Genomic DNA, 72,089 nt, shown 5'->3' on the forward strand with positions numbered 1-72,089 from the left:
ATGAGGTCGCAAGGTCACGTGACCTAGGTAGCCCACCCACCTCTTAAGTTGCTCTCTGGCCCGTGATTTTTCGCTCACAAGGTCGATGCTGGCAACACCAACACCAAATTTTCTCGTGAACGGGGCCTTTAACACTGTCGCATTAAACGTGGCTGCCGCAGCTGTTGCAGAGGGCAACGGCAAACATATAGGATGCCGAACACGTGTATGGGATCTCCACTGGCATTGTGGAACATAGTGTAAATAGGTCAGGAAGCCAGGGTCACAAAAATATCTGTGCAGAAGTGACTTTGAGGGAAGGGAGCGATAGCCCGGAGACGGACAGCGATAAGACAAGGAAGGAGGTCAATGTCAGAGACAAGAGGTGGCAGGAGAAAAAATAAAGTTGCAGAGGTAAGCAAGCGGAAGGAGGAAGCTGGAGAGAAGGCAAGGTCGGCTGATGCTTATCGCTGATGACTCCAACATGAAATGGTGCGCGGGAAATATAATGTAGCCGGAAGAGGCAAGTAGGCGAGTAGGTGTATGAATTTTCCCGGGAAGGACAATAAAAGATGTGCTGAAAAATACAAAAAAGAAAATTGTCCCAGACTATGGCACGGCATAAACTGGTAAAGTTGGCGGCTAGGCTAAATAAAGTTCAATACGGCCACCTATAAGTAGCTGAAAGGTTAGCGCAGGGTGTTGAGGATATGCGAGCAGTAGCCGTGTAGCTGGAGATCGTGGTTTGCAGTGTCAGAGATGCGCGGAGAGAACAAGGAAGTAGATGGAAATGTGATAACTATAAATCGGGAGATCCGGATGCTAGGCTTTTAATCGAAAAAAAAATTAAGAGCAAAATGCGAGGGAAATTCGTTGCCAGAAGTGGTGTTCAAGCTGCAACCATTTCAGTTCAAGGATGGGAGCTTAGGATAGCTTTGAACGTGTCTCAGCATGAGGAACAATGGCAGGCAAATGAGCATGGTAGGTGTAGTCAATTTATTGACAGGGTACTGTTCCAGAGAAGAAAATAACGATCTAGCGAAGCTTCTCAATATGATATAAAGCAGATAGAAGACTGTACCAGGATAATTCTATTGAGCGATATGAATGACCACATTGAGCATCTGGATGAATACAAAGGTAGCAATGGAAAGTGTATGCTAGAATTCTGTGAGCCCAGCAAACTAGTTGCTGCAAATAAAGAATTAAAATGCGATGGACCAATCAAATGTGATTTATGGTAACGGTATTCGACCATTGACTAGTGTCTAATGCTGCAGGGAATCTACAGCAAGCTCCCTAATTAGGAAACAGACAGAGGAAGCGCAGTTCGGGAACGACTCAAGTCTGCTGATGGGACATACGTTCAAAAGAAATATGCAGGAAACAAACTTAAGCTCGAATGAAACGGCGAACAACAAGCGCTAATAGCAGCAGGTGTTCAGGAAGAAGTACAGAAGTGTCCCATGAAAAGTGGTACCATAAATAGTTAGAAGGATTCAGCTGCACAAAAATATGGCTAGCAAAAGTGGCAGACCACTGGAAACCGGAAGACACGAAGCTGGTGGAATGCTGAAATTTAGGAGGGCATCGACAACTGATGCGTAGCCTCGTAAGAATACAGAGATGCTAAGAAGGCGCAGCTTTCTCACAATGAAATAGACTAATAGTGGGAATAATATCGACAAAAGAAACTGGAAGTGCCGATCCTCTTCAGGGTAAGACAAAGCGTCCACTGATAAATCGATGGCTGAGTTTCGCGAAGGATCTAAAAGGGCCTAGAGAATTCTGGAGTCATATAAGGAGTGTAGGTAAAAAGAGTAAAAGCAAGCCGGAACTGTTTCATCTTGCTGAAGCAAACTAATTATATGGGGGATAACGCAGTGGTATACATTACATCATTTATAACTGATGTGTTTAGGAGTGCCTATATTGTAATCTGCCTCAGCGGAGACACGACACCGCATAGCACAATGGAAATGTGTTTAGAGTTGTGCAATCTGAACTAATACAATGCAGAGGTAAATATTTATAAAGGCACAACAGCAGCGATAGAAGACATTCAAATCAAGCTGCTAAACAATGAAGTTTGTCCAACCAGCACAGAAACGTTGTTAAAAGTACTGAAAACCGCAATTTAAAATGAGGAAATTCCTACTGCTGGCGATAGAGTAGAATGAATTTCAACTATAAAGGGAAACGGGAGAGGACCAACATGAAAACCTACTGGCCGATTGCGATAACATCGGTCAAATACAGATTCACAATGAAGGCTGTGAAATTAGAAATGCAGACATGGGTAGAAAATATTTAAGTGCTGAAAGAACTTCTGAGTGGATTAAGAAGCGGTATGCGCTTAGGTGACAGTCGCTTAGTTCTGATCCAATGTATGGCAATAGCTGTGTGGAAAACAGGTTTGGTTTCTAGTATACGGTGGTTTAACGCCCCAGAGCGACTCAGGCTATGTACGATGCCGTAGTTATGGTCTGCAGAAATTTAGACCACCCGAGGTTCTTTAACGTGCACTGACATCGCACAGTACATGGGCCTCTAGAATTTTGCCTCCATCAAAATTTGACAGCCGCGGCCGGCATCGAACCCGCGTCTTTCGCGTCTGCAGCCTAGCGCCATAACCACTGAGCCACCACGGCGCGTGTGGAAAACAGATATTCAGCTTGTTGGTCAAGAGAGGTGCTTATGACAATGTCAATAGGGAGGTCCTGTGGGACATACTCAAAGATCAAGATATCGGTCTAGAGTTAATATAATTTTTAAATGAAATATACCGAGATAATAAAGGTGAAACTGCATGGGAAGGGATAAGAGACCATAGAAGGGATGAGGTTCCAAAAGAATTGAGGCGTAGTTTTCCGTTATCACCGCCGCTGATCTTGCGTGTGGAATGTCCTAGGAACATTTTCAATTATTCTGAGAAAATGTTCTGCAATACGAGAAGCTTATTGATGTTTTCTTGCGATATTTTCCCCACACAAAATTACTGTAATTGAGGCGAGAAATAAAGAGTGAATGATATACGGCCACCAATGCTCTTGTTAGCAGTAGTTTTCGATATCTGCAAATTAAACCAATAATTTGGAACAGTTTGCTGGCAATAAAATAGACATGGTCATTCCAAGTGATTTTTTAATTGAATACAACGTCCAGTGTTTTAATTGGAGGGACTACATCTGAATGAGCATTATTGACGCAAATGTCTTTTACGAGTGTAACTTTCTTTTTTATTGCTCTAAAAATAACTGCTTTTGTGTTCGCGATACTTACCTGTAAATCATTTTTTTTGTGTCCATTCATATAAATTAGAGAGGGCTGAATTCACTGTATGTACTAAAGTATCTGCTTGAGTTCCTGAAAAAAGTATACTCGTATCGTCAGCATATATTATGTATTTCGCAGGGGCGATGTGCGCATTATCATTAATAAAAATATTAGAAAGAAAAGAACCCAGTATGCTTCCTTGAGGAACACCGCGGTGAAGTGATTCGTTTTCCGCTTTATACCCATTATTACTGACAGCTTGTCTGTGAATACTCAAGTAAGACTGTACAAGAGATCCTGCGTGACCTCGGAAACCGTGGCTGTCGAGTTTGCGGATTTGTAATGCTTGGTTGAACAAATCAAACGCTTTTGTAAAATCTATGAATATGCCGATGGCTATTTTATTTTGATGATGGTGTTGTAATACGTACTCTTTTTGAGCTAGTAATGTGTGCTCTGTAGAACCGTGCTTACGAAATCCATACTGTGAGTCAGTTATTACATTTTATTTGTCCTCCAACTTTGCGAAACGTTTGTGAATTATCTTTTCAAGTGGTTTAGAAAACACTGGTAGCAGAGAATGGGTCTATAATTGCCGAAGTCATTTTTGTCGCCTTTTTTGTATATGATAGAGACAAGCGGAATCTGCATTTTAGATGAAAATATAGCATTAGAAATGCACAAATTAAAGATATGCGTGAGGCATGAAAGCAGGACATCAAGGACAAACTTAATAGGCTTTAATTGCATCCCGTCAATGTCTAAACTTGTGGTATTGTTAAGCTCCTGGAAAACATGCAGTACTTCATGTTCTTCAACAGCGTCGAGAAATATTGTTTCACTGCTCAAAGGGATGTTGCAATGGTCGTTATGCACATATGGCGGGATTGAAAGATTAACAAAATGCAGGTTGAATTTGTTTACTAATCGTTGTCTCGATATCTGAAATTACGAATATGGAATGATAAATATAGAAATATGGTTGTAATAAAGCAATTTGGCCTATAATGTATCGCACAAATTAGGTGGAAGAGACATAGTGCACTGGGCTCATGGTTTAATGTGTATAAGTTGAAGATATTGTAAAATTTGGTGTCAGGCACGATGATTTACATACTCTGGTTAACAATTTCGGAGACGAAGAAGACGCTCTAGGCTTCAGGTTTAGTGAAATTACACCAAGGTTGCTGATATTCAAAGCTACCTCTTATTAGGTGTTTAGAAAAAAAAGTCGATGCGACACTCATGTTGGGAGAATACAAATGTCTCAAGGTATGGATGGACAAAGGACAGAAACGCATTCGAAAGCACCCTGAGACTAATAGGGGGAAATTTCGAAGAGAGGCCACGATAGTGAAGTATAGGGCATTTTGGGGGTCAAAAGTGCTGCCAGAAATTTGCAACATGTGCTTTGAGCTCTGCTGTCTGCCGCCACGTGGCTGCTGGCTTTACACATTCAAACATGGCGCGTTGACATCGTCCGTGACTTAAGAAAAGAAATGACATCAAAGGAAATGACAAAGTGGCTTCATAACAGAACATGATAGGCCGCAAGGCTTAGCGGCAGTTTCTAGAAGCTATCCCGAATTCCTTATAAAGGTTAGAGCATTGAGAGGTAGTTTAAAAAGAATAATGGTGCTAGGGATTTACTTTCTGGGGTACAGTTTTTGGCATGAGGCAGAGGTTCAGTCGCGTCTAGAAATAAATCCGAGAGCAGCTGGCAGGTTGGCATTAGGTGTTCACGGCAAAAAACAAACAAACGAGGCAGTACGGGCGGACATGAGCTGGGCACCGCATGAAGCCCAGAAAGCCGAAAAGCTTGTGCAATACGCGAGGAGATTAGGCGATAAGAGTTGGGCAGCTAAGTTATTTAAGTGCTTGTAGAGGAAGATAGTTGACAAATCATGGCGGAGAAGATAGCAAGTGAGTATGAAGGTAATCAGGACGGAGCGAAAAATAGCTTGAAATGCCGGGTCAGAAACAGAGAGTGCAAGAGCGGGGTTATTTCAATGCAAAACACTAGACTCCCGACTTGTGTAGAAAATATAACAAGGAAACGGGACAGGAATCTCATGATAATTCGAGAGGAAGCCCTCTATGTGTTTAAGCTATTCTAAGACACCCCGACTTAGCTTCAACACAAGTCGGGGTGTCTTCGAATGCGATGCTACTTAAATAGCTTAAGCACAACTCGGGGTGTCTTAGAATGCGATGCTACTTAAATAGATGGGACTCGTGACCGGCCTTAAACGAGGAATTTTAAGAGGAATTTTAGTGAAGAACCTTGCGGCACTCCAGATATTTTTTTACAAATAATTTGTTACTAAATTTTGTCCAATTTCGACTGCTTCCGTTAACAATTTAGGATACATTTTGCGAGAGCCATATTTATGAATCTTTAAATCACAAAACTCCCAGTTTCTGGAACAGATCTTGCCGCTTCCATCAGATTTTTTTCGAACGCACGAACACACAAAATCGAGTGTAAAAAATGGAAACGTTCTCAAGTTCTCTACTGCTTAAGGAGGGTTTGTCCAGTCGAAAAACAATACTTTTTTAACTAAAATATTAAGCTGGTACTGCAATGATTGGTTATTATTTTTGTTAAATACTTGTGAAAACGTGCACTGTTATTGTCAATTAGTATTGGCTGAAAATTTTGCATGTCAAATCTTGATTTTACATAAAGAGATGATACCACCTTTCCTGTTAGCTGGTCTTGCATAACTGCGGTCAAAAGCGCGTCGTTGTTAGCCGGTAGAATAAGTTTTCTACTTGCTAGGTATATGTGTATGGATGTGCGCGACATGTATGCTTTTAGTATAAATATCACCATCAATCCGCATGTAGTAGAATTATGTAGAGTGTCCATCTCAGGGTACAACAGAGGTCATCTGTCTCCTCTTAGGAAATATGCGACTTCAGAGATGTAGCCGCACCACCCATTTTAACGGACAATTATCTTTCATTGCTTAAAGTGTCAGAGGTTGGCTTCTAAGGGCTTCATGAATTTCTGCGGTGATAATAATTGCAAATGAAACGCAGACGGAGTATTTGAGCATGTTCAATTTTCTTTTCTTTGATGCTAGGTAGGCATTCAACAAAATGTTTACAGATTCATTCACTGATCTTAACAGGGTCCTAGAAGCCAGGATTATTGAATTAAGGGTTGTAATACGGCTTTGATCTCAAGTCGGAGGTAAATGTCGAAGCTAGGTGACATGTGCTGCTGAGTTCTCTAAATTTGCTTACCTGCAATTAAGTAATCATAATCAGAGATACTTAGGAGTTCACCACCATTTGGCATTTCACGCAAAAATTTCTGGTTTCTTAAAGGCTTGGGAATAATTCCTACTCGTCACTTGGGGACGTCATCGATTTGTGCACAACACACTAAAAAGAGAGGAATACAACTGTAAATTTTATAGATTTTGGCAGAAATAATTGAAAATGTATGCTTAAAGTAGCCAAAGGCACTTTCTTGTAGTAGACCAGAAGTCAGTGGTTAAAGGCTCGGTAAAATACCAAAGAACTGCCTGCCCATGGTCGGGTACAAAAACAAACGTTTTTATAATTTTCGACATCTGAAAATAGCATTTATTTTAGAAATAACTTGCGTCTTCTGTGCTCGAAAGAACGTGAATTGAGCGTGAAAATTCACCAACCGAATTTTACAAGGAATAAAATGGGACGAAGCTCTCCTCAGTGTCCTTTTCATCCTTAGCTTGCTAACGATTAATGTGGACGTCAGTTCAACACGCTTTTACAAGGTCCTTGAGCATGATGCGCCATATGCCCTCAAGCTAGAAAATTACAGTTTAATTCTATATCTTCAAATTGTCATTTTCCCGCACACCAGTGGCTTCGGGACCGCATGTGAAAACGCCGGAGGTTAGAAGCTGAGAATGGTCGCCTACGCCAGTGCCGCGCGCGTAATTAAACATGAAAAATCTCCAAATTCAGCGCAGTCCACGGTTAATTTGGGCGACGATCTAAGAAGAAGTGACTCTCAGGACTCTGCCTCACTATCCGGCTTTAGTTCAGATCGCTTGGCACCTGAGGAACAAGCAGAGAACATCGGTGGCAGCGCCACGGTTACATTCTTTCGTGGGCCCGCCTTGATCGACTTAGCGGTCGATTTGAGAAAAGATACACGCGTTGCCGACATTATTAGTTTCTTTGTTCGGTTTCCGCATCATTTGGGATGATCTGATACAACCTGCTCTTGGAAGGGTCCGCCCGACTATATCGCCCAAAAGTGTGACAAACAACGTGACCCATGTGATAGTTTATAGCGAGAAAGTTGTATGAACTAGCATTTCAATTTTTTCAGAAGTATTCTTATTGGTTAGACGGACATTTTGTATGCGCTTAAGTTTTCTGAAAATATTTTCTTTTTGGGTAGAAGCATGTCTTTGCAACTTTCCTTCAAAATAATCTAAACAATTAAATTTCGGAAATAACATTTTGATAATAAGACATAAACACACTTTAACAAAGCTCATATTAGTAAAGAATGCGCCCAATGGGCTTTATTTTCTTGTAGTACATTACATTTTAAAGCTAATAGTTCTTCCACAGTAAACAAACCCGCATTGCAAGGCCATTGCTCCCAAGGCGGCGAAAGAGTTAACATGTCGAATTTGCCATGCGAACGGCGACCACCGCTTACTGTCCAATACAACACAACGAAACTTGCATTGCACCCGATGCCAGTGCTCGATCCCGAGATCTCTTTTTCTTGCAGTCAGTGCTAGCAGCAGGAGCTTCTTCCTAGGAGCGGAGGATAAAATATTCATCACTTTTGCCGTTCGCCCTGGAACGGACAATTATGACTGTCTTGAGAATAAATACTTCGTTGCTTTACGATTTCACAGATCCCCCGACCTACCGAGACGAAGTCGTGAGAATTGCTTCTGCGTGATTGGTTTATGTCCCTAAGAGCTGATCACCCCTTATAAATCAAAGAACGAACTGACGGAAACGGTTACTTGCCTTGCTAGCAATCTGTGACAGTTCACAAACAGCGCTACTCACAATGGGCTAAAGGGGAAGAAGGCGCACACACCATAATCGCTGAGCTAACAGTGAATTATGCACACTATAACCTGTGCAATAAATGTACCCAATCGCGCATGCGCAAGAATTATATCGCGGCCACACTATCCGAGCGGTCCCTTCTGGTCAGCCATCCTAATGGCCCCCGAGCGTAAGACGTTCCTACGAAAACAGGCTGGTAGTAGCAACCGAGCATTTCAACGTAATTTGATTTGGTTAAAATGGTCACTCTCTGCAGTTATGTTTTGACGGTAAACAATTCTTTGCACAAGTTTGGAGCACGACTTGGCACCGCTTGCAGTCAGGACAATGATGGCACAGTGGAGAAGGAGCATTCTTTTTTTTCTTTTGCATGCTACGACCACACGAGAATGATGATTGTATTGCGGACTAATATCGCTCTTCAGAGCCAAATCAACACTATTGTGTTCGTTTGTACCTGTCCTTCGTCAGCTGCGTGTTGTCTTCCGCAGTGACCGATACATTCCATTCTTTTGAAGACTTATCAGTGACCAGTGTTTTCCTACGTTTATTGTGGTTTCCTGTGCTCTACTGGCCTCATTTCTAGTCCCCTTTGGATTGGGACCGACTCCTTGCTGCCACTTGCAGGGGCAAGTTTACGTCCGCTTTCTTTATCACTTTTCATGCAATGTCACAGTGGCTGGTGTATGATTCATGCGTTGGCAAGCTGAGGAAGATACCGTAAGGGGCAATCAGTTCTCGACGAGATAGACGTGATAGAAAAAAAGCTCGCATGCTTGAAAAATGCGGTTCGTTTACAGGAAAAGATTTGTGAAAAAAAGCGTATTACGGCGTTTATGCTCCACAGATGTCAGACGTGCCATAGGAAGGAATCACAGTAAACAAGAATCTCAAAAGCCTTAATGGCGCCCCATTGCTTTTCATTCTGATAAGCGGCTGTCTACAATGTAGCCACGACACGCTACCAGCCAGACAGCGAGGATAAACCAATTGACAAAAAAAAGCTCCATTCAGCACAGATCCTTATCCCGGTCTCTAGGGAACTCAAGTATTCTGACTATATATGCAGGATTCACTTTATTATTGAAAGGTACGTGCTTAAGTATATTACGTCACTTTAAACCCTTCAGTGAAAATATTTCGTCGCAGAGTGCTTAGACGAGGAATAGCAGCATTGAAAATATGCCATACTTAACCGCTAACGTTCTCGTTGTTGGCAGGTGAAAATTGCGATTAAAAATATGTGTAGAGAGCAAAAAGCTTTCCTTGCATGTTTTCATGCAAGCTTTCAGAGCTTGTTAATATACGAAGACCGGTCTGAGGCACGCGTGCCCAGTGGCCCATTGTTCTGAAATGTAATAGAAAGCGGAGAGCAGCAAGAGTAGCGATGATAGGTGGTGGTGAAGATGGAAGCGATGCGAAGGCACGCGTGCAACAATGAAAGCAGCGACAAACGTAATAACTATGTACGTAAGGGTCCACAGCTGGCACGAAACAACGCACTTGAATGTGTTTGGGATTTGTTTTCTAGGCGCCATTCCTGGTTGGGCGGATAGTGCCAAGGCTACGGACGGCACTTGACGGAAAATTCTTTGTAACTGGAGTCACGCCAAAACGCTCGCGACTCGACAGCGACCGGCAGTTGTGGGTCGAAGCTACGGGCGGATATCACAGTGTTTGCTTTCTTTTTTCCGCCCGATAATGGAACGCGGCTGGCATGAAACGACTGGAAACGGATGGCTGCCTGTACTGTGCTTGCACTGCGAATGGACGCAGGACGCCCATAGGAACAACGTGAGTAATGCAAATGCTGCACGTGTGTATGAGAGAATTGTTTTCGGCATCAGGGATTTATATCTAAATGGGATGCGCTGCAGGTTTTTCAAGTGCGCGTGGGGTTCTTTTGAGAAGCATTGGCAAATATTAATTCCCTAAGCCTTGCTGACGCAACTGCTGCATGAATAGTTTTGTATAGAGCACAGAAAACTTCTAGAAACTGGCCCTTTTTGTTCACTAAAAATTGCGTTGTTATTAGAACAGTAACCAAATAACTACCAATTTTACATTATAAAGAGTAAGGTGCTCTCCTATGGCCTTTCTAGGAGCAGCATTGTCTGCCCTGTGTTTAGAACATTTATTCTTCCGAATAGAACGGTTGCCTGATCGCAAAGGTAGCCTTCCTGGTGCGAACAAAGACAGCACGGCTGTTGGCAGCCGAAGATCGGAAGCCTAAAGGCTGAGTTCAAGTGGTTCCTCTCCTATTAACGGGCTTCAGCTTTACGAGTGCTGCTTCACTCGATATTTATGTGCACTGACTCCTGTCAGGTCTTTGATATCACTGATTTGAGTTCCAAAGAAAAAAAATTCTTTTTTTTTTGCACACGTACTTTTATCCAACTATGCTGCTCAAAAATTTAAACCTCGGGAATGAAAAGTACTAGACTTACTCTATATTGTTTACGCCTTGTTTCATTTACAATGTTTTACTGTATCTTTGTTCTCTAAAGGTTATCAATGGAGTGGACGGATACACATTGGAAAAAGTGAAGCGGAAATTAGAAGTTCCACTTATCTTGAAAACACCCCAAAATACAGGTGAGGTCGTTACGAATCAGTCCCTTCGATAAAAATGAACGTGGAGCTGGCTGCTCAAATTTACTTGATTGTGATGCACCTAATCAGGAGCGGAGGATACCTGCAAGGTGTGTGAGAAAAAAAGAATTTTACCTGCTCTGCATACACGAATAACATATTAATAGTGATGATGAACGCGTTACAATACCTATTAGGGCCTTGAAAATTATTCCGTTATGGCAATAAGTGTAGCCACTCATAGGACATTCTTCTTATGACCAGGTGAGTGTGTTAAATTCTAATTTCATTCAACAAACATAGAGCTGGCAAGATCCCCCAATAGTAAAATAGGCTGATAGATTCTGTGTAATGCCTTCATAGTTCTTTGTTGGGGTTGTTTAGGATCCGATATTTATGAACTATAATAATGTTGAGATTAGACTACCTTATGGCGTAGAACTATATTTAATTAGGCATTTACGTAAGTCAAATTGAAGTCTTATATCAGGCGCCATTTCTGTTGTAAGTATTAATGTGTACGAGCTGTCATAACATATCTAAAATATAAAAGATTTTTAGGACCCTGCATTCTGTAGCGAAGGGCCAGAATTTTTGTAACTTGTATTCATAGCCAAGTTGGGTGGGCTAGAGAAAGTAATGGCTGTAAATTGAAATAAGTTAAGTACGTACGCAATTGCTCACATCCGTCAGAATTGCTAGAAAGATTACATGGAGGGACCGCAGTGTAATAAGTTTTCGGTTTAGAAATAAAATGGTGGAACGTAGTCATCTACAAAGGTCTTCACCGAAATAATGAGCTCTAACAGTGAAAACAATTTTCCCGCTCAGGAATAATATTTTATGTAAGAGTAGGCACGTGAAGCGTAATATTTCTGGCCAAAAATAAAATTAATCGCTCGTTAGCTGTTACGCTCAGAGTGCAGCTAGATAGAAACTCGTGGTACGGAGGGCTTGCTAGTGTTTCTATTTATACCAATGAATAAAAAAAAGAGCAGTTGACGCGGTACCTTTTTGAAAGCACTAATAAAGCCAACACAATGGTTCCATTCCAAGCTGTTCCTTTGGAAAAAGCTAACTTTGATTAACATTGTGAGGTTATTTGCAAAAGCCACGCTGAATTCACTTTGACAAGTTAATTAAATTCCTTTTTATGTTCGTTGCAGCTGTTTTTGTCTGAAAATTTTACATTCCTTTCATACTTCAGAACACAAATGTGTAGAAATGGCAGTGATAATTTCCCTCAAAACATTTTCCCCCTCCCCCGTAAAAAGAATGTTCTTTGTTCCATATGGCGATGGTTTTTTTTCTGCGACTGCAAAGAATTTTGACATTTTGACGGGCAGCAAAGGGCGGCAGAAATACTTGCACTCCCGGTCAGTTGAGATGATAGCGGCATGAAATTCCGCCATTGTTTTTGCAATGACCAATGCGAGCACCTCTTGTAATTAGGAAGACTAAAGGCAGCTTAAGAAAATGATATGAAAACGAAGTATACAAGCGCTTAGTCTTGCATGTAGCGGCTTTTGTTTTTCGTGCATTGGAGTGTATGTGCCATAAACAACGTATTTATACGTTTGCCGTTCTAGTGAGCACCCAACTGTCTGACTATTAGTTTATGCACAATTGACATGCCTGTGTGGATATCAGAAGTGCAATCGGTGTTTTTAGACGCTGCGTCTTTGCGACAGTGACATTTTTAGTGCTTTCGATCTACTCAGGGCCTGAGTGATGCTTTCTTAATTGCTATCTTAATTTATGATAATTGGGATAGGATAATTTAGGAAAAAGAAGAGGAAATGCAGGAAGGTTAACCGGAAGAATAAGCGGTTTGCTACCCTACACGGGGGAAAAGGGGTGAGGGATAAAGAATGATAGCAATGATGAGGATGATTTATGATAGCAGTTAAGAAAACACCAGTCTGGTGTTTCCAGAGCGATGCAGAACTACACTCTGTTCAGAAGAACTACACACGAGCGACGCAGAACTAAACGCTGTTGTGTGTAGTTCTGCCTCGCTCCTGAATTACGCTGTTCCTACCTAAATGAAAAACGAATGAAGAATTCCCATGCTAGAGCTACGTACGTCAACATGCCACACGTTCATCTGCAGAGCACGTCAGGTGATATATATTTGCTGCTTTTCAAGACAGGTGAGGCAGAATAGCCCCCAAGTAAACAAGGACACGAGTTTAGCAGACTAATGTCTTGGACAAGCAAGCGCTCCGAAATCTCTCCAAAAATAAAAAAAACAGCAGTTAATGAATGGCGGATTCCATGCGCTTCAAACAAAACACCACATGTGAGCGTTCATATCCGGTGTTCCTTTCGCATCCAAGAAAAGCGTCAAATGCTATTTAGAGCTCTTTTTGATTCACATGAAAAGGGTTCAGCTCAATTGAAGGACAACGCAGCCAATTATGGAAATAAAAAAAGGATAGGTGTAAGGTTAAGCGATAGGAAGCCGGCGCAAAGGGTGAGGGAACAAACGCGGTTGAATGACATGATAGTCGAAATCAAGAGTGAGAATTGTGATTGGGCAGGGCATGTGATGCGAAGGCAGGGTAACCGCTGGTCCTTAAAAGTAACAGAGTGGATTTCAAGAGAAGCCAAGCGTAGCAGATGCAAGCGTAGCGGGGGGTGGCAGAAAGTTAGGTGGGCGGATGAGATTAAGAAGTTTGCAGGGATACGGTGGCCGCAGCTGACAAATGACAGGGTTAATTGAAGAGACATGGGGGAGGTCATTGCTCTGCAGTAGCATAGACAGGCTAGTGAAATTATGATGACGAGGAAATAATTTATCTGAATTTTTTACAAAGAATAGGCCGCTAGGGAGGAAACATTAATTCAAATCAAGACAAACCCCTGCCAATACTAAGGTGTGCTTTTACTAGCCGTTTACTGGCCGTTCGGGAAAAGAACTACGTGGTTGCTCCGATAAAATAATCTAAAAGTGAATTGGAGCGGCGATAGAAAATTGTTTCGCCGAGTAGTGCTAGCTACGGTATTTCGATGAGACAAATTAGCACTCCCCATCCTCCAGGTTAAATTTTAGGCGTATTTCAAAGCCATTTGCGCATTTCCGATTACTATAGTTTGAAAGGTACGTAATTGAATATAGTATTATTTATAGAAAGGCGGATGAGTAGCTAAAGAATAGTAGAGAGTGAGGACTCTGGAGGAGTGTTCACTTCGATAACAAATTAATGGCGATCTTGTACAAACCGCCCGTATAAATTAAATGCGCGTTTTTTAAATAGCAACAAGAGCAAATAAAGAATCGTGCAATGTGGCCTGAATTATATTCAATTTGATGAGCATCAATTGGAGCCTAGCTATTTCTTATTTCGGTCTTCAATGAGGATTTACTCATTCTACCTTTTGGGTAAGAATGCTGAGCACCGTTGCGATGCGTAGATGAGCACATGAGTACGGCGACATATGGCCTGATTGTAAACTAATTCGGTTCAATTCAAGGCTCTTAGATGGCAGACTTCATGGGAAGAACATTACGCTTACCTCTTATTGCGGTAAGGAAACAGAAATTTTGTCTAGAAGAGTCCCGTGCCTGAGACAGCATACATGTGCCACGCTCTTGATTATAAATGCCTTCATGGTGTACTATAGACATATATAGCCAACCAACTATCAACAGCAGATGTACGCTAATATCAAGGTTTAGAGGCCTGTGAGCCTTATTTTATCCCTAGAAAAGGAGAGCATCTTAGCAGAGCAGCTAGAGGTAAAAAACTTGCATGACGGTTACGAGTTTGTGACGCGGTAATGCGGTCTTGCTATCGCAAACAAATAGAATTACAATATTCACTAGGCCTCTACAGCGCGGGCCAAGGGGTTAGCATATTTGATTTCTATGCGGCAGGTGTTGCGAGGCACTGAACAGCATCCCCCAGCACCTCTGGGCCGGGAGGAGGCACTCTGCGCGCATGGAGCATGACCGGAGGGCAATGCGCCCGGCGCCGCCGACTCCAGAATTAAACGCGATAAAGTTAAGGCCTCCAATCTAGAGAAAATCCGGCGTTGTCAGTGGTTTCATCGTCATCGGCGGCGTTATGAAGGGAAAAGAAAGCTGACGCACCTGCCACAATGGCCATGTTATCTTGTGACGTCTTGACAACCTGCCCGTCGTGGCAGCTCGCAGTTAACTATGTGCTAAATGTTGCTCGGGAAGAGCGAGCTGGGTCTCGTAATCACTACCGGTGGCTGGGTTTGAAGCAGCCATCTGCCCAGGCAGTGGTTCGTCGTCTATCTGCTGCTAAGCTTGGAATGGCACGAGTACTCCGAAAAATCTATTAATGTAAAGTACATAATAACCAACTCCGCATATGTGGTCAGTGATTCATTAATGCTATCGCGTTATACCCATAAGGCGGAGCTTAAGTGTCTACTAGTTTTCTTTTTGAGGAACGAATACGGAACAGCTGAAGCTGTAAGAGAAAGCCAACCAGACCTTAGGGTGACTACTAGGTGAATAAGCGGAAGAGAGAGCGAGAGAGAGAGAAAGACAAACAGAAAGGCAGGGAGGTTAACTAGGCAGTGCCCATTATGCTACCCTACACGTGGGAAGGGGAACGGAGGTTGAGATAGAAAGGGGAGAGAACGAAGGGAGATGATCACTTTTCCACATGCCCGTTGGCCATTACTTGCAGGGTACACAGGGCACAGTGATAGTTCACAAGCTTGCACTCAGTGCTGAGTCCTTCAAGAACTTGAAAAGTGTCTTCAAAGCTGTCCTCTGCGACGAAGGCTTACATCAAGGACCCAGAATCTTGGCTTGAGTAAGGGGCATTTTGAGCAAGCTAAAAGGGCTAGTGTTTGATAAGAAAATTTTAGGTTCTTTTTATCAGTCATGATTGGACAGTGACCTGTCATAACTGTACCGATTTCGTGCTCATATCAACAAATCATGGCAGTTGTACTATACAAGCTTTTGCGAATACGAAACCCTTACCCTTCGCAATAAGCACTGGAGGAAGTATTGTCGATATGAGAATAATATAGGATAATAATTGATTTTCTACTTTTTGTTCTACATCTCCTTCAATGGTGTGTGGTCGATTGTAGCGTTGATAAACCTTTGGTACGTACTCCTGCTGAAAAAAACTGTGTTGCGAGTAAAGCGGGGAGAAACAATTCGAGGGAAGCTCAAGGTTCGTCATTAAAAGTATAACGCGATAGACTTACCGGGTCCCGTTTACACCACTGCACAACATTCACACCATGCTTAATTCCTAATTATCATAGTATCATTACTCGTATACGCCTCAGTACATGTCTCTGAGAGTGTTCACCAACTAGAAGACCAAAAAAATTCACTTGGTTCAACTTTATCCAAACTGAACCAACAAGCCTTCATATCTTAAGGGCGCCCGTCGCGAAATTCGAGGGCATTGTTTTTGATTCCCACTGAAAAGCACATTAAAACAATTTTTTCAAGCGAAAAGCTTCACTACGCTAGGTAAAGCAGTCATCGCGTAGGCAGCAGAATAACCTTGAACGCCGTTCAGCGCAACCCCGTTAGGCGTGTATGCCCATAAGTGGTACAGTTATGGTGTCGAACCCTTCACTCATGACGTTGTCTCACGACCTTTAGTTGATCATTGACCTCTGACCTTGAGTTGATCTTATGGCATTGGTTGACCTTCGGGTTCACCTCTGACCTTAAGAAAATCCCATGAAGTTATGTAACGCCAGGTTATGACATCCGATGGGGGTGCCGTAAGACCATGTGATACGAATTCATAGCCACGTGGTCATGTGGCCATATTTAGAACGCCTGTCGCGAGCGTGTAGCGGAGCTGCCATGAACGAGCCTCAGACGCTTAGCAAGCGTCCTTGGTTTTCTCTCAATTCCAGGGTTAGCCAAGCTGAGCAACTTCTAAGTTTGTTACTTTCAGCTACTTTATTTTGTAGCGAAGGCTACACTACGCCACCTCTTCGGCCCTTCAGCGTGGCATCACTTGAGCTCCGCGGTGGCGCCGTTGGTGACGTGGGTTGGCCACGGGATGCGACCGTTGCTCACGTGGTTGGTCACGTGGTGCGGAGCAGCTGCTGCTGCCGGAGGTGCGGCGCGCAACAGCTGCAACAAACAGCTGTGCGCAAGCGCCGTGTCAAGTGGGACGCAGTTGAAGGAATGCCCAGCAGAACGGAGCGGCGAAAGACTGATTTTGCAATTCGAGTGAGCTATATCCACTCAGCCAGATGGAGGTAGCTATCGCGTCACTCCATGTTTAACCAGAGCTGAACCACAGCAATTTTGTCCAAGGAGCCACATTGGGATATTTGGCGCCATTCGGAACATTCGTCATGCGTTCGGAAATTGTAACACTTCTTTGCTTCCATCGGGATTTTTCCCTCACTGCCAACGACGCTCACGGCCTGCTCCCATGCCACGCCGACAGTGGTTGCACATATGGTAGTTATGGCAAGCAGACGCTTCCTGCAATCGGGCATACGGGACCTTGCTTTAGAATGCATCGTTTACTCATTTTCTTGCTTTTACATTGTGGTGTGTGTCTATGAGTGCGTGCATGCATGTTTCTGTGCGTGAATGAGTTTGAGGGTGCTGACTTCTGGATGTCAGAGCGCACGCGCTGTAGCTTTGCACCCGTACGAGCACGTTGGTGGTGCGTCATCGGGCACGTATGTGCCTGAGCCTGTCTATCAGTGTGAGTGCGTGTGTGCGCGTATGTTTATACGCCATGGGTCTGTTAGGGCATGTCTGTTTACACACGGTCCGACGTAGGTAAGTGACATTAATGCATCTGAGCGCTTCCATCGGTGCACCGATGCGTCTGCGCATGCGTTTAAACACCAGAGGTGTGGGTACCTGAAGAAAAGAAAAAATGATGTAAAAAAATGTTTTTTTCGGTACGTTGATTGCCCGCAAGAAAGAAAAAACCACCAAAGTTTTCAAACGCAGTTGTCTGCACAGTCTCAGCTCCTTACGCTCTGGAAAAGTTGGTCGCAATGAGCCGATTCGGAGTGTACCAAGCATTCTGAGCAGCCCACACGGTGGTAAAATCTTTGGAGACACCAACCACTGACGTCAGTCGCATGCCGGCAACTCCGAATTCCTCTATCGTCTGTGTTGTGCGAAAGGAAGTGGTCGCATTTTGGTAAAGTGCATACGAAGCTTCCAAAGAGGCTGTACGCGCCGAAGAAGAGCGCGTACAAAATATCCAGTGCGTGTAGTTGAATCGCAACGTGCGAAAAGGCGCGCAAGTATGCATTTCTCTGCCAAGCAGTGAGGAGCAAAAGTGGAGCAGTGATTTGTTTCGATTGTAGTTTGTGCAATATGTCAGCATCTTTTCCCGAAAAAGCGCTCCAGTTTAATTGTTTTCGTCCCCAAATGTAATTCTTCACTTTCTTCTCAGCTATGAAGGAAACGTGCTTATGTAGCTGAGTTTCAATGTTTTTCTAAAATTTTTCATTACCTTACAAACCTGGAAAAAGGCGGTTTTTAAGTGCATTGGAAATTTATTTTAATTTAACATCTCCGTATACCCACGCTCTGCTGTATGTACGCGTTCCTGATGCGAGAGTGCGTGCACTTTGTGCGCCCCAGCGTCTGCTTGTACATAAGTACATGTGTACACACGATGTAGGGCACCAGTCAGGATGTTTACTCTCCTGCGCGCGTAAATTTGTGCGCCCATGAGTTAGTGCATGCGCGTGTAGACATGCTAAGGTGTATGTGCGGGCATGTTTACATGAATGTGCGCGCAAATTTGTGTGCCCATGAGTCAGTGCATGCGTGCGCACGCTAGTTCCTGAGTACGTGCGGGGCTTTTCGTACTCGTGTGCATGTATATCTATCAGCCCATTCCTCTGTGCATGCGTGTGTAGGCACGCTTCGGGGCAAATCTGGGGATGTTTCTTCGTTTGTGCGCGTTTAACTGCGGGCCCATGCATCTGTGCAGTCTTGTGCACACATATTCAAGGGTATGTTCAAAGAGATCTACATGTGTGTGTGTGTGTGTGTGTGTGTGTGTGTGTGTGTGTGTGTGTGTGTGTGTGTGTGTGTGTGTGTGTGTGTGTGTGTGTGTGTGTGTGTGTGTGTGTGTGTGTGTGTGTGTGTGTGTGTGTGTGTGTGTGTGTGTGTGTGTGTGTGTGTGCATATATTTATGTGCACATACGTCTGTGCATGCGTGCGCACACAGGTTCCACTGTGTGCGTCAGGATGTTTATGCTTGTGTGCGTGTGCATTGGTGCGTGAAATATCCGTGCATGCTCGCAAACGCACGTTCCTATACATGTTCGAGGATGCTTATGCTTTTGTGCGCGTATTCTTGTGCGCCAATGCATCTGCTGTGCATCGGTGTGAACACAAGATACTTCGTATATTTGGGCATGTTTATGCTTGTGCGCGTGTATACCTCGGCGTCTAAGCATCAGTGGATGTGTGTGTACACACGGTCAGGTGCACATGACAGAATTATTATGGGTGTGTCCGCGCTTTTTTGTGCGCCACGCGTGTGTATATGCATGTGCACACTGGTTCCTGTGTACGTGCGGTAATATTTATGCTTTTTGTGCGTGTACATCTCGGCGTCTGTGTGTCTATGAATGAGTGTGTACACAACCATCACTGTATAAGCGGGAAGGTTTATGCGCGTGCGCGCGTATATTTGGGCGTCATGCATGTGTGTATGCATGTGCACAGGAGTTCCTTTCTATGTGCCAGGTTATTTATCATTGTCTACATTTATACCTCGGCGCATATCCGTCTGTGCGTGCATGTGCGCACATGATGCGGTGCATCCGCGGTTTATTTTAAGGCGACAGTCTTTGATGGCTCATACTCGCGGCGACCATCCGTCCGTTACATGGCCACCTAGGTCACGTGACCTTGCGATGTCACGTGATCTTAAGGTCACCTAACCTTAAGACGACCGAAAGATCTATAATTTGGGTAAGCGGGGAAAATTCAAATCAGTCAATGAGTCGCAAACGGCTTTCGCCCTATCACAGTTAAGAGATATTTAAGTGGCTGTAACGAATTTTTACGCGCGTCTGCACGTATATTTGTGCGCCCATGTATCTGTGCAGCCGCGTGCACACAAGTTTCTGTGTAAGTTCGGGGATGTTCAAGCTTGTGCGCGTGTACATATCGTCTCTTATTCGTCTGTGCGTGCGTGTGTACTCATGCTCCGGAGTATTTTTGGGTACTTTTATGCGTGTCTGCGCGCATAATTGTGCGCCCATGCTCAGAGGTTATGCTGCTCGGCTTCTGATCCGAGGGACGCGGTTTCGATCTCGGCTGCGGCAGTTGAATTTCGATGGGGCGAAATTCTAGAGACCCTCGTGCTGTCCGATCTCAGTGCAAATTGAAGAACCCCAGGTTGTCGAACTTTCCGGAGCTCTTTACTACGGCGTCCCTCAAACCTTAGTCACTTGGCACGTTAGACCCCCAAAACCAAACCTTAAACCAAACTTGTTAGTGTGTATTTCAGGGTATATATGTGCTTTTATGTGTGTATATGTCGGCGGCGATACATCTGTGCACCCATGTTCCTGTGTATGTGCGGGGATATTAATGCTTGTGTGCGCCTATATCTGTGCGTAAATGCATCTGTGGATCCGTGCGCGCACATGCTGCTGTGTATGTGCGGGGTTATTTATGGTTTTGTGCGCGTATTGCGGCGCGCATGCTTATGCGTATGCATGTGCACACATGTCCTTTTGTACGTGCGAGGTTATATATGCTTGTATGCGCATGCGTCTGTGCATGCGTGTGCACATATGTTCTTTTGTATGTGCGGGGATATTTATGCTTGCGCGCGCGTATAGCTGCGCGGCGATGCATATGTTCACCCGCAAGAACACATGTTCCTGTGTATGTGCGGCGTTATTTATGCTTTCGTGCGTGTATTTTCGTTGGCCACGCCTGCATGCATCCGTGTGCACACATGTTCCTGTGTATGTGCTGGGATATTTATGATTTTGTGAGCGTATTTTGGGCGCACATGCATGTGTGTATGTGTGTGTGCACATGTTACTCTGCATGTCCGGCGATGTTTATGCTTTTCTGCACGCAATCCTGGGAGTCCATACACGTGTCTATGCATTTGCACACAAGTGTTTTTGTACATTCAGGGATATTTATCCTTATGTGGGCTTATAACTGTGCACCGATGAGGCTGTGCATCCGTGTGCACACGTTTTTTGTACATGTGGGCATACTTATGCTGGTGTGCGTGTATATCTCTGCTCCTATGTGTCTGTGCATTCATGTGAGCACATGTTCCTATGTTTGTGCGAGGATATCTACGACTGTGTGCTCCTATACTTGTCGGCCCATGCATGTGTGTATGCGTGTGCACACGTGTTCTTTTGTTTTTGCGGGGATATTTATGCTTGTGTGCGCGTATATCTCCCCGCCTATGCGTCCGTGGATTCGGGTGCGCATATGCTCCTATGTCTGTGTGGAGATATTTATGCTTTTGTACGTGTATATGCCTGCACCGATGCATTTATTCAATCCTGCGCTCACTTATCCTTGTGCATGTGTAGGGATATTTATGCTTGTGTCCATGTATTTGTCTGCGTCTGTGTGTCTGAGTGCGTATACAAGCGCTTCGGTGTATATGCGGGGATTTGTGTGCTTGTCAGCGCGCATCTTTGTACATCAAGCATGAGTGCGTGCATATGCGCTCAGGTTTTTGTGTACGTGCGGGGATGTTTATGCTCGCTTGCGCGGATGTGTTTGCGCCCATGCATCTCTGTATCCGTATGCAGACATGTTACTATGCATGTGCGGGGCTGTTTATGCTTGCGTGCACGTATATCTCAGCGCTATGCGTCTGGGCATGTGTGTGCACACACGCTCCAGTGTATGTGCGTAGTTTTTGCATGTGTGCTCATATGCCTTTGCGCCCATGCATTTGTGCATACATGTGCACGCACGTTCCTGTATATGTGCAGAGATTTTAATGCTTATGTGTACATAGCGCGAGTGCATTAGCGTCTACGGATGCGTGTGTACACAGGCTCCTGAGTTTATGTGGCAATTTTTATGCGTTTATCTGTCCTATTTGTGCGTCTTGCACCTATGCATGACTGAGGACACACTCTCAATGTATTTGCCAGAATTTTTATGAGCATGTGCGCGTATATCTCTGTACCCATGTGTCTGCGACTTCGTCTGTATACAGGATATAATGCTTCTGTTTTTATGTTCCTGCACGAATATTTTTGCGTGCGTGCTGTGTGTGATCGTTCCTTTTTGCGCGCGTGGTGTGGGCAAGTGTTTCTCCCTGCATCTGTGTCTGTTTGCGCGCGCACTTGACTGCATATACGTGATCGGATTGTTGCGCATGCATAGATCTTTGTCTGCGCGCAAAAGCTGTGAAAATATGTAAGAATACATAGCGCTGGTCTATACACTCATGGGTGCTTATGCGCGTCGTGATGAACTAGTAACAGGCCGACAAGAAGAAAGTACATTCGGAAATGCACTAGACTTTAGAGATTTCGGAGCTTCGTGTGTTTTAACTTGGAAAAATTTGTTTAGTTTTTAAAGGTAAGCAGAGCGGGAGCTAAACAAAGTTGTTGGAATGATATGAAAACTCGGCTCTCCTGTCGAGCCAATCACAGCCTATTAAAAAATATTTCTACTGCGATGAAAACGTTCAATCGACTATGCCCCAAATATTACAGAAGTTATCACTCATGAATGGGCGAACTTCACGAAGCCGAAAAAAAGTTGCTGATTCTAGGCAGCCAAATGCTTCTACAATACGCGTTACTCTTGTGCGAGCGGAATTGCGCACAAAGTTTTTAAACTTTCCTCTCCGCTTTCCAGCAAATAGGACTACAGAAGTTCCGGACGATGTTCGTCTGGTTGTTCTGTAGCGCATTCACTGACGAGAACTCACTTCATTTGTTAAAAAAGAATGAAGTGATTTCTTTCTGCCCATTGACGCTTTGCCGGGCGGAATGGGAACATTTATTGCTTTTGGCAAGGCGTCGGTACAGGTTCCTGAAGTATTTCTTTCTCATGCTAACAGGGGGGAAGGGGGTATTAAAGGTAGCCTAAGTGAAATAAGTTTACAATCATTCAAGAGCTCAGGCTGCCGCGTTTCCTTAGTGGTTATTGGCGGCGGCTGCTGACCCGAAAGACGCAGGTTGAATCCAGTGCGTGGTAATAGCATTTCGATGGAGGCGAATTACTAGAGACCAGTGTACTGTGCGTTGTTAGCGCATGTTACATAACCTCAGGTGGCCAAATTATCTGCAGGCCTTCACTCTGGCGTCGATCACAGCCTTATTCGCTTTGGGGCATTAAACGCTATGAGCCAGTTAATAAACACTTTGAAGGTTTAATGACAAAACTAAAGGAGTACAATTTACTTAGTCAGGGAGGAATCGTATAACAGAGCCGGACACGACACATTAAAAAAAAAAATCTTGCATACGGACATTCGTTACACTAAAAAAATATACTTCGGATATTCGTATAAGGTGCAGAACCAAAACTGATTTTCCATGGGAATTGTCTATTGTCGATACTCCAATGAAATCGCCAATAGTTGGAACGCTGGCGAATTGATTTTCGTGTTAGTAATTTGGCTGTAGCTTCTCAATTTTTGGTGTATCAGATATCGCGTACTAGATTAGCGCGGCAGCAATAATCCGGAGGTTCAGAGCCCAACAGAATAGCCTATTGCGATGTATGTGGGCGTAGAGAAACAGGCACAAAAAGAAATCAAACCAATATCCACAACTGGGAGTCTAACTCACGGCGGCGTGAACAGATCAGCTTAAATGACCTCTGCGAGAGCTCACTAGGCTATCGCCCCAGCGTTTTCCTTCCGTATTGCATGGAAATATTGCCGAAGAGGAGAATCTCAGTATGCTTATGCAGTTAAACAACAGGCTGCGTAACAGCTCACCATACCCGCGCACGTTCCCAACATTGCAGACATCAAAATTCTGGGAGGCAAGCACATGCATCTAACTAGGGAAGCCAGCTAGGCGACTCATGCAGAGCAGCATATATTCCTCGCAACAAAGCGACTGCTCGCGGAACAAAGATTTCGATAACCGTGCAGATTTGACGTATCGTTTCTCGGCCTCTTGGATAAGATCGAAGTGCAGGCTATAGTCGCAGCCGAGCGCGCCTCGTGATGTTGTTGTTGTCGTTGTTGCCTTCGTGTTAATGTTCACTACACTCGCGCTGTGCATTGCAGAGCGTCGTCTTCATAAATCTCCATCCCCGCCTTCCGGCGGTACTGCCCGCTCATCGTCGTCTTAGGAAAAATCCGTGCTTTTGTAGTGATTCGAATGCAGTAAAAATTCTCTTAAGTATTTTGAAAGAATTCAAAAGAATCCGCCTGCACATGTTCGCTTCGGCTCTAATTACGTTAGCGCAGCTGGTTTTGTTAAATCTTAAGCACTGGAGTGAGGCTAAGGTGATGGTGAAGTGACCACTGCCATAACCGCTGAACAGCATATCAATAAAGTTTAGACTCATTCTGATACTCTTCCTTTGTTACTGCAGTATTTACCGTCGTATCTGCCTTCGCTCTGTGGTAAAATGTATAAGCTCCGTGCGCTTCGGAAAGACGAACAGTTATTTCATCGGCCCTATATTTACACTCTTAACATGAATTAACTTAATCGGAGTAAAAAGAGACTAAACTCTCCTCTAGCGCACACTGTATTAGGGGCATGGCTTTCTGCCCAAGCCCTGGGGGGGATTTCCAAAAAATAATACGAAATACTAAGGTTAGGGGCGGAAACAAATTTTCTATTCAGAACATGCGACTCTCTATATTGCTCGCAGTTGCGAAGATCTTGACAAAGGTTTCAATCTCTGCTATCCGATAGGCTGAAGTCCTTTGGTGCCGCGTTTAAAATGCTCCTTCCATCGATTTACTATGCTTTGCGCTTGAAATGTGCCTCCGTTACTAAGAGTAAGCATTCCATATATTTAGCGATTGAAATCTAACCTAAGACTTGAGCCGCATACACTGCCCAAAAAGGGAATGCGCGAGTGGACAGCTTATTGCCTTGTTACCCATATATACGGCAGACTGGCAGAGTGTTAAATACCTTTCAAGCTTATCAATCTGCGTTAAAGGCTGGGCGGAAAACAGGAAAGAATTAAATAGTGAAAAGTGTTTTTTACGCAAAAGATATCTTGCTAATCACTGTTGTTTCGATTTTTTTTAATTAACGGTTGTAAGCAACAGTATTTCCTCAAAAAGGTGGTTCTAAGAACCCAGTGATGCGGCCATGCCTTAAGCTATGCTATTGAAAGAAGCATTTCTTCAAAAACACACCGGGACGTTGCTGTATTTAATTCGGTGATGGTGCCTTTTATCAAAAAATAACAGTGAAGAATAGCCTTGTCTACGTAAGAATCCTGGAGGTAAAGTTAGGAGACTCAAGCTTCACAGCGAGTTACATTGAACAACCACCTTGTCCCGTCTTTCTACCGCGTGTACGGCAAAGGTCAGTATTGAGGACGGCCTGTACATCATTGAATTCATCGTTCTTTTTCGTCTTCCTATTTGCATCTTATTATTTATGCGCAATGATCCGCCACACCATCCATAGAATTCAGTTCAGGGCGGACAAAAATTTGCTCTTATAAGCAGGCAGCAACATAAACAGCTGAGCCTTCGTGAACGGGAAAGCGGCTGAAAAGGCGCGAGTTTCTCCACTCAGAATTTTCAAAACTGCGCACCTTAATGAACCGAGGTTCCTAGATTAAAAGCAAGGGTATTAGTAAATAAATTTTATTGGCCTCCTTTTATACAATACATAAGATTTTTTGCCGCTCTGTAAATTAAGGCTGAATTATTTTTTAAGCAGGCTACACCTAGGCACATAGATATGTTCTCTTGCTCGTGCGGGACTGAAGCAAATGCAGTGAATTTATTGCGTGCTCCAAGCCTCAACGTGCGTAGCCCAGCTCCATTGGATAATATGAGCATGCCAAAGTAGACAGTAAATGCTGACTTGAGTGCATAAAACACGAAGGAAGTCCTCGCGACAATCAAGCAGGACTGCAGCCATTAAGAGTTTGTGTGTTTCCAAAGACGCCCATAACAGAACAGTAAATATAATGGGAAATTGAATTTATTTATTCCACCACAGTCAAAATTTTACGTGATATAAACATACGATAAAAACGCTGCAAAGCAAACTGTGATAAGGAAGGCGAGAAAAAAAGCCACGGTTTTGTGGCTTGACAGGCCCCACCTCTCATAGAACAAACATCTACATCGAGAGCGGCAGCAGGGAAAATAATACCATCAAGAGGAAGTCATTACCAAACAGAAATCCCCAACAGAAAATCATGTAATGGCAGAAGAAAAACAAAGTGAAACTGGTCATATGAAAATGAAAAGTAGATACTGTAGAAAAATTCATGCGAAGCTCAGCATCGCACTTTTTCCTGCGAAAATAAACAGTTCTTTCTGCAGCACGTTATCACAACGAAACTCTGTTCAGTCTGACCTAAAACCTTATTAAAAAGATCATGATCACGCGTTACCAATAGAGTTGAACGCGGCTGAGCAAAGCAGCAATAACTGTGACACTAAAACGGAGCAATGACGCGGTGAAGGGAGCAAACTTAAGCACGTTCCGTTGCCGGGCTACACTCACAACACAGTGGCAGAACTGCTTAGCCTGCGTTAGGGCATGGAATAAAACAGCGCTGTGTTCGGCCTTAGTGCAGTTCGTGTCATTGGAATTGGCTCGCAAACGTTGTCTAGATTTCATGAGTAATATGGTGACTTGGAAAGGGTGTCTGGTTTTATCCCGTGCACTCTTTGATTTATTCATATGAGCCTGGACATAATGCGATATTTTGATGTTCTACATTTCGTTACCTGTTACTGTGCTTCAAATCCGGTAGGATTTTTATATTTGATGAGCATAATGCCAGGACTGTAGGCAATACTTCGGCAGTACTTGTTTTTTATATCTGTGAATAAAAATAATCAATTCAGTTGAATTCAATTCTTGATTTCCCCTTCTTGAGAGAAATAGACAGGACTAAAAGCCATGACAGCGGCTTGGCTTGGGTCGTGCCTCTTTACAAATTGGCGCACATACAAATACGGCTGTCGTACAAATGTGTAACAGGTAAAAACAAAACAAAAAAACAAACGAAAACAAAGCACGAGTGTTACATGTTGAATCAGTCACTAAGCATACATCAAGAAATGAAACAATTGATTTGAATACAGTTGTTAGCGAAACGAACGCTCTAACTAAAATGACTGAAACAATACGCATCTCACGTAAGTAAACTTGATAAAAATAACTTAATCTTTGAATTTGAGTTAAAAAAGGGGTAAAATGACTCTTGCTCTAACCGATTTAACAGTGACGGGAGGGTATATAAAACTGATTCCTTGCAGTAGTTTGCGCGGGGTGTTGGCACATTCCGCGTTTCACCATGCCAGGTACAGTTACAGTTCACTGGTGCGCTACAAGTCCTCTGTAAAAACCAATTACAATATTTTGACGAAAATCACAAAGCTGGCAACGAAGGATTCGTATGTAGACACGAATGGCAAAGTGCTGTCGCATTTTGCCCAACTCGGCAATAAATCTCTTCTGTGGTCGCACTTTGCCCAACTCGGCAATAAATCTCTTCTGTGGTCTTTTGGACATGTAATAAATCTCTGTAACGACATCTCTGGAACTCTCGTGGAACTCTGGAACAATTATCACCTTCTGCTGTAGCTTCTAGATATTCGGCAATTTTCATTGCTTGTTCACGTGTTATACAGAAAGGTGGCCATCGTGTTTAAATAGGACATGACGAAAATTCATTGCTAATCTCAACCCGAAGTTTGTGCAAGAAAGTTGCTGGTATCGCCGCCGCTGAATTGTTTTTGTTTGCGGGCCCTACTGCCGCCTAATAAATCGTTAAAGCTAAACAAAAGTCGGCTTGTTTGTCGTGTATACAATCACTTCCATGCCTGCAGTCTTCATCACTAGACAAATTAACCTTGTCTGAAAAGAAACCGTTGACATGAGCCGACGCAGCAAGACATCTGCGAATGCTATACCGAAATGAGATTTTAGCGTTATGGTTTTCTACTGGAAACTCCGCATGCCGTCTGCACTGCCTAGACCTCTTACTTCAACTCAGTCCTCCGTCCGGCCTCTCCCGCTGCGATGCTACGCTGTTGTGTCGCCTGTGGCTGGGAGTGGCGTTTACAAATGCCTACTCCCCCTTAATCGCAATGGCAGACTCTCCTGCGTGTCAGAACTGAGGGTGCGACGAAACAATAGAACACCTACTTTGTGACTGCCCTCGGTTTCAGCGTGAGCGTGTCCTCTTGGCTGCAACACTCCGCTGCTTCGATCCTCGGCCCCTAACTGAAGTGAAGATTCTGGGGCCTTCTTCGCAGAGGACCGCATTGAAGGCAGTTTTCAAGTTCTTACAGTTCTCTATCTCTCTCTGAAAAAAAAACACAGGTTTATGTTGCTGAACGTTCTAAGGAAAACAGGGTTCCATGGTCACTTGCTGGGAATGGTGTTTGTTATCATTAACGTGAACGTGTACAACTTCGGAACTTGGCTCGCAGGGCAGCAATGGACAGTGTCGTTTGTAGGAAATTGAATGCGTGATTGACTTTTGAGTAAATTTGAATTCTGTGAAAAGCACGGCGGTGGATAAAGGTTTTAGATGGTGAGTCAAAAAGGAAGACCTCATCAGTCGAAGTATCTGTGCGCTCTTCGTGGGAATTTCCGTGTTCCCACGAAAGTGCTTAATGTTTTCAATGCTGCATGCGGGAAGCGCACAGTATGGGTCTTTTTTTTCTTGACATTTTCCATGTGGTGAAGGTAACGATGGTTACACCTGTGATCACGCCCTCGAGAACGGGTCTGCACCCTTCTGCGAGATTTGTGGACAGCTGCTGGACGATTCCGTTCATCGCGGCATGCATGAGCCTCCTCGTGTCCATTCCACAGACGAACAGCGGTCTGTTGTTCGTCCTCTTCATGGACAATTTCGCCGTGCCCAGAAGCGTCGCCTCGTGGCCCAAAACTGTCGACATGGCAACGACAAATTTAATGGGTAATTACGCCGCACTTCTAAATACTTTAGCATAACGTGTATAGCCAGAATCCTGCGTAAAATCCGCAAGGCTAAATGTTGGCCTTAAAGAAAATAAAGCATAGTGCCAAGTGTACTATTGACTGCAGAGGGGAGGTCTTTACTGCTGATAGATTAAATCAAAGAAGCACGGATGTGGATTCAAATCTTTTTTGTCCCAACGTGCCACATGAGTAGTGGTTCAATCGTTCGGAGAACGCTACGCACGGAGGACAGCGCTATTGGCACTCATCGTTTTCTCACTGCAGAGTTAACTTCCTCTGGTAAGAAAACATTTATTGCGACTTTGGTGATCTGTATAATTTTCCGGACTCAATCCTATATGCTGCCCCCGTCTAAACTATACAGGACAAGGGGCTTGCTTTTAAACAGTTTAGCGTAGCTACCTAGAACATCAAGCATTCGAAACCTTGGGAGGATTGAGGACGCAAAGTCAGTCCTCTTTCGAGAGATTTCTTTCGCTTAGGGTCCATAACGGGCCATGCTGCAGGCCCCACAATCAGACTACTTGAGCTGTATACTTTTGATCAGGCGGTACAGCCGGATTTTGCTGTAGTTACATTCGAGAAACAAAAAAAAATGCTTGTTATCATTAGATCATAACGTCGCAATTCGCAAAATTTGTTTCAGCGTCAATGGCATCTGTGTGCTTCAAAACCTTAGATGATGAGTATTGTGTCTTGTGTCGGAGAAAAAAATAAATACAGGCGGCTTGTTTCCACGATGGAAAAAAGACACGTTGTCTGCTTCTATGGAGTGATAAAAAGAGGGAGCAATATGGTGCAAAACGGCAACAACAGCCAATGCCAGGAATAACGTAAACTCCCAAGATGTGGTCCGCACCGGTAACGGGAGCTCACTGCAATTACGACTACGAAAGTGTTCTTACTGGAAGCTAGTGGCACCACAAATAGCGTTTTTAATGATGATTTTCTGGGAAAAGTTATTGTACAGCTGGCACGCGTAATTGCTTCGCACACAATAAAATTCTTGCTAGCAAACTTCCGTTTTCTGCGATCTGTGTTGCGAAAAATTTATTAAGCGCTTTGACCCAACCACCTCCAAATGTTTATTACCAACATCAAAACCGGCTTGGACCATTGATGCCTGTGCGCTGATTCGTATTGCTGCTACTAATAAAACGTTCCCGTGCAGCTAATGTTTGCTGGCGAACCGACGTGACCGAGAATTGTCGTTCTGGAACAGTTCCTGATGACACCCTCGAAAGTTCTTAAAACTGCGTATTAGTTCATATACCTTAACATCCATACTTTGCGTTTCGTAGAATCGCATGGACAAATGAAGATACCCCTCATGTTTCGCATATCATTGCCAATATACTTGTATGAACACGTAACGATTGCCACATCAACCATGCTTAATGTGATCTGACTAAGAATTCGCTGGCATGTTGTGCGGTGCTTTACGCTACAGTAGCGGCGATGATTTTTAGGCGGCATTGACTGATTCGTTACTCATGACGGCATCACTTTTTTACTTTTTTTCGAAGGTTTCGCACTCGGAGCCATTCAGCATAGAGTGTCCATTCACAACACGATCCTGGCAGGTGCCTTCATTTGTCCAATAGCTGTCGTCGCATCCGCCTTCGTTCCGAATATGACCTGGATGTCGGTAACTTTAGGATTCTTGTACGGCAAGTACTTTTATTTTGTGCTGTGATATTGTGGAAAGTTATCTGCATGCAACTGTACATGCTACTCTGCGTGCTAAAAGGTGTGTACATAAAAGTCAAGCCATCAAAGATGTTCATCTAAGTCTGGGAAATAAAAGTGAAGTGAAATTAATATTTCACCTTCAGATGGAAAGCTGCCGCGGTGACTAAGTTGTTATGATGATCGGTTGCTGACGCGAAAGACACGTGTTCGATTCCGGCCGCGGCGGGCGCATTTTCTTGCAGGCGAAATGCTATTGGCCCGTGTACTGTGCGACGTCAGCGCACGTTAGGAAACCCAGGTTTCGAAATTATCCGGAGCCCTTGACGACGGCGTTCCTCACAGACTCAGTCGTTTAAAACCTTCAGAAATGTGCCTTCAGGAGCAAAAGGGATGATTATTGGGCCAGTTGGTTCATGATTCAAGACTGAAAACGGCGCGAAAAACGGGACGAGATAAAGAAAAGCAACACACACAGCACCAATCTTAAAACTGAGTGTATTTCATGCGAAAGCGCAATAAATACAGAAAGTGGACATAAAAACTAAAAGAACACCATGATATAAGATTGATACTATTGCAGGTCAATGTCTGAAAAGGCTCTCTCTTTTCTCGATAAGCGAAGAGACGCCACGCTCAAGCAGCTGTCACCTCTCGTGCGGATGACGAAAGCTTCGTACAGTTTTCGTTTTTGTTGGCTTGCGTAGGTGCGCAACACTTTGCTTCTGTTGAACTGGGGAGTGCATTTGCATGTTGTCACATGCTTGGCGAGTGCGACCCCTCTGCCTACTCTGACATCATTAGCGTGCTCTCTTAATCTGTCATTTAAGCAGCGGCTAGTCTGGCCAACATAAGTGGCACCGCACGACACAGGGATTTCATAGATCACCTTGCTTTGGCAGTCAACATATTGCGTCCCGGGCTTAGTGCTGCAAGATTCTCACTTTTTCTCTGCCCCGTTTACTTTCCTGCACAACCTGAGCAATGTGTTGGGTGCCGAAAACACTACACGCACACCTTCTCACCGCCTCATCGCACCGTATTGCGCACGTACGCAAGCCAACAAAAAAGAGAACTGTACGAAGCTTTGGGCATCCACACGAGAGGTGACAAGTGCTTGAGCGTGCCGTCTCTTCGCTTATCGAGAAAAGAGATAGCCTTTTTAGATATTGACCCGCAATTGTATCAATTTTATATCGTAGTGTTCTTTTATTTTATTTTATGTGTATCTCCTGTATTTATTGCGCTTTCGCATGAAATACACTCAGTTTGTAAGTTCGGTGCTGTTTGTGTTGCTTCTCTCTATGTTGTCCTGTTTTCTGCGCCGTTTTCAGTCTTGAGCCTTTAGGAGACTCTAACAGCAGAATCACAGCAGCAGCTCGGAGATTACGGAAATTGGCGCTAAGCCGACGCCGGTGCACAACTCCCAGCAAGGGAGTCACACAACTCCAGCGACCTGGCACTTGTCTTGGTCACTGCGTTATTAGCCCAATGCTGATTTGTAGTAAATTATGACCTAGCCCTATCCCGTCGCCAAAAACAGAGAGGCCGAATTTCTCGATCATTAAGAGCTAAATTTGACACCTCTTAACTTCGCATTATATATGCGGTTTCAGATACGAAAGTAGGATCCCTACTGCCACGCTGGTAGAAGAAAACAGCGCCACTTGAGAGGACGTGCCGGTCTTTTGTGCAACTGACAAAGTGTTCCCGCACATCCCTACCACGCAAGAAGCCCCCGCTCCTCTTTTTAACAAAACAGGATCGACATGTGACAGAGGTTCGCAGTGCAGATATAGCTACATAATAGCGTTGCTGCGCGGGTGCAAGCGTTAAAGCGCATCCCTCGACTTTCTAGGCATGCAGCGCCGCTGCAGCATTAAGCGCGCATCGTCACTGGTATCAATCGGTGAATCAGCATAGATTTAGGCTGTGGCCCTATTGAGCTGCACCCTTCATTGAGATTATCAGGTGCGGCATCTTGTTTCACAGGCCCATTTGTACGGTCTCGTAATATTGTTCACGACTGCCACACTTTCGGTCCTCCGGACTGCAGTATCGTGTAATACAGCAGTTAATAAGAAAACCTTATTTCGAGAGTAAATTTACCTGCTTCGTATATATCGCAAAGGATTAAGAGATGATAATGACACAGAATGTTGTATGCGAACCGAAAAGCGATTTTCACCGCCATGAACGGACGGGCTGTCGTAAAGGCACCCATCAAAAACACGGAAAGAGCGCGCTATGAGCAATGACATAGCAGTCGCTTTCACTGAGTCAAGGAAAGGGTGAATAAAAGCCGGGAATTTGTAATCTTCTTTTTGCTATATGCGAGACATGCTGCCGTATCGATACGGGGCAGGCGGAGGGAACGGAGGGAGTCAGAAACAAAAGAGGAGCGCCGAAAGCCGATTTGTTAAAACATATTTTCTAAAATTGGCTGCTTATGTTTTGCACGGCAACACAAAAATAGTCGTAGCATGTCTCTGAGTGCTCCCTTACTCATGTTCTGACTTGACTGCAATTATTTGTCAAAAGGTTGTGCTAGGGTGCTCCAAGTGCGCCATAGCTGCTGTTTTTGTGTGAGCCTTTCGGCTGTGCAGACAGCTCCTTAGTCCCAGGCTAACTTTTTGGAATAAATGTTTGGCGCCACAAAAACAAGAGAGTGTGTAAACGACAAGCGCTTCCCCACTACCCTTCCACTTGCCATCCTTGTTGCGTGCTACGTTTGTGCCGGGAAGCAAACATAAACCTAACAGCCAGGGTGCTAGTGTTACTACTCCATACTGGACTTGATTGGTACAAGGTCGCCCGAAGGGACGCACCGCTAAAGCATTGCGCACTTTCTGCTACCTTCCACATTTTCGTAAGAGCGGTAGAATGCAAAGAATTTCACACTAGGGTACCTGGTCTGGTTCATTATTAAACTGCGCGAAAGAACATGTTGCTAGTCTCTGTCCTCGTTCTTCCGCGCAGCTTAATCATGAACGAGAACCACCAACAGACTAAGCAAGGCTAATGCCACCTGTAGAAACGCACTCACCTCAGCTCAACTCAACTCGAGAAGCACCAACTAGCCCGCCAGAAAACCCTATTTGTTCCGGTAATCGGAGTTAAATAAAAAGCGACGCTTAAGTTGATGTTATTCGGTACATAACCGCTATGTAATTTAAGGGTGGGTGTGTTGCGGCTAAATTCAAAGTGAGCAGCACCTACCACTTTTCGACCGAGAACTCGGGAATGTTATTTATTCCTTCATATAGTTAATGATGTCCGAAATGTCCCTTTTGCGAGTTGGTTGCTAAAAATTGGCCCTGATTTTTTCAGTGGTCGCCTTAAATTTATAGTTTACGGGGGTTTAGCCGCCCAAAGCGACTCAGGCTATGAGGGACGCCGTAGTGAAGGGCTCCTGAAATTTCGACCACCTGGGGTTCTTTAACGTGCACTGACATCGTACAGCACACGGGCCTCTGGAATTTGGCCTTCATCGAAGTGTGCTCCATTAAAGTGTGCTTGATCAGTGTACTTACCGCATCGACAGGAATGTTATTATAGTGTTTTGTCGTCTCGACCAAGAAATGGTAAGACGCACTGGGGTGTGTGCAGATGGTAGGTGCACTTTGCCCTGAACAGGGGATGAGTAACACAGTGATCAGATATGATGGCACAATTTTGAAATGGTGAGTTTTAGAATTAATAAAAAAGATTGTTTGCCTGTTAAGTCGAAGGATGAAATGTTACATTTTGACTTAATTTGTGTGACACTTTATAGAACAATCAGAAATATAGTCAGGCTTTTTTGCGGCGTGCACTAAGAGTTGTAAAGATAGAAGAATACACATGAACTTCAGTTTAGTGACACTTGAGTGAAAGGAGCAACCATAAAATTATTCGATAAAATGATTCATAAAATGATTCGAGGGCAAAAGAAAGCATTGACTGATGAGGGTCTAAAACTGTGCAAGCGTAATGCAGTTCGGGATGAGCGTTTGTTAAATACTTCATAACCTTTGCAGACGGAGGTGCAGTGCCATGTAACGGCGTAAAAACACAAGCTCGCTTTGGGCGTGCTTAGTTATGTTGCTAATGCGGCTTGTTATCTGGAAATATCTTTTCAGCAAGTCAGCGAGAAATTTGCCTGTAAATTTAGTTACATTCAGCTTCTAAGGCAACATGAGTGAGTAGTGGCTATGCCGACAAAGGGGAATATAAACAGCGGTTCACGCTCTCAAAGAAGGATCAACAACTTGCTGATATTTCAAAACGCATATTAATGTTCACTAGGACATGTTGCCTAAATGCATACGGATGCCAGTGACGAAGCGTGAATAATCAAAAAATGTTAAGTGAATTCCTCCAAAATTACCAAACTACGTATTACGTTTTTCTAGCTGACTTAGCATCCGATTTTGATTCATTCACTCTACCTAGATGTGGCATAGCACTTAAAGGACGCAGCGAAAAATTTCTAGCCTTACGACGGAGCCTGGTCCAAGTTGAGAGGAATTTCTCGTTCAATTTGGGTCACCGCTAGGACACATCACCGAACTGTGCAGAAAGTGGCACTAAGCCCAAAAACTTGTTGTTTTGTCACAGTCGTTTCTTCAACGTTCTTCAGCATTCTGTACTTTTACGGCAGGTAGTTCTCAACGTCCAACAAAAGAGGAAGCGCATTAAAAATCTCTCAACTGCCAGGCCCACATTTAATATATAGAGCTCGCTGTGATATACCTATTAAACAATTTCACTCAAGGTAACTGACAGATAACAAACTTCAGCGCGTGATCTTTAGGTGAGCGTTACCTTTACGCTTAAACATTAGCAGGAATTCGGGGCTGCTTTCAACCAGTGCCCTTTACCACAGCGGGCCTTTCATGTGGTCTTTTGCAGCCACTCGGTCATTCTCGCTGTTTTTTTTTTGTCACGGATGATTTCAACGTGCTATATTTGAATGCTAAAAGCCACGTGACTCGTGGTGGCAGTCAAGTTAACTAGAATCGCTAGTCGCGAATACCTGGTAATGCGTTGTCACATCAAGGCTTCTAACGACTCCCTCTTTTAAACCGAGAGAGATGGCGTTTGATAGCAACAGCTCGCGCAGTTGTTAAAAAGTGACACGTATGCACAGTGGTGGTTCTCATTTCCATTAATATTCACGTTTCTATCAAATAAATTTTCAGTTGACAGTTGCGCCAAGTCCGACTCTCGTCTTGTACAGCCTTTTATCAACTCACCGCAGTCAAGCTACAGCACTATTAAACGTGCGGCCTCCTTCACATCATTGGCAAAAACGTTTAGAAAAAAATAGTGTACGTGAGATAATGATGGATATCTTTTCATTGGACAGTACCGCATATTGCGGAATTTACTGTAAAATGCTACAACCTTCTTTCTTTCACCTTCCGTACACTGCTAGTGTTACTACTTTCTCCTAAACTAGAGGCCTGCATAAATTATCATATGGGGATTACGCATATCTCTCAAGAAGATCTCAGGCAGACTTAGTTTTGGCTTAGACACCCATCGCGTGCAAGAACACTGCGATACTTCTTCGGAGACGCTTCTAAAGCCTCTGCATAGGAATCTCATAAAATGCGCACTGTACATATGATATTGGAACCATTCGGTATGCGTATTTCAAAGACCATGACACACGCTGCGGCCAAAATATCCTGTTATGGTAACTTTATCTTTGTTTGCATAAAAGAAACAGGAAGCGCATTGACCGCAAAAACGTTTTTATGCGAACTGTGAATTTGTATAGCGGCATAATTTGCAGCTGTTTTGACGCACCGGCAGTAAAATAGGCGAAGACGTCTAAGGAGAACTGAGTGATAAATGGATGGCTATTAAGGCATCGGTTGCGAACGGAAACATAGTGTCACGGTACGCATTCACAAGATGAAGTCAGCCTTGCTATGAATCTGCGTCGGGGCCCACGACTCAAGAGCAAATGCTGCTTGGAGCTGTTTTTCGGTGCGTAGCTGCTGGTTGTCCAAGTTTGTCTCATAGATAACTCCAACTCCACAATTAACTTGGTGGAGGTTTTGGCTGGCGGCGCGCTCTTAACTGAGGAGCGGGTGCTTAATGGTGATGCTTAACACGCGCAACATGCAAAACATCAGTGGCTGGTCCAACGAATGAAGATTTGGGGTGCAGCAAATTAATTTCCTAGGCCACTTTCTTCAGCTGACTCAAGACACAATAAGTGTGTGCGCAATGAGGCGGTAAGCAGATTGTCACATTGGCAGACACGCCGGACAGGAAGCCGTTATAGACACAAGTTCCAGTTGCGTAGAGGAATCAGGGTAGATAAGGTCGTAACATCGTTCTCGGAAAATAAGGGAGACATCAAGCCGGTGTCAAGGAATAAGGCGGTGGCACCAGCCAGGCCGATGAGACCAAAAGCGTAATTACCTGTATTAGCGTCGGCGGCCAGTAAAGTGACGAAGGGCGCAAACAGTTGCGGCCAACAGGAGAGAGAAGTGTGACCGATTTTATCGTAACTAAAGACGTTGTACGCTAAGGTGACGAAAAGTGAACCAATGTCCTAGTACCAAAGCTGTTATAAAAGACGAAGGCGATGAAAGCCGCAATAGTAACGAAATGGCAGCTTTGTAAAACTGAGTGGAATGGCGGATCGCGGAGAACAGGGAGAACCCGAAACACAATATTAACACGACTTGGTAATGCTAATGCTTTTCTTTTCGCGATTTTTTCGTTGTATACCAAGTGCGTACAGAGACAGAGAGAGTGCATTGAAACTTTTTGAGGAATCTTGAGCTATCTCTTCTGAGCACAAAAACAGCCGCGAAAGATCTTCCCTACATGCCATCATTAGATCTTTCGTCTGGTATCATTATGCTCATAAGCGGCTCTAAAATCCGAGCGGACTGCACATTTAGACTCTAGTGTACGCAAGTGTAAGAAAACTGAACAAGAAAAATGAAATTATTCTCCCGTTATTACTGACAACCGGCAGGGCTCATGCTTCTGGCGCAGTTTTTGTTCACATCAATTTACACACATTGATCATGTGGCGCTAATAATCCGAACAGACTTAATGCACAACAACTTGTGTAACCTATAAGCCATGCACAGTTTCAGTTTATGATGCATGGCAGACCAAGAAACATGGTAGGATCTTACGTTATTTTTATTTATTCCAAACAGGAGCATCGTTCGGAATTATTGTGATCGGAACCTCTGTGCACATCGTGGCATACTTTGACCAATATCGAGGCGCCGCGACAGGCCTGAAGTTTCTAGGAATATCGCTGTCAGGCATCGTTGGCCCTTCGCTGCTGTCATACCTGGCGTTCGAGTATGGTCTAGGAGGCGCTCTTATTTTGACTGGAGGCATGGCCCTCAACCTGATTCCGCTGTCACTGCTGCTGCGGTACGCCCGTCCCACGGAGTGCCTTTCGCGCAAAGCCCGAAGCGCTCCCGGCCACCTGGTGAACGAAGGGAACGGCACTGCGTACGGAACTACAGACCGAACAGAAGCATCAAGCGGTTGTCGCGATGTCATCAAGCCACCTGAGTGCGCGCCTCAAAAGGTGTATGAAAAAAGCGGTGACAATGTGAGCACAAGTACCGACGTCCTTGGAACGATAGTGACAGCAGGGCTTGCGAGGAAGCCACAGGAATGTATGGGAGGGCCACCAGACAGTCTGCAACGAAGCGTCACAAGTGAAGGTATTGTGTCACAAGTTACAAGGGTGTTGAAATCGCCGTGTTTTTATGTGCTTTTAGTGGCAATGGTTTCGGCAGATTTCACGCTACCGCTGTTCACCTCTACAATCGTCGACTACGCTCGGGACAAAGGTGTCCCACTCAGCACCGCAGCACAGCTTGTGATATTTCAGTGCTTGGGAGGGTTTCTCGGACGCCTTGCGATTCCTGTTATAGCGGACAGGGTGGCACATAGTCGGAGCCCAATAGCAGCGCTCAGCCTGGCTCTGCTCTCTCTCGCTTTCTGGCTGATGCCGCATGTTGGCGGCATTTGGGCTGTAGGCGCGGTCACCTTTGTGGCTGGAATCCAGCAGGGTTACTTGAACGCCTTCAAGCCCGTTCTTGTAGCAGACTCTCTGGGAGTGGAAAGCGTCGCCGCGTCCTGGGGCCTCATGGGCCTTGCCACAGTTCCACTTCTTTTCTGCGAGCCTTCTATTGTGGGTGAGTAATCATCAGTTCGTCTTATTATACGTGATGTTAATGCTGCCGCATCTCGTTTTTGCACCTATTTAGAAAGCCAATCATTTACCGAAGAACATCCGTTCTGCTCTTTGAAATATGAAACAGTGCTCATTAATGCCTGTAACAAGAACAAGCGAATGAAGCGACAAGTTACAAATAGTACACTCTTTGAGCACGAACAGGTTTATATAGGAGTAACAAGAGAGTAAGCTATTGTCTACCGCACTCTCTTTAAGGTACAGGGTGTGCAGCTCATGTCCAGGCTTAAACAGCGATCACTTAATATGCGGAAAGCTGGCGCTTGGTAACGGGGCCATATTCCCACCATAAAGTATAATAATTAGATGTCGTAACCGATTGGAGGAGGAATTTAAACGGGGACAGGAGGTGCTGACATTAGAATACAGAGGAGAGTTAAATTCTGGCTAAAAGCGCCTTAAGTGCTAGGACTTCCAATGCGTTCAAGAAGGAATTTGTTTCTGTTGCCAACTGTAAGTATTTCGTATTTTTAGCGATGAAAAGCTACCCCAAGGATTAGACAGAACACCTTGCCCCTAAAATGGAGTGGGATAGAGGGCATCTTAGTCCCTTTTCAATCCAATATATGCTCATTGTTGCTTACAGCGTAGAGTAACGTTTGTGAGTTACCGCAGTAGGCAACGCATAATTTAACCTCAGTCTTCATGCTGATAAGAAAGAGTCCTACAGTGTGCCTTGCTTGCTTTGCTGGCCTGAAAGAGCTGCTTTTATGATTATGCGACCATGGGGAACAAATAAAATGTTTACTATCGTCGCTGCCCCCCCCGAATTCGATGTAGTATCTATGGCGGTGCTTTCTCTAGTCGCTAGTCGCCCTTCCTTATGATAGTAATTCAATCGTCACTATCTGGTGGCACCTTCCAAGATCTTGCAATTCTTGCCGCATGCCTGGTGAGTGCCTCACCACCGAGGCAAAAATTATTTGTGGGCATAACCATTACTATGAGAACTGTGCAGCACGTGTACTGCTGATCGCAGGAGATGGGTCCACGGCAGCAGATGAGACAAGGAGAAGCGCCGGCGAGTTCCAAGAAGCTTAAATGTACAGCTGCTCTCAACTTAAAACGCGTATTTATCAAAGTACTTGGATGCCTGCTGTCTATTTTTCGATTAATTTTGTTTTTCTATGCATAACAATTGCAAATTATTGCTCATTTAGGCATATTTTCATGTGTTAGCGCTATGCGGATATTGTGCTGACGTTACTCTTGCGATGGAATAGCGAGACGCATTACACCTACATAACTCCTGCTGCTATGTTCCGACCATTATAAGCGGACGAAACTGTAGCAATGTAAGAAATAAAGTGCTGCTTAATTTGCTCTCTATCTGACCACGGGATGCTCTGTATAGCACACGGATTATTCGGTGCTCCTTTAGTAGAAGCGCACTGCCCCGGCTATTTGCACAATTCAGAACTGCGTCATAGATATCTCAAACAGAAGAAAATCGCCAAGAACCATGACAACTTAATATGAACTAGCCGCAGCTTTTACGGGAGGAGTTGAAATGAACCGTGAAGTATAAATGTATCTCAATAAGGTGGCTTTAGAGCAAAACAATGTAGCTTTATTGTACGCGACCAATGGAAATGAAAGAATTCTGTTTTTGCAAAAACTATTCCGGTAAGAGTGGCCTAAATATAAGAGCAGGGTACTGCTATCATGAAACTGGATTCGAAATATTTCCTTATTATAGAAGGCGATAAGTGCGGGAAGATTCAAACTGCAGCACGTTGAAAATTTTGTGAATGTCCACTTTTTAAACACCAGGACATCTGTGCTTTTTTGCAAGGGCGAGCGGTAAAGGTGAACCGGCTAATGAAAGAGATATAAATATCGGCCTTTCTTCGACAGGATTTCCTTGGTAGCATATACATTCTTGGTCTCTGTCAAACTTATACAAACCTAGATACCCAGACTGTCAGTGCCACTTTCACGCCGTTCACGCTTGCTTCCATTTCTCGACTACCGCACTATAGTGTTGATCTATGATTTTATTCCTTCTATGCAGGTGCTTTCCGCGATATGAGGGGCTCATACGACAACCTTTACCGACTATGCGGAGGCTTGAACCTCTTCGCCGCCATCTTACTCTCTGCGCAGGCATGCCTGGATGCCAAGAAGAGAAGGTCCGATGCGAAAATACCTAGTACAAAATAAACTGGAATATTTTCAAGTAAATCTTTTATACGGGACGAAGGTGTGCTTTCCCCCGTCCTGACGAATAGCTCCCATCGATTTCGAGTAATGAGGCTTAAACCTTTTGATTATTCATAGATTAGAGCAATGCGAATTATGCTATTCAGATGTATCTTTCAACACTTCTGAAACAAAGTGTGCCAGTCCCCTGCTGTGCTCAGAGAAGAAGTTGCTAAAAAAAATAAAGAATAACAATTTACTGCCATTGCTTCCTATTCCCCCAGTACTAAGAATTGGAAGCGACAGCACAGCCATGCTCTCCCCCAATCTGCTTTTCTTCATCTGGAGAGCTTTTTGATTACACCAGTGAGGAATCTGCACTTTGAAACTGGGATATTCCTCCTGGATAATTCTCTGAGGTTAACTCAATGCCGGGACATTTGTGATTTGGGGTGTCAGCTATCGATGGCGCACTACAACTTATGCTTCTCCACTATACTGGCGTTTTGAGCAGCTGTGAGCAGCTCTCCCGAATGCCGCGAGTGGTAGTTGCATGATAGTTCCTTAGCTACACAGCTTTGACTCAATGCGAGCACCAAGTTTAGATATATGAGTCCCATGATATGTTTCTGAACGGGTCACGCTCAAAGCACTTTGCTTTATGAAATATGACTATACCCTAATGACGCCATGGTCTAGAATTTACCCGAGTAACAGGACAGCGGCGGGTGCTAGGATGGTTACGAAAAAAAGCAAACGCCCAATAACTCTCTCAGTGTTTGTGCACACCCGAACAACCTCATGAGGCAAGGTATTCGGGGGTGTGAAAGCAAGTAATAGTGAAGTAGCGAAGTCAGTCCGGAACATAAGGAGAATGATGACGTGCTCGACAACACACTTGGATAACAATCTTATTGTCATTGTCATTCTTAACAACAGTAGGCATTTAAAGTGAGCAGGGGTTAAGCTCGCGCGAACAGCATGACGGCAATAGGCACATTTCCGAAAGCGGTTTCTCCGTCGTAACTTCAGGATAAAAGTATCGTAGCGGGAGTGAAGAGTTGGTCCTCCTTCTAAATGCACTACTGTGAAGCCGGTTGATCCAAAGAGTCATTCTTGCAGACAAAGCACGAGAGCATATGCACCGTAATCTTTGGTGCCATTGTCACGTTCCAACTGCTCTCCTGGTTTTCTCATTTAGAGCTCTGCTGGTGCGCTCGTACACACTTCCGAAATGCAACGTTGCGCCTATCGCGACGTGCAACTAGCTGAAAGGTGGCACAACAGCGTTGTACGAACGCATTTAGGATGCGTCATTGCGGCTAGACGTTTTCTGACTTCAATATGGCGCCGAATTCGTCGACAAACCGGTCAACCTGTGGCTCGCATTTCTTTTTACTTTCCCACTTCAGCATAAAATTATTCTTGCTGGACGAAGAAAATTGTTGTGAACCTCCGTTCAATACACCTGCAGCGTAGCCTAACAACTTGCTTTTGAGGGGTCTATGAAAGGAGAAACATTTATCGACATATAAAAAAACCTGTCATCATTTAGAGCTGCATTACATTTAAAAATGTTTTCACATGCAAGTTAGTGTGAGTGCCCATTGTATCCTGAGATGTTTTCCTTTTGCTAACGAAGCATGTCAGCATAGTTTATTTTATAGGGGCTTATCGTCCAAAAGCGACTCAAACTATAAGGAACGCTAGGCTATAAGAGACGCCAGGCTATGAGAGAGCTCCAGAAATTTCAAACACTTGGAGTTCTTTAACGTGCACTGACATCGCACAGCACACTGGCCTCTAGAATTTCGCCTTCACAGAAATCTAACCGCCGCTGTCGGGATAGAATCCGCGTCGTTCGGGTCAGCCGCCGAGCGCCCTAACCGCGAAGCCACCGCGGCGGTAAGGACCTATCAGCATATAAATATTAATGAAAAACACCCAGAAACTTCTGATTCGCTGATGAGAGCATTCTGCTCATTTAATGTTTATAAGAGCGCACAGCATATCATTGAGAACGTGCAGCTGAAAACAGCAGTTGGCTTAAAAATCAATATGAAGAAAACTGGTCCGGTGTTGACCTGTCTTGGATGGGAACCGCAGTTTACGACAAGAAGTGAAGTATTGAAAGTGGCGAGGAATCCACGCATTTAGAGAAAGCAGCGGTTGGAGGTTGACCTTAAAAGGAAATTAGCTAGAAAAATAAGAAACGGTGGGTGCGCTTGCCAGCTGCTATGAGGCTGCGAATAGCAGCTTGTCGCCCGAGTCAGTGATGCCCGGTTGAAATCCGGAAGATTGTGTGGGGCAGGACATTTGATGCAGAGAGCAGGTAATTAATGGTCCCTTGGTATAACGGAATTGTTTCGAGGACAAGGTAAACTAGTAGGTGGCGGCAGATACTGAGATAAGTGGATGAGAGTAGAAAGTTTACCGAGAACATTATCGCCTCAGTTGCGGCGAGGGGACATTAATTCGAAATTAATGAGAGGTGTTTTGGCCTCTGGTGGGGCTGATGAAAACAAATATTTCTCTCAAAGAACTTTCCAGTTCGCGTTTGGCGTTGAGCATTATAACTGTGACGAAAGTGCGAGGCAAATTTTCGCTCCTGCGCCTCAGGTGTCGGACTCTTATTCAATATAATCGACTGAATACGTCTAGGACACCCGCAGTGCTGCGCTTTGTGCATGTAACCTGGAATCAGCTAAAATGTACATAATGATATCATGCGGGATATCACGGTGCGATGCATTTGCCTTATTCCACGCACGTTACTGATGTAACGAATTCCGTGCCGAAAGTGACTGAGGTTGATGACATGCGCAGACCGGCCGTGTCATAAAAGGATTTTATCGCAAAGGCTGTAGCCTCAGTGTACCTTGAAGGGCTAGCTGGTGGCAACAGCGCAAGAATAAGCGGAATGAAAATATGAACAACATCATCCAGTTCTTTTTTTTTTGTGGTGCTCGCATTTAGAATGCTATATCTATGCTATACAAGAAACTTGTTTCAGAAAAAAATCGCATACAATGCTGTGCCGCAAACAGAGAAATACATCTCGGAAGGTTGCCAACTTTTTTCGCAAGTACAGAAAATGCTGAGGTAGGTCGATAACTGGGCTTTAAATGTAATTGCTCTCTTTTTAATTGCTACAAATTTTCTACAACATGTCACGTACGGCTGCTTTCGTAAAATGACCGCCAGCGAGATAAACGACTGTCACAAAATCGGGACACACTAAACGAGCCAGCACGGCTAAAACAAGTACGCCGCGTAGGCGATTGACCTCTCTTCTGTGACGATAAAGGTTCTACGAGTTATACCGACCGTGGCGCGAACGGTTGCTGTGCCGTGGTGCCACGCTCTCTGTGTCAGTGCGCAGCTGCGGTGCCTATCGGCGTGGTGGCATTGGGGTGGAGGGAAGAACGGCGCAGCAGCTGTCTCACTAACTGTCAATGACTTAAGAACCCCGCTTGGGAATAATAGGAGATGTAAAAAGGGAGAAAAATTAGTCCTGGTAAAGAAAGGCGGATTAATTTTAACTGACTGAAAGCTCTTACATTCGTTGCAGGATTTTCTGTCGACTGTCTAAGCGCAGTAAAAGTGGCGAAGAGAAAAAGAGCAATCGTATGCGATTTTAAGTTTTTTTTTCGTGAGCCTGAGCTTAGTATGAAGCATGAAACCGGGAGGGCACCATCTGTAAATAAACGCCTACTCTCATATAACAACATAACAGTCAGTGCCTTGAAACCTCCTTATGTGTATGATCTAATGAACACTCGTACAAAACATCCAAGTCAGCAGTGCTACGTCTCATCGCTTCAAAGCATCGCAGAGGATGCGTTGTGTTGCGAGCGAAGGTCTTCAGATGAGTCATTGCATAGTGATAAGGTCGAAGCACTGTCTCAGTTTTCTGAGAATACTTTCAGGGTTAAAGAATGCATTTCTGTCGCGGCTTTCATTTCTGGGGAAAGGAAACACACAACTGACAGGCGCACGCTCCGGGGTGTCTGACGAGACAACGACATTGACCCTTGCCTAATTGCGTCCCTCATGTGGCCGGCAAAGCAACAAGTTAAAGTTTTTTTTCAGTTCGATCTGGATTGCATTACAAAGCACTTGAAGGCAGTAAGAAAACAAAGAGCAGTTTGTTTCAAATTACAGGCCAGATAGTTTGTTACGCACTACAAGCAAAGTTATGGAACACTTCATTTTTAAACACATAACCTGACACTTGGAAGATAAATTCTTTTTCTGAAGCTCAGCATGATTTTCGTCATATATGCCCTGACACAGTTTATGCGCACTACAAAATATATCTTCGTAACTCTTCCTAACGAACGGCGAATAGATGCCACTTTGAAGGATTTTTTAAAAGCATTCGACCTCATGCTGCATTGCAAACTCATACTAAAGCTCAACACATCTTACAGTGTGAACAAATTTTGCAGTGGCTTGACTCATACTTATCGCGACGGCAGCAGTACGTGCAGGTCTCCGGTTGAAGTTCTCCGATCGCTCCAGCATTTTCAGGAGTGCTGCAGGGCTCAGTCCTTGAGCAACTTCTTTTCCTTACTTATTTAAATTACCTCAAGTTTGACTCTCCTGTGCACGCCCGTTTTTTTTTTTTTTTGCAGACAGTCCTGTAATTTTTCATTCCGTCCTACCGGAAGGTGATCAGTCCATTCCAGGTAACAGTTTAAGAGCTGTTAGTAATCGATGCTATAGCTGGAGGAAGATATTAAATGTCACGAAGTGTAAACAAGTAATAATAAGCAGAAAAAGTTTTATTGAAGTATTCCTACACAATTAAAATACCTTGGCGTAACCATCAGCTCGAATCTCAGTCGGAGTCCTCATATTTCTTAGCAGCAAGATTAAGACTATGGCTACTAAAACACTAGCTCAGAGATGTGGACACTAAAACAAAGCTTGTAGCCTATACTTTACTCGTGCGTCCCTTAGTTTTATACGCTGGCAGGTCTGGGATTCGCATATGATAATGGACGCTAGAAGCATTCAGGGAGATCAAAGAAACGCACTGCTTTTCAATACCTTGCCTACGGTAGACAGGTATCGATATCCGACCTTCTCAGATGCTCCGGTTTGCCCAGCTTTGAATCTCGTGGCAAAATGCACCGCTTGAAACTGTCATTCACTGTCATCAAAAAATAACCCGCAAGGGTGGCTCAGTGGCTAGGGAGCTCGGCTACTCAGCCGCAGTACCAGGGTTCGATCCCGACCGCGGCTGCCGCATTTCGATGGAGCCGAAGCTCAAAAAGACGCCCGTGTGCTGTGCGATGTCAGTGCACCTTAAAAATCCCTAGGTGGCCGAATTGATTGCGGAGCCCTCCACTACCGCACCTTTTTCTTCTTTTCTTCTCTCAGTTTCTCGTTCATCCCATCTCTTACGGCGCAGCTCACGCATCTGCCGAGATGAGAGACAGGTACTGCGCCATTTCCTTTCTCTCAAAACCAATTTTCAATTTTTTTTTTCGAATGCCCGCAGACAGTGCGTCTGCAAGAAGCGCATCGGCACTTTCAGGACAAACAGAAAGTTCTCATGTGCGCTTGTGGTTCGTCCTCGTGTTATCACTCCTGTTTGCAGTGGTTTCCTGAATGGTGTTCGTCTGTGTTTGGCCGGAACTGGAACTAAAAGCGTTTCATGCTAAACGTTCAGCCTGCTCGTCGACAACGGTAGCTTCAAGGTTAAGATACTGTGGGAAATGCGCATGTTGGCTTCCAAAGTAGTGCATTCGGATGCACAGCGGCAAATGCCCATCACTTCCTAGAACTGCTCACGCTTTGTGAAGGTGGCTCTCTGAGTAGCGCATTTTGGTTCACTTGTTGGCCGCTCATTACCAGTAGCAGTATTGGCGCGGCTTCGAACACGGACAACGGAGGATCTACGCCATGAATTCTGGGAATTTGAATGCGGCTTTGGGCACGTGCGAGTCTGTGAGGATTATATCTCTCCTTGTGAGGGTTAGCGTTAAGTGCGAGGAACTGACTCGTGCACAGGGCGGTGACGTGACCGCGCGTCTATGCGGATGCGGCCCTTGCGGGTTCAAATTTCAACGCGGTATTCTATCAATACAGGCGAATTTAAATGTGTCCGCAATGTGCTTTTTTTATTGCGAATGTGAGTGCGCAGTAACACAATAAGGTGGGAAAGAACTTGTGTCTTTTCGCACCAGAAATGATAAAAAAAATTAGGAATATTCAGACTGATTTTGTTTAAAGACTGCAACCTTCGGAGCATTCTTTTAAAGAATACCTTATGAAAAAGTCGGTACATAGAGGTTTCCGAATCCATTATGTTCTGTGGGGTCTGAAGCAGTTAGCGTTGGTCAGTTAACACAGCGGCAGTCATCCAAATAAATATCTGTATGCCCTGGAGTGCATCTGGCATTTCTAAAACCAATAAGTTGCATGCCCGACTACAGCACGCCAAATAAATCCGAATTTCGGGTTCGCTCGCATTGCCTTTTATTTCAAGTAAATGTGTTGTATTTAAGAAAATCACTTTGTTGTGGAATAAAAAACTAATCGGTGACCGATTAAAGTTAAATGGTAGTAAAGATGATGATTCTTATTTTCTATCAGAATGAACTGGCTAAGCAATTTTAGCGGTGCTTTGCTTAGCTGGAATGTCTATTAATATTTTTGGGAGCGTGCACAGAAACATTGCGACACCTCTCCGTCACAGATTTCGATCGGCTCCACTCTGACTGGTCCAGAACTCTTCGGCGTGGTCTTGGCCTTTCCGCGGTTCATGCGGCGGCGGCGGCTATGACTCCTTGTGATAGGTGTGGCTGAGAGCGATGCTTTCAGGGCGCTCTTCTGCTGTCCTGGACTGCGCGCAGTTGGTGACGACGGTTTAGTTGTTTTTCGCGTTGAGAAAGACTTCTGGGAGCCAGTGAACTGCCACAGCGGTAACCAGCATGAGCGCAGCCATAGCAGCGCCCATGGCGGCAGAGTCCGGAAGGCCTTTGAACGCGGTCAGGAACTGAGTAGAGCTCTCAGGCGCCCAGCTGCGTAGGAGTGGCAAATGCCGGTGCTACAGATGGAAACGGGGAACATTTAGGCGGTGTAGCCGTAGCAGATGGCAAGTGCACCAGTGCAAAGGCATAAGGCGACGCTGAGAACAGAAGGAATCAGCGAAGGAAGGAAGGGGGGCTTGCGGCAAAGTAAGCACCGGCGCCCACAGAGGCAGAGGAAAGGGCAGCCGTTAGAAATTCGCGTTGGACTTTTTTGGTAAGTAACCAGCGTATTCCTATGAAGGTGAGCGTTTTTGTGCCGAGGTGCGGTAGTTTGCCGTGGCCTCCTCTTTTCCACGCCAACATTGCAAGCTTGTAATACACGAATGTGAGGTTGAACCAGGCGATGGCGACCAACAGGGCCCGGCAGTGGAAACGGATGGCCTGCACAACTCCTTCTTTAGAATTGCCGGTGGATAAAGCAGGAACCGTGATGGACTGTCGCCGGTCCTACGGATTCATGTGCTGTTTGAGTCGCTGGAATGCACGCCTAGCCTTACTGACGTCGAGACCGTTCTTTCTTGCTGCACTGACAACAACTTGCTGGGCCCTGCGCAACTTCGACGTGGCCACCAGCCAGCTGGGCGACTCTTATAGCAAGATGCACCAGATGCACAGTAGCACCGTCGGTAGAAGTAACACGGCCGGCGCCACCTCCCATGACGGGCGGAGTAAGTTCACTAGCTGTAGCATGGGCAAGAGAACTGTGCCTCCGACGAATGTCACCCTCGAGCTGTGAAGGGCACGTCGCTCGTTTCCGGCCACCTCGAAAACCAGGGTGAACAAAATAAGGCTTGTTGTGCTGGCAGATCCAGCGAGCACGAAGCGAGCCAATACAAAAACCGGAAGTGACTGCGAACAGGCGGTGCAGAGACTGGCGCCCAGAAGCGTTCCGGCGGCCACCATAACGACGGGTTTTCCACCACACCGGCCCGACATCGGGCCAGCGACCGAGGTGGAGACTACAGAACCGAGCACGAATACGGTGGACGAGGGGCTGAGCAGACACTTCCTGTCGCACAATATGTTGTCCCAGCAAGTCCCAGTCGCTGACTGTGTTGTCCTTGGCGTAGCCGATGTCGTATTGCCAAGCTCACAGTATGGTTTGCTTCTCACCCCTATTGTAGAGCCTTTACTGCTTCCCCAAAGATCAAAATATCTTGAAAGAAAAGGAAAAGCGTTCGCATTACCATGCAGATTTAGAATTTAGGGTGTGGCATAGGTGCCCGCTTTAGGATTCAGAGGTTTTAGGAAATGTACCGCCTTTGCCAAAAGATTGCAGAGACATTTAAACTTCGAATTAATGACATGACGCGATAGCGGAATGGGTTAATTCGCGTATATGAAGAATGTCATTTTCTATTTTACATTCATAGGTCCTTGGGAGACCTCATACCCCCCCCCCCCCCCCCCCCCCCCCTCTGTGCAGTGCTGCAGCGGTTAAGCGAGGTGCCACTGCTCTGCGATTGCAGGTGCATCCAGCGGTGGGCCTTGTGCGGCCCACGTCGCTCTTCCCGAGCGAAAATCATGCCATCTGCCGTAGTGGGAAGATATAGCACTATCCAGTGGGCAGGTTGTGATGACATCGCAAGGTCAAGTGATCTAGGTGGCCCACCTGCATCCTAGTTTGCTCTCTGGGGACCACCCGCGATAGCCATGCCCATGATCTTTCGGTCACAACGCCGACAACGCAGACAACGCGAACAACGGGAACGCCGGATTTTCTGCATAACGAAGCCTTTAACGCTATAACGTTGAAAGTAACCAGACAGTATGGTTTTCGTCTAATTCCATTAGTAAAGCCCTTACGGCTTCCCTAAAGATCAAAATATATTGAAAGAAGAGAAAATGGGTTCGCATTACCTTGCAGAGATTTATAACTTGGGGTGTGGCATAGGTGCTCCGCTTTATAGCTGCGAAGCAAAGCATGCTGCCTGGGGATTTCGCAGACAGCGCATAAGGATGTGTCACAAATGAAAAGCAAGCTTTTTTACCAAAGCAATCAGCCATAACGTCAAAAAAATTGTGGCTCCAATCGATGCTTTGAAGGTGGTTGGACGGCGAAGCTATGCTATATGTGTTCAGTTTTTAGTCAGGCGTTTTCTGCTTGCAACAATGACACGAAAACGCAACCGTTATCTTTACCGGGAAACACACGTGGAGAGAAGGAGCGTGGTCCGCATTGTCTGCAGGCGCCGTTATCACACATGCGGTTTGCACTTTTCAGGAGGGCTTCGAATGAGGTAAACCTGTTTCGAAGCAGCTGCAAACTTAATGTTTACCGGAACGCGTAGTTGTAATTGTTGGCACCGCTCGTAGCAAATATTCTTTTCCGTATAGTGTGGTTTGGGTGTCCACAAGATATGTCAGACAGGTGTCATGTGCTTTTCTTAAATTGTCCAACAGGCAAGGCGTCGCGCCAAACATTTCGTGAACTCCTTGTCAACATTGCAACACGCTGTCGCGTCCCGCACTTAAAGACGAAGCTGAAGCGTTCTTTATTTTTATTTTTTTTTTATTTTTGTATAATTTTTTCTTTACTGTTTTTAAAATTACGACTGCTTTGCTTTGTGAGCAGTGTAATGTACGATTTCTATGGTGTACGTTCTGTATATATATATATATATATATATATATATAAGGAAATGAGTTAAGGAAATGAGGTTAAGGTTAAGGAAATGAGGGACTCAGCGCTGGTTTCAATGTGGCAGGCATCCCAGCGCATGTATATCAAATGCCGTCTGATGTCGACGTAGATGAAATTGCGTGTCCATTCTCTATACCTGAGTTGCTGACTGCAATAGATGATGCGAAACGGAAAACAGCGCCCGGCCCGGACAATATTCAGTACGAGGTGTACAAGAACCTGAGTAGTGCTGCACTCCCTCAAATACTTCCAAAATAAACAAAGCATGATTGGATGGCGTAGTGCCCGAGAGCTGGAAATCCGCTGCCGCGATTCCTATCCCGAAACCAGGAAAGCCTCCGACGGATATTGACAACTTGCGACCTATCTCCTTAACTCCTACGCTGTGAAAGCTGGCGGAGAAAATGCTAGCCACACGATTGTCATGATTGCTAGAGCAGCACGGTTTTTATCGCCAAGCACAGATCGGCTTTCGTCCATATATTGGTACCGAGGACGGGTTGGCTGTCTTAGCATCTGCAGTTTTGTGATCTACCCGCAGCCGCAACGTGCGTACTGTTTTAGCAATGGACGTTGAAAAGGCATATGACGACATCAGTCATGCAGCCATTCTGAACTCCATTGACATACTTCATCTCCCTTTGGGAGTGCGTAGTTATGTCCAATCATTTTTGGAAGGCAGACATTTTGCAATACGCCTCAGCGGCGATGCGGTCGGATCATTTGTTCCTCTCTGCGGCGTGAATCGAACCTCTTGGTTGCAGCTTACGGAAGCCCCTTCGTCCTTTTGTGCTGAGCTCGTTGCAGTTCAAGAAGCACTGTGCTCCGTGGCCGACATAACTATGCTCCCTGCGGCCCGCGTTGTCATCCGCACTGACGCCTTTCAAGTTGTCCGGTTGCTACGACGTGTTAGCCGCTTTCCAACGATATGTCAGGACATCCACCGGTTCGCGGCACGCATCCCGCAGCCAGTACGTATTGAGTGGGTCCCACGGGATCTGCTGACCTATCAAAGCCAGGCACATTTAGCGACCCTCCTTGCGAATACACTCATCAACGCCTCGGTTCCTTCATTTGGACAATTTTACCCTCCTTTCATCAAGAAAGGAACTCCTGCGGCGCCGCACACGTGCTCTCATCCCTCCGTGTGCGGTAACCCTCCCCCGCGGTCATACCCGTGCCGAGGAGGTTGCGCTTAGTAGGATCCGGGTCGGGGTTGCCCTCACACCAGCCATCACTCGGAAGTGGCCTCAGTACCGAGAATTGTTTCCTCGGCCAGGGTGTCCGATATGTAAACACGAGGACATTGAGGCCGAGATTCATCACTTACTGTGGGACTGCCCAGCTCTCAAGCCTACAAGGATCCGGCACCTGATGGTAGCAGGTACGCAGGGACCGTACCATCGTTCTCTAATGGACTTCATCAAATCAGCAAACCTTTTTCCATTCATTTAATCTCTACTACACCATCAATCACACGTTCACCCATCATTGATGCCCTGGGGCAATAAATTCCGCTTAAAAAAAAAGCTTTCTGCGGTTCTATTTGTTGCCTATCGCATCTGGCTCTCATTACTCATCGAAATAACTAGAAATTATCGCGTAATTCAAGAAAAACATTCATTGCGGCACATGTCGGTTCAAGGGTAGAAAACGTAGCACCAAAAAGGCAAAGACTCAGAAAACAGACACAAAGAGCGTTGTCTATCTGAGTCTTTGTCCTTTTTTATTTCTCAACGGTTTACTGAAGATCCACCCTTAAGACGTACCGACCGCTTGTGAGTGCCTAAAAATAAGTAAAACATCAGACGACAAAATACAAACCAGGCCCTGAGGACTGAAGTAGGCCGGATACACGACGCCATGCTGCTTTCAAGACCGCGACGCGCGCATTGTAAAAGCTCCTTTATTAAGCGCTGTTCAAACCTGCCAATAGCGGTTTGGAAATAAGACTTCATATAAAGCTGCTGCTTTTTTTTTTACTTCTGGGCTGGGGAAAGATTACGCAACTGTGACAAATTCTGTCACAAGTTATTGACACTGGCGTCAAAATGACGACACGAGGAGACGTCACCACGTGACGCAACGAGGAATCGGCCAATTACAGCTGGATGGCGCCCCGAGAGCATTCGAGGGACTGTCTGCTTAAGTTTTTGTAAAAAGAAATAAGAAATGAGCCAGGATGAAAATAACTGATATTTTATTTTGCCAAAACATTGTTTAAAGTTTGAAAATATTAGGTAAAACAAAAAACGTTCGAAGTTGTTCTATTAAATTGGCTGGTGGGTAACATTCGGTGCCGCGGGGGTGTGCTGACGGCAGTAAAAAAGCCGCTTCGCACGAAAACATGTGTTTCACGCCGTATTATTGTTTTTTTGCGCGGCGTCTGGAATCGAGCTACTGTGCGGCTGACCTAAGTGCGCTGAAAAATTTCAGCGAATGCAGTAAAGGCTACGCGACTACCGAGCGAACTTGCAAGAAGAGCTTGGCACGAAATCGAGGAGAACTTGTTGAAGTCTGTGTTGTTCGGTTCTTTCGATCGATAACAGAAATGCCAAAAAGTGAGGTGTGTCAATATGTGACGAGTGGTTGTTTGTTTCTTTTCCCTTGGGAAACAGAAGACGACCACGAAGTGCCATTTGTTGGGAAAAACAAAGTGCTTTGCCAGCATAAGCGTATTTTATTCATATGTAGCGGTGTGTCACAAAGGTGACGACGGAAACCCACCTTTTCTGCGCACTAACTTTACAAATTGCCTCCAACACCCGCTGTACGCATTTGCTCACCGTCGGTTGTGCGATGCAAACGTACGCCTCGCTAGCAACGGCAGCCTGAAATCCGCCCATGGCAAATAACCGCAGTACACAGCACCTGCCGCCGCACCGACAGCGCACTCGCACGCAAACCTCCCAGTTCATCGGCGACTTCGTCGCATAGTCGCTCCACAGTCTGCTTCTCCAGTCGAAAAAGGCGTGGAAACCACTCGTCCGGCAAATCAAACGCGTCTTCGTGCGCCCTCCTTCGCCGTTGCTCGCGCCAGCGCTGCCACCTCAGTCGTATCGCCGCGTACACCACCGCCATTTTTTGTCACAAAGGCAACGGTCAAACTGACGGCCTCGAAACTGTGACAAAAAAACTGTCAATTAGCGGCTGCATAATTAGGTGTGCAACGTCATCACTTCTGGCACATCCGTGACGTCATCTGCTGCCACTCATGACGTAAAAAAGCAAAATGGCCGCCGGCCACGACCGACCAATAGGAGCGAGGCTTATTGACACCTTTGTGACAAGTTTTTGACAATTTTCCTAATTGACAGTTAAGTAATCCCTGAGCATGTTCGCAGATCGTGCAAACCTGTCAGAGGAATAAATGCTAGCGTAATATATTTCCACATAGTGCAGTTGTGTGCACTGTAAAGGCCACCTCAGTTTAAGGAATGTTACCCGGGGGAAGCAAAATTAATGACTGTCACACAGCTGGTAACGCGAATGATAAGAGCTAGCTGTTTCTCCGTGCGATTTAAAAGGGAGGGTTTTGGCGTGCTTGAGTGTGTGACGATTCCATTTGTTTGGGAAAGTTAGCACTTGGTTTGTGGCAAGGACTATGTGCACGGGGTGGTCGCTTGTTAGGGCTCCGTTGCGGTGGCAGCTCATTCGGGTGCAATTAAAACGCGGTAAACAATCAGTACAGGCCAACTTTAATCAGGCGTGCCATTTTATTACCGAATGTGGAAGTGAAATAACAAAACCATGTCACAAAACTATATCAGTTTTTCTCCATTGCAAAATTACAAAGACAACAATCAAGGATATTCCGACTGTTTAGGTAAAAAATGAGACACCATGCCGCACTCATTTAAATATTTAGGCCAGATCAACTCGTAATATAAAGCCTTTCAAATTCGTTATGATTGGCTCGGTGACAATGAATAAAACTTGCACAGTTAATACGCCGGCATCTGTGCCAGTTCTAGGTCTGTGTGTCCTATAATGCACGTTGTGGTATTTATAATAAAATGATGCATGTCGCACTGCATTATGATAAATACATCAAGTCTTCTGGTTCTGATCGCATTTTTTAGTATCTCAAGCACTGTACCTAAAAATAAACCTTATGCTTTGGACGTAGATAATAACAGGGGAGAAAATTAGGCTTAAGTTAGTAAGATATTCACATCATTTTTCTTCAGAGCAGAAAAGATAGGAATTTTAAGTATGCTATGTATAGTTTGAGAGCCTATAAACTCTTTGGAGTGGCGGACGCAGAAACAATGGGCGAACGTTCCGTCACACACGTGGGTTCCATTTTTTTTGCCCTGGAACGCTTAGGCGTGACCGCTGGCTGTATGCGGTCCGTGCGCCGGCGCGTTTGTTGTCGTGGGCTCGGCGTGGCCGCCAAGGACGCTTTCAGGGCTTTCTTCCTCTCTTCTGGGCTCAGCACAACGGGCGACGACGGCTTAGTAGTTTTCTTGTTGAGGAACACTTCTGGGAGCCACTGAACCGCTACAGCGCTAAGAAGCATAAGAACCGCGAAGGCCGCTTCCATGGCGACAGAGTCGGTCACGCCTTCGAACGCGGTCAGAAAGGAACTGAGCAGGGCTCCCAGGCGCCCAACCGTGTAGGAGAGACAAATGCCGGTGCTGCGGATGGAAATGGGGAACACTTCAGCCGTGTAGCCGTAGCAGATGGCAAGGGCACCGGTGCACAGGCACAAGACAAGGCTGCGGAGAGAGGGAATCAGTGCTGAAAGGGCTAGGAAACTGGCGGCGAAGTAAGCGGCGGCGCCAACAGCGACGGAGGAAAGGACAGCGGTCAGCGTTTCGCGCTGGCCTTTCTTGGTAAGCAGCCAGCATATACCAAAGAAGATGAGTACCTGCATGCCGAAGTGGGCTGCTTTGCTGTGGCCACCTCTCTTCACCGCCATAATGGCAAGGTTGTAGTAGACGAAGGTGAGGTTGAACCATGCGATGGCGACTGAGAGTGCCCGGCGGTAAAAGACAGTGGCCTGCAGGGCTCCCTCTGTTGTAGTGCTGCTAGAAGAGGCGGAAACTGAAGTTGAATGCGCCTGGTCCTTCGGCCTGATCTGCTGCTTGAGTCGCTGGAATGCTTGTCTGGCCTTACTGACGTCAAGTCCATTTATTTTTGCCACACTGAGGACAACCTGTTGGGCCATGCGTAACTGCGACGTGGCTATCAGCCAGCTGGGCGACTCTTCGACCGAATTGCACCAGATCAACAGCAGCACCGTCGGTAGCAGTAAAAGTGCCTGCGCCAGCTCCCATGACGGGCGAAATAAGCTCACCAGCTCTAGTAGCATCAGAGGAACAGTGCCCCCGATTGATGTCGCTCCCAAGCTGTACAGGGCACGCCGCTCGTTTACGGTCACCTCAAAAATCATGGTGAACAACATAAGGGAAGTTGCACTGGCAGATCCGGCGACCACGAAGCGAGCCATGAGAAAAAGTGGGAATGACTGCGAACTGGCGGCGCACAGGCTGGCGCCGAGGAGTGTTCCTGCAGCCGCCATGAGGACCGGTTTTCGTCCAAACTGGTCCGAGATAGGGCCGGCGAGGGGAGCGAAGACCGCAGGGCCAAGCATGAATACGGAAGAGGAAACGCTGAGGAGCCATTGGCGGTCACACACTAAGTCCCAGTTGCTAATTATGCTGTCCTTGGCGTAGCCGATGTCATATTCCCAAGCTTGACAGCCCACCACATGGCGTTCTTCATCCGCGTCTTCCTGTTGTGAAGAAAATGGGCAAACAGATGTGGGAAGTTTTCCTTGTTCGTCTATAATGAGGGAATTTTTGCTCAACAGGTTAAACTGTTTTTTTCTCCCAGACATTCACTGAGATTGGGCGGATAACTTCATAAATACGAACGTACTAGGCTTAGCGGGTTTAGAATATATCAAGCTGATTAATACTATCTCTTTAAGGACTTCAACTTCTGCGGAAAAGAACATGCGCAGTCTTTTTTTTAAATAAGAAAGCATTACTACAACCATTACGAGAAAAGCCGGCGGTTTATTTTAGTGCCTGTACTTGCAGATTTTACAGAAAACCCAGCGATGGCACCAAAAGTAGCGTGACGTCATCAAGCTGCCATAGAACGCACACAGCAGGCCGAGCAGCGCCGTTTCAGAGATCTATATACATATCGTTTTTCTATCTTTAAATCCCCACTTGCTGCCCTCAATATGAAACCAGTTCTTTCAAGTGTATTCTTACCAAAATTGTGAGGAACCGTTTCGCGTACGGCATTCCGGGGTCTCACACGATTTCTCGTTGCATACAGATTACATGTGCTAGTCAAGTTAGAGGCCGGCATGCGACAGCAATTGAACCGATGGCCTACGCACCTTCAATTGTGCGTTCTCCCAGACTCTTCACATTTTGCCTTAAGGCGTGTTTAAGGTGTTCACCGAGACGCGAGACCGTCATAGAGCTTCCTACTATAGACCAGATGGAAAGCTAGCGGCTCTCCACTTCATTCACCATGAACGCCCGTGGCATGCCGTGAAGAAAGTGGTTTCGGATTGACATTTGAGGACTTGTTAACTGTGCTACTGACGAATATTTTGATTGTTCAGTTTGCTTTTCACCACTGTAGTTTTCCCTGCTGTTTTGTGCGCTTAGTGGTGCTATAATTATTCAGCTGCCACGCAGCTCATTTGAGATCGGAACCAGCCGAAGGCACGCAAAGTGAGCAGAGCACAGTGTATGGTGCCTGCTAAGCCGAAGCCCGTTTGCCTCATCGCTTGGAGCCATTTGCGCAGAAAGTTGGCTTTGTCCAGCAGAAGCCTGTATCTGCGCATTCAAAGGTGATAGAACGGAACAAATTTTGCTGTCAGTTGAGAACTCAGCAGAATGCAGCTGTGAACAGTCTGCCCTTTTCTCGTAGGAGATTTGGAGACGCATCTTTTAAAAGCGCGAATTCGAGAAGTGCGTCATATGTTAAACGTAGTGCATCATATGTAAACGTAGGAACGAAAAATGATAGGTGTAACGTTAAGAGACCGGAAGCGGACAGATTGGGTGAGTGATCAAAAGCGGGTTAATGACATCCTAGTCGAAATCAAGGGGAGGAAAGGAGCAGGTATTTTACTGCGAAGGCAAGATAACCCCTGGTTTTTGAGGTTAACGGAGCGGATTCCAAGAGAGGGCAAGCGTAGCAGGGGGCGGCAGGTTAAGTGGGCGGATGAGACTAAGAAGTTTGCAGGCATAGGGTGGGCGCATCTTGCAAAGAACGGAGTTAATTGTACTCTATGGGCGAGGCCTTTGCCCTGCAGTGGTTGTAGTCAGGCTGATGATAATGATGATGATGAGTCACCGAGGATTACGCTTGCTTCATTTAGAAGATTGGCAGTGACCGCGCGTTGCATGCAGGAACGACATCCACTTAATGAATAAATTCACGCAAATAACCTGCATATTGCACTCGTCGGCGTGAACACGGTCGTCACTTACCGGTAGGATAGGTTTTCGCTTCCTAGTTCACGTTTTTCTTGGCAAAATTTGTAAGCGCAGTGCCGGGACATGCCGAGGGCCGGCACTAGATGCGTGTAAACAAGTTTCTCATTGAAAAGCGGGGGCTCGGGTAAGTTTCTCATGGCACGAACCATAACCTGCGCACGGACATGGGGCGCGAACCCACAATAGCAGACTACAGCAATGAAACGTTGCTGTGTTTTACAATACAAAAACAGAAGCTTCCGGTGTGTACTATTTTAAGCGCTAAAGATTTTCTTGGAAGAATACTTGCACTGAAAAGTGTGTTGAAAATGCCACAATTATTTCCTACTGTTATTTATATTTGGCGGCATGAAGAGAAAGCCTTCTCTCGCCATGGCGAAATTTCGTGCTCGTTTACGCCCATCTGCTTTCCTGCTCACTTATTGCAATGTATATGGCATAAAGATATTTTATTACAGGACATATCGATTGTAAAACAACGCTTGCTTGCTAATATAATAGGCGAAAAGTTGTATTTTTGCAGTTGTAGTTATGCCTTAGAGCCAAACTATGTACGATAGACTGCCTTCCCGGCATTCCCACTGAGGATGATTCGCCCTTTAAGAAACGCACATAGATGGTGGCACCAGCTTTCTCTTTGGGCCCTATTTAGAAACACTTTGGAAACAATTACCCTGTTATTTTCTTTCTTCAAAAACTTATCTTTGTGTCATAATTAGTGACGTAATCATCTGTCGTACACCGGCCGTTGCGGGTGGTGTCCTACGATTTCTCATTGCCTATGGCATACGCATCTTAGGTTGAGGCTAGCTCGAGAAAGGTATTGGAATCGAGTGCCCGAGTTTTTCACTCGAACATTTGTTGATTCAGAATTGGTGGAATGGGCGTTTGGAGGCGCGTCTTCGTTTCTTTTCTCAGTGCGCAACCTGCGTCGAGGTCGAATGCTCATGATGACACTAAATATTTCGCCTTTACAGCACGTAAGCAGGTCGTGCCTCCAATGCGCAGCTCGCTACTGTCACCAGAGGAACCAGGCAAAATGTCAAGTAAGCACTGAACCTACTCGTGCTGGCAAGTCTGGCCAGCTTATAGGATGCTACAATGGCTAGAAAGAGCGGCACTGCTTAAATTCCTTGAGACGAATTCCTTATCATGCACCGCCGATGTCGGCCCCATCGTTGCGAAAAATTTTTTGTCCACAAAGGAGGTGGGGATACTGCTTGGCGAATACGAATGCAATATGGGGTGCCAATATCACAGACGGTGGCGTGAATAAAAAAAATGTCACATACACAGATGGTGTTTCGATGAAATGCACAAGCAGAATGCGCTTTGATATCCTTTAATAATTTTACTCCTTATATTTGCAGCCTCTACACTTGTCTTTACGTTGTCTGGCTTTATGGCTGACTAAGGATTTTTATATGTAAGGCAACAAATGCTTTGACGTTTGTTGCCTTGCCCAAATTTTGGCGTAATTGAAGCGCAGCTTTGGATCAGATGATAACGCGCGCCCGCTAACGTAATCTGGCACGCGCGCTCGCTTTGCGTGCCGCTTTCCCCCCCTTCTGGACTCGCCGTTTTCTTGGGGGCGTCGCTGGATCCGTGTTTTGTTTCCTGCCTCTTCCGGTTCAGAGTTTATCTGTCGTAGGGGTGCAGTTCTTGCGGTCGGCAGCAACACAGACGCACCCGCCGGAAGTATGGGCGAGCGGCGCTCGCTGCTTACGCAGTAAAATAAATAATTGCGATGAAGGTGTTTTCCTGTATGGAGGTGTTTTTAAGCCACGCCTTCGTGAAGCAATAGTAAAAGAGGACAGAAAAAGAAAAAAACAGAGGGGACACTTGAACTGCCCATTAACCTTTAGGGCATGAAGCGATAACGTTAACGGGTCCGTGCAGCACCCTGGAGTCCACTTTGCATATCAATTCGCAGTCGCGGTCATTATCTGCTTTGGAGTCATAAATAACGTGAAGTCATCACACTATCCCTAGCACTGTGGTGCAGCGGTTGAGCGATGCTCCACTTGCACAGTCGGAGTCTTCTTGAAACACAGCCACTGGTGGGGCATATGAAACCCAGGTTGCTCTCACGGAGCAAACTCTCTGAAGCGATTATTTTTACTTTACCTGCCACATGCCACAGTGGGCAGCTTGATAGCAATCCGGCGGGCAGTGATGACGTGACAAGTTCACAGGACAACGGTTGCAGGTGAAATACCTGCTTTGTCGCTCACAACGCTAACGCCTGAATTTTAGCAGAACTGCAGCCTTAATACTATCGCGTCAAAGAGAGCTAGAACAACGTGGCCTGCCTGCACCGCCAACTTCATAAATATGGAAGGAAACAGGATATCCTCTCGATAGTCAATCTTATGTTTCATATGCTACAACTATAAAAAAGAAAAACCTGAACCGTCAACACTGCCGAAACCTCTGTTCAGAAAATTCCTAGTAATGAAACATATTTTGTTTTCTCACCGAAATCGCCGGATCATATACGGTGCACCGGCTGAACTGCCCGTCTGCCTCGATGGGAATGGCCGCGTTCCTCCACATGTCCAAGGAGAGGTGCCGTAGCTCCTCAGGGCGGCGGCACCAATGATCCACGGGTCGGCCGATGATGATATAGGCGAACGCGTGCAGCATATAAACAATCATAGAAAGTGCGGCGGAGGAGACGACGAGGCGCTGAAAGTTGCCATGACCCAAGATGGCGTAAAGTCTGATTTGAATGGCCGCCGCAGAGTCTGTCGCCAGGGTCCCTTGAAGAGGGCTGAGCCTCAGTTCGTGGCTGCCCAATTCTGGTGAACGCTCTTCGCCTCGGACACTGGCCTTGTCACTGGAACCTTGGGCTCCAGGAGAAGCAGCGAGAGGAGTACTTGGCGCAGGAGAAGCATTTGATTTCTGAGGAGATTTAGGAGACGCGGCCATCCTTATGGGCAGTCTTCTTCTTCTTCCTTGATCATTTCTTTTCAGGCATGCGCACAGCTCCAGCAGTGAAACGAGTTATAACGTTTACTGATTAATTACAATATTATATATACCCTCCACATCCATGAAGCAAATAAATCACAATGGTTGCAGAAACTTAATTAATTTATTATTACCTCTCAGAATCGCAGTTAGCGTATATTGTTATGCTCTTTTTGTTTCTACTAACAACTATATATAATCTGTTTCGGGTGAAATAAAAGAAAGAATTTTGTGAAGTCTGCCCTTCAGGCAGAAAGAAGCAATTTAATGAAAAGATATGTGGAGAGGTCGCCGGCGATAACGAGACCCTGGCCACCTTTTTATTCCGGGGAAGAGGAAAATGTAAAGTAAAAGGAGAGTTAGGGTGCAATTTGAGGGCGATGATGTCATAATAAAATGAATTGCTTGGGGTGCTCTGCTTTGTAGAGAATACCACGCAGACACTGGGATTCAGTCATCTCGAGCAGACGACGTGCAGCACATGCAGCACATGTCACCGGCTGGTTATGGCCAATCCCCCGTGCGGGTAAGTGCCATGTTGTGAGGAAAATAACCACAACAACAATGTCTTGCACACGCACCAGTTCTCATTTCGCACACACACCGCGCACGAAACAGGATAAGGTGGCTAGCAGGAGATGAGTTCCTAATACAACGAATTGGTCGCTTTGGGTGTAAATTTCGCTAGGACAAAATAGAACCCTACGCACTGGGGCGCCGTCACTGCGCCGGAGGGCAGGCGTCAGTCCGTGCAAGCGATGGGAGGTTTTCACAACTTGCACGCGTACTCGGTGAAGTTTTTGGGGTGGGTAGCTCGTATGGTATTCCGGTGTGACTCTAGAATTGATGTCACCTACAATGAAGAAAATAATGGGGTATTGCAACAAACATCAAAATCGAGTCACATTGCATCGTTTTTGCCCATGATGTGTCTAACTTGAGCGCTGCAGCTTCGGCAAACTGCGCTGGCGAATTTCGCCATCTTGATGAATAAGCGCATTACTCATTTCTCGTACTCGCCTATTCTAGCGATAGCTACATTACGGTAGCATTTCGAGCCTTCGGCGCGGCGGCGCCGCCACCCCGTAACTGCACCGCCACGCTGTCATGTTTTTGGTCATGTGGTGCGGAGCAGCTGCCGCGCCGTGGCTGATCACGTGGTGCGGAGCTGCTGCTGCTGCCGGCGGCGCGGCGCACCTGTGAAACCGAACTGCCACAGCTGTGCGCATGCGCCGTGTCAAGTGGGACGAAGATGAAGGATTCCCAGGGAAACGGTGCGACGAAAGACTTACTTTGCAATTTAATTGAGCAAGTTCCACTCGGCCAGCTGTAGCTATCGCGTCACTCCAGTTTAACCAGAGCTAAACCACCGCGAATATTCTTTTTAATTATTGCCAGTAGCAAATATAACGGCATGATGGCGATTGTGTTGCTCGACAAAACACCAGAGATAATGGCTACGTAAGCTGAGCGGTCATCTCTCGCCTCAAAGACTTTGATGATGGTGCTTTTTATCTGTTTTTGTTTAGAGGTGTAAACTTTTCGCGGGAGAAATTCTTGCTCCTCGTTGCGCCAGTCTAAAAACATGAGTTCGCTAAGTTTACACTGTACGGATACGCAAAAGTAGACGCACCTCTGCGGCAGAACTGTGACTTTCAGTGAGACACTTCAACCGAAAGTACGCTGTTTATCAAGTCTGGATTTATGGCGCATTAAGTGACTGCTCCAGATCAGATATGTTAAGCGTAATAAGTCAGAATAAACAAGGATTGCTGGAGCTGCGTCGCACTTGTTGCAATATTTAGCTTAACTCAATTAGCAACTGCATGTACTCTTGGTGCGACTATTTTGTTTTGAAGTGTGTAGGTCGCGATTAAATTGCGAAATTAATTGGCACAGGAAACAAAACGAAATTAAAATATTCCTTTCAAGGTAGATCGACAGCTGTCTAGTCGATTACCACTCCTGAAGTGTTATTGATATACACTAAAGAAAAGCATTGTGAGCATGATTTGTATTTTACCTCTCCGATTTTGTCTGCAAATTTTCATTAAGATTCATCTCTTCACGCTTCTTTTAGTGCCATTATTACAGTCTGCGATATTTGATTGACATTTCATGTTGAAAATTATTTAGATATACAGTGCGTACTGTACTTCAGAGTGTTCCACAGAGCTGGAAAAATAAAGATTTATATTGGAGGCGAAACTACAGCTCCGCCTTCAGGATACGACGCGATAGCGTTAATGAGCCAGTGCCCCTATGTGAGGAACTTGGTCATTCTCGATTTTTCATTCATAGGTCCTTGGCAGTGCTCGCACCACTCCTTCCGCAATGGTGCAGCGGATACGGAATGCGCCTCTGCCCTGCGATGGAAGGCGCTTCCCCGGGTGGGTCTTCTGCGGAGATGGGCATCCTCACGAGGGCGTCCTCACCCTCTCCTTATGAGGATTTCTCTCGGTGAGGGGAAGATGAGGGAGGGTGGGCGGATGAAAATTCGTGAGGACGAGGGTAGGGGAGGAAAGACATGGTGAGGTGAGGGCGAGGAATGAAAGACATGAGGTGAGTGCGAGGGAGGGCAAGATGCAAAGTCTCTGGGCGAGGTCGATGGCTCGAACCGTACTCCGGTTAACGCTTTTTTCTGTGCAGGGCACTATGAATTCCCGTTTTATAGCGCCAGTTTTTAGGGCGACGGTTCCCGGGGAAGACGCAGTTTCCGCAGTCTGGAGGTACACGAGGCGAACACGAAAGGCGGGGAGCCGCACGCCTTTTCCGCCACCGCGATGTACTGCACCACTGACAATGCTATGCCGAAAAAAGCGGTCTTGTCACTAAAGAAGCCTATTTTTTAAAATTCTGTAAAATTTTAAGTGAAAGACCCTGTGTAGTGCGCCAACAAGGAGGCACTGGTTAGGCCGAGCGGGTGGCCGCCGGTCCAACGAAAACCGAGGTACTGCAGTCAGCAGTTTCATTATCAGTACTGAGACTGTCAGGTGACCAGAGTGTAGAGTAAATCATGTAGAAATTATGCCTAGTAAGGCTGTTGAACTCCCAAGTTCTAAGTGTTGTTTCTCGGAACAAAGTTACATTTCAGCTCAGTTAGGCTTCAAAGAACTCGCTGCAGCGCACAAATATTTCTACGATATTCCACTGTCAAATCAAAGCCTGTTGGCGGCGTTGGCGGGGAATTTTTTCATTCACACTGTGAGTAGGTCAGTACGGTCGCATCGCCTTTCTATTTTCGCTGGAATTGCTGTATAGGGATGCGGTGCCGCAGTGTTGTGGGCAAAGTCAAACACTGTAGTCTCACCATGGAAATAAAGCAGAAGCTTAACCAAATTGGTTTTAACCGTCGCTCACTCCGCTTTGCATTGAACGATGCGTTAAAAAAGGAAAAGTAGTGCTCTCCAAATGAAAGGAACTACTCTTGATTTATTTCTGTCCCTGGTGACACGTGTGACCACGTAATCGCGCGCCTGATTTTACGAACCAAATTTTCTGACCTCATGGTAGGGAAATGTTACTCACCGTTTCGGTAATGCGTAGACATGCGAAAAAAAACACGGGTGGTTTAGCTTGGTGTTAATCATGAATTACCGTGCGCTAGCACATTAGCCCTGGTTTTTCATGGCTTATCTTCACTGTCCAGGCTTTTGCTTGACTTCAACTGTCTTACTTTGGTTGAAATATCATGTGATGTAAGGTTGCGTGATATTGCATCATTTTAGACTTCTACTGCGGTAGAACTGGCCCTACTCTCCAATAACACGTCCCTGAGAGTCCTGATTCCGCTCTTGCCTCAAAGGTGCAGCGTTTAAGCTACGCGCCACTGCCCTGCATCGATGGCTGGTGCTGCCATCGGTGGGGATTGTAGCGTCCATGTGGTTCCTGAAGAATCTCTCGACACTGACCGTTAATTCAACCGCCACTGCGGGCAGTTTGCTCGCAATCCGGTGGGCAGCTTGTGATGACATCACAACGTCACGTGACCAAGGTAGACCACGTGCTAGAAGCAGGTTTCGGACCCAGAGACAATCGCTTTTCGGCGGAGTGGAAGCGCTAGGGCACTAAAGTGGCCACCATAGGAATCGTTCACTCCAGACTCAGGGAGTTAGTGATTATCATTATTCAGCCAGAATGCTGCATTTTATTAACCGGTTTCATTTTCAAGTGGCCTGAATAATGTTTTATTATACGCGACAGCATAAGAGCCTCACTGCAGTGGAAAGCCGGCATTGCACAGGGGGAAGACACTAAAGAAATGAAAAACTACATAGCTGGGGGCGCGACATCCCAATCCGCGGCGGCGGCGCTAAAAGTTCAGTTCCGCTGGCCGCAGCTCCATAAATATACGGCATCGCATAGCTTTTTTTAACCATGGTATTTATTACATTGAAAATATATTCTGCAGCATTTGTCCGTAAACATTCTAGACTGAGTCTATTAAAAATGCTTTTAACGTTGAAATCATGTGTGCAGCACGTCTCCCTTGCAGTCTATAAACAACTTCCAACGTTTCTTGAGGTCTTGGAAACAGTTGGAAAGCGCTTCTTTTGGCAAGGTTCTCAGCTCCTTTGTCGTGGCGTCTTGAATGGCCTCCACGCTCCCCATCCAGCGACCTTTTAGGGCTCTCCTCTCTTGAGGAAGCAGGAAAAAATCGCATGGGGAGAGGTCAGGCTTGTATGGCGGATGAGGAAGTACAGTAATGCTGTGCTTAGCGAGAAATTTTGCCACGCTGAGAGCAGTGTGCGGCCTTGCGTTATCGTGGAGAAGGCTCCATTGTCCAGATGCCCATGAGGCAGGGCGACGGCGTCGCAGTACATCACGCATGTGTTAAAGCACGCGGATGTAAATCTCCTGACTCACCTTCTGCCCTTGTAGGACGATCTCATGGTATATGACACCTCTGGCATCGAAAAAAAATAATCAGCATCGTCTTTGTTTTTTTTTCTGTCTACGCACCTTTCTCGACGCCGGAGAGCTTGTGGACCGCCATTCGGCGCCGTGCCTCTTTCTTTGAGGATCGTATTGAAAACACCATGTTTCGTCATCAGCAATGATGCTGTCGACGAAAGCATCATCCTTCTCTGCCTCGGTGAGCAAATCAGCGCTCACTGATGCCCGCGTGTCCTTCTGGTCTTGTGTGAGGAGTGCGGCACAAGTCTGGCATTCGGCTTTCGTTTCCCCAAGTTCTCAGGCAAAATTTGGTGGCATGTTGTCTTACTAACGTCGAGTGCATCTGATAGCATGTGGACTGTAATGGCGTTGTCTTTCTGTGCGATTTCCGTGATCCGAGCCGCGTTGTTTTCATTCCGTGAGGTTGAAGGGCACCCCTGTCTTGTGCCGCGGCTTCCACCGACCTCTCCCCGAAACTAACCTCTTGTGCCACTGGAAAACTCGCGCCTGCGATAAACTCTCTTTGCCGTAAGCGTCACGAAGGAGCTGATACGTCTGTGTGGCTGTCTTGCCTAGCTTCACACAGAATGTTATGTTTACACGCTGTTCGAGGTGGAAGTCCACCTCTCCACATTCACTCACAGTAGAATGCGCAGAAGACTAGTGACAGCGTATTTTGTACATGTCGTGCCATCTAGCGGCTACCACAGCAGTTAACATAAATAGCTCTGGTTAACCCGAAAAGATGGCGCTACACATATGCACCAACTAAAGCCTCCTATTATTAAGGGGCTTTAGCACCAACGAAAATCCCTTGATAATGAAAGTAGCGACACTCTCCTCCACACCCGCGTTTTTCACCTCGATTATCCTCGCCCGCCAGATTGTTCGCGCTGCGCACGGCACGCTTCGCAGGCCATCGCGCGCTCATCGGCCCGATGTGTTCGCTGGCGCACATGTGCGCTTTTTTCACGCTCTCTTATTAAACACAACCAATAGAAAGTGATGCGACAAGCGTAACTCTACCGCGAGCCACATTTATCAGCTTCCCGTTCGAGCAATGAAAGCTCTAAACGTGAGCGCTTGAGGCATGAACGGCACTCCGTGCTCCTCAATACGGCAGAGTTTGTATTAGCCTGAGATTTGCGTTGTTTTTTATTCAATATCTCAGCTCACTGACGCTCCGCTAAATGTAGATTTGACCTAGCACTCCATTTTCGCGGTAATAGTGTTTACGACGCTTTTCTTTTGCAATCGAACGAGGTAAAGATTGCGCAATTTAGGAAACGAAGTCCTTTCAGGAGTGAGCGAGTGGCTGCGAAAGTGCTGGAAATTTTGTTAAATGCGCGTTATGCATTTTTAGCTGGTCTGAGACCGAAAATTTTAAACTTGGCTCATCGGAGTGAATGCACACGCCGCGGCTTTGTTGCCTTCATTATAAATTTCACGGCTGCTTGAATGTGAAGAATTTTATTGCAGAAGTGAGCCTGGCCAAGGGTTCAGCTTAAAATTTTGGGGTGATTGGTGGTGCCAATAAAAGAGTTTATTAAATGGCGGAAAGATAAGATAACCTTTTGACGACTCATCTACACAAATCCCTCGAATGCATTCAAGGAATGCTTCAAATGCCCATGCTTAATCAATATTCAGCACTGTAAAGCGCGATCAGAAATGATGTATTCATTCCGTGACTAAGTGAGTCTGACGGAAACGATTTGTTCTCTTATAAACTACTGAGCTAAAGAATCTGGTGTTTTTTTGAAAATATCATTGAATGCAGTCATCATGACAATTTCGCCTGCGACAAGTTAAAGATCGCTTTAAAGCACCTTTTCTGTGACTTGCTCATCAGGTGGCATGAGACCTCAGAATCACGGTAGAGTTGCGCGCAGTCGGGATGCTAGAACGAGCGCCTTAATCTCTCTAATGATTCACACCCCCATAATCCCCCAGACAGACGATGGTATAACGCCGTTAACCTACCGCGCTACAGCTCTGGGGCACACGAGAGAGAGACTGCCGTACACGCCACAAAAATCGACATGGTTTCTGTTTTGAACAAGGTCAAGAGCACACGTATGTACTAAGAAAAAAAAATGAACGTCGCCGGTGCAAATGGTTTTCTCGGAAACCAATGCTGATAGTCAAAATTTAAAGTGGCTATAATAGGCGTAATACTCATGCCAACAGTCGCGTATAGAACACACAGAGCAATGCCATCAAAAGGAAAGATTTGGATGTGAAACGACGCACAATGATTAGCGAGTTAAGGAAGATTATCAGCTTCCTGATGATGTCGCAAGAAGTTTTAAGTATGCACAGTAATTTAGGTACCATGGAATGCACAGTACTTCACCAAGGATGGTGTGCTTTTTCAGAACAAATTCCTTAAGGACGACATTGTGGATTCACTTTTCTCTTCGGCTGATGTCATATTTTTCTTGAGCAATCGCAAACAGCACGACGCCATTTGCACTCCGGCTTGTGCACTGAAATCCACCGCAGTCAGACATAACGAGGCACTAAATGTAGAGTTCCAATTGTCATCGCGTAAGTCAACGGAGCTGGACCCGCAACAGAGGCAGACGGCCTGCACATGGCGCCCACGAAAGAAGGGAACACAACAAAACGATTATTTCCCGCACGTTGCCTGGGCGACGGCCGGGCAGGACAATCCCCGTTCAGAAAAGCGCCGAGTAGAGTCGGATGAGGAGGATGTGCGAGAGTTCGCGGCGCGGCGGCAAAGTTCACAAAAATGCGCTACTTTAATATCAAGGGGCCTTACCACACACTTTTGCTTTGGGGAATTATTTCTAGAGAAGAAAATATTGAGTCTTAAAACTTTACGGACAAAAGTTGCATTTACATTAACTAAATTATTCACTAAGCTTTTAGGAAACACCACAAAACATATCGCAAAATGCGAGAGCAGCAGAGCGCTAGACGTGAGGTAAGGCTGTGCACATGACCAAGAGGGCAAGCCACTCCGATTTGAAGTCGGTCGCTTATACACTTCCCCCAGATGAATGATCGGTTGGAAGAAATCTTAACATCGTGTCTGTATGAACGGCCAAGCTCACGAGCTGTACTTGCAATGTTGTCGTCTTTGTCACCTACCCGCGTTCACCGGTTTAAACTGCCAGTCTCTCAAACTGATTGAAAGCGTGTCCCTCATCATTTCTCCAACCGTGCGTGTGAAAGAGTCATCAGACGAGCATGTAGCAAACCGTAGGAAACAGCGGGAGATTAGAAGCAGTGCATTTCAGAAGACCCAGTGCTATCGCAACGTCATCGGGTAATGATAATTAAGCCACCTACAAACTTTCTTTGATATGAGTCGATTATGGGCTTAGCTCTTGTTTTAATTCTCGTGCTAAACGGTACTGAATTGTTTTCTAATATTTTTTCGCGTACATTAGTTTTTGTAGACAGACACAACAACAAGCTGACTCATTTTAGCTGGCCATGTACACAAAAATGAAATGTTATGAGTGCAGGGCACATGTATGAATGCAGTGCATGTCAGAAGTAAATGCAGAGTGATATTTTGCGGCTCAACTCGTAGCTGTCTTGGTTTTGTGCCACGCATTAGCTCAAATAACGCACACGCGTATACGGACATACACAACAACGTAAGCGACTAGCCTCTCGTCCAATAGTGCCTTGAGGGCTTGCGTTATATGTTTATTACTCAGTGATGTCTCCAGAAATAGAAGACTACAAAAATAACTCGAGTTTTAAAAGGACTGTTAGTGAGGGTGAGGGGGAGAGAGGGCCGGATAACTTTTCAAAATGTGGGCTAAGGTGAGGGAGGGCCAGGGGTACAAAAGTGAGCGTGAGTGAGGAAAGGTCAGAATGAGGGCATTTGCCCACCTCTGTGCTTGTCCGATCCAGTTGCTCTCCCCGAGCAATCTCTCCTGATCAATCATTGATTTAAAAGCCAACTCTCACAATGGTCACTTTGCTCACAATACCGTGGGCAGGTTGCGATAATACTACAAGGTCACGCCACCTTGGTGGCCCACAGAGGTAGCTTCTCCGGCGGATGGCCATCTGGGTCACCCCACACCAACCTATTTTTCGATCACGACGCCGACACCTAATTTTCTGGGTTACGCGGCATTTCTTGATACCGTACTAAAACAACGAATGTTTCACACTGTTAGGGGAATGTGAAGCATTTAAGATCAAGATTAAATTCCGTAAGACATCAGCGTGAGTTCTGAGTGTGTAGCTAGAGTTACCTCAGTGCGCATACTCGAAATAACGTTCTGCTCCGAAGTGACTCGTGACAAACTCATGGAATCATTGCGCCAACTATCACGAGAAATAAGGAAGCAAATGTACAAGAAAATACAAAGAACAAAAGAAAGAAACGACCCTAACCGCGGCTATACTAAACGAATATTCACCCGAGGCGCAAAGCAGACTGTCTGGACAAACATGTGGCGAATACGGTTATCACCATGTAGTGCCTTAACCTAGAAAGCCATCTAATTTGTATCCCTATCCCTTAATCAAGATGACTGTTGGTCCCCTGCTGTTTCAGTTTATCTTGAAATAGTTCTGAGGAGGCACAGGTTAAATTGCCCTTATTCGAAATGTAGCGGATTCAAAGTCTCTTGAAGGGATTTTTCTTCAAAATCACAGCCTTTCACTGATATTGGCTATAAGATACGGGAGAATCTTTTTGTTTCTAAAAGTTATGCCTTAGTGTCACTTGCAGGAAGAGTAATATATGAAAAATTCGTAGCGTTTTTATTGCAACAGCTTTATGTATCCATCCGTCTTACCACTAGGCTTTACAAGCCACCAATTCCAGATAATCCAGACTTTAAGATTGCAAAAAGACTGCTTACAAGAATATTACCCTCGAAGTATGTCAAAGGTTATCTCAGACCAGATCATAACATCGTCTGGTAAAAGAACACCCTTGGGGATGTATGATTTTTTTAGTCAAAAAAGCAATTGTGGGAACCGCCGACTGCCGGCAGTGCCGCTGCAGCTGAATGCTGCCTTCTTTATTTTATCTCTTTCTGCTGTCAGCCCTGATCTAGGACTACTGACAAGAGGTGGACCACAATGCGGTACAGAAAATTAACAAAAGCAATAACACGAACACAAGAACCTATATAATCATAGTTCACCATAGAAACAAAGTATTGCGCAGCAATAGAACTGAGCGAAATCAAAAAGCACCGTGGAGTTTACATAAAAAGCACTAAATGATTCTGATGCCATGACGGAGTCGGGTAGCATGTTGCATTCCTGAACGGATTTCTAGAAAAAAAAACTGCTCTTGGCACTCTCTCTCGGACACCTTAACATGAATCATCAATTACAATTCAAACGGGACCAGGGCCAGGGATAGAGATTCAAAATACATTATTTACATTGATGATACTTGCTTACATTTTTTCATCTCTAGAGCCTGCCAGTCTTCAGAACGGAGCAATAACTGCTGTAAAAACTATTCACGAACAGCATATAGTAAACAGTGTAAAAACAAAGAGATGACGAAAGCCATAAACATTAGGCCGAAATTTAAGAAAACAATCAGTAGCATCATCAGACTTCTCAGTGTAAGCAGAAACATGGATAATAAGCAGTGTTAAAATACATGGAGTTTAGTTTACAGATATTTTGTTTTGGAATACACATAATAAATCGGTTTTAGGCATGTTGCTTTGGGTTGTTGGTACGACAGTACGACACAGAGGTACATTAATTTGCAGTATAAAGCTTCTTGTTTCAAACACACTCTTCTTCTCTTCATTATCATGTAAAACATACTCAGAGAAAAATTTCGAAAATTTAAAAATTGTTCTGATATCTAGTACAACCTCTCTTTAAAACTGTTCACATTGATCGCATCGAACAATTAAGAATGCCGTAGAAAACCAATGACAAACGCTTTTGACGATAGCAAAAACGCTAATATAAAAAATGTAACACTGCGCTTTAGTGATCTGAGGAAATATTTATTGTTAAAGGGCAATCTTGCATT

General features: G+C 45.3%; 2 protein-coding genes across 3 annotated transcripts; one reads left to right on the forward strand and one right to left on the reverse strand.

Moving 5' to 3' along the window:
• The first annotated feature begins 9,907 nt into the window (after positions 1 to 9,907).
• On the forward strand, positions 9,908 to 41,097 carry LOC144121808 (monocarboxylate transporter 14-like). 2 transcript variants are annotated; one of them, XM_077655211.1, is made up of 6 exons: positions 9,951 to 10,089; positions 10,803 to 10,890; positions 28,726 to 28,960; positions 30,510 to 30,653; positions 37,849 to 38,850; positions 40,924 to 41,097. In XM_077655211.1, exons 3-6 carry the CDS (start codon positions 28,732 to 28,734, stop codon positions 41,070 to 41,072), a joined length of 1,524 nt encoding a protein of 507 aa, XP_077511337.1. In that variant the 5' UTR covers positions 9,951 to 10,089; positions 10,803 to 10,890; positions 28,726 to 28,731; the 3' UTR covers positions 41,073 to 41,097. The 2 variants fall into 2 exon arrangements, with proteins under 2 accessions (XP_077511336.1, XP_077511337.1); XM_077655210.1 differs by lacking the exon at positions 10,803 to 10,890 and having other exon boundaries at positions 9,908 to 10,089.
• A 13,523-nt stretch (positions 41,098 to 54,620) lies between these two features.
• Positions 54,621 to 61,144, reverse strand: LOC144119094 (solute carrier family 22 member 7-like). The gene is made up of 2 exons (XM_077651810.1): positions 60,692 to 61,144; positions 54,621 to 56,478 (listed from the first exon to the last, which is right to left on the reverse strand). The coding sequence occupies exons 1-2, from the start codon at positions 61,142 to 61,144 to the stop codon at positions 54,976 to 54,978; spliced, it is 1,956 nt and encodes a 651-aa protein (XP_077507936.1). The 3' UTR covers positions 54,621 to 54,975.
• Between the last annotated feature and the right edge of the window lie 10,945 nt (positions 61,145 to 72,089).

This window comes from Amblyomma americanum, chromosome 2 (genome assembly GCF_052857255.1).
Source record: "Amblyomma americanum isolate KBUSLIRL-KWMA chromosome 2, ASM5285725v1, whole genome shotgun sequence".
Taxonomy (NCBI): Eukaryota; Metazoa; Arthropoda; class Arachnida; order Ixodida; family Ixodidae; genus Amblyomma; species Amblyomma americanum.

Coding starts and splice junctions, on each gene's coding strand:
- LOC144119094 (XM_077651810.1), bottom strand. CDS start 61,144: ATGGCCGCGTCTCCTAAATCTCCTCAGAAATCAAATGCTTCTCCTGCG. Junction 56,479..60,691: donor TATATGATCCGGCGATTTCG/GTGAGAAAACAA, acceptor TCTTCACAACAG/GAAGACGCGGATGAAGAACG.
- LOC144121808 (XM_077655210.1), top strand. CDS start 9,997: ATGGAACGCGGCTGGCATGAAACGACTGGAAACGGATGGCTGCCTGTA. Junction 28,961..30,509: donor GGCAACGACAAATTTAATGG/GTAATTACGCCG, acceptor TTTTTTTCGAAG/GTTTCGCACTCGGAGCCATT. Junction 38,851..40,923: donor CTGCGAGCCTTCTATTGTGG/GTGAGTAATCAT, acceptor CCTTCTATGCAG/GTGCTTTCCGCGATATGAGG.